Source organism: Nanorana parkeri, unplaced genomic scaffold (genome assembly GCF_000935625.1).
Source record: "Nanorana parkeri isolate BGI_ZX_2015 unplaced genomic scaffold, ASM93562v1 scaffold170, whole genome shotgun sequence".
Classification (NCBI taxonomy): Eukaryota; Metazoa; Chordata; class Amphibia; order Anura; family Dicroglossidae; genus Nanorana; species Nanorana parkeri.
Genome location: NW_017306438.1, coordinates 758,923 through 812,342, shown reverse-complemented (window position 1 = coordinate 812,342; position 53,420 = coordinate 758,923). Strand labels below are relative to the sequence as shown.

Genomic DNA, 53,420 nt, shown 5'->3' with positions numbered 1-53,420 from the left:
AGATAACAACCAGAAGTCTTCCCATTTCCAAGTAGCTTCCCAGAAAAATACCAGGGCCAATCTTAATGAGCTGTGTATAAAAGTGTCTGAAGAAAGAACAGTCCTTGTTGAAAGTAGTTACCAAAAATGTTCTGCATTTTATACACTCATGCTGCACTGAAAACAATTTGGATGTTCTTTAAATATTATTATGCATCAGGCCCAGTCTTTTTTTTTGTTAGCAACGCTGTGACATCATACATACAAAAGAGAGAACTCTATGCAACTGCTAAAATTAGTAAATTTCTAGTGCTATCCAGAAAAGATCGCCTGTCATCCTGAAGTTTAAACGTCCACTCAATGTTTCTTTTAACTAGAATTGATGTAATTAAGTTGCTCAATGTACTTCTAGATGGAACTTTAATCTCTCAATGTGATTCTGCCCTGAGTAGACATTAATCAAGTAAGGCTGTACTCCGATTAATACTTAAAAACCCTAAATCAGCCACACAAAAAAAAGAGTTAAAAATTAAAGTGTGTTTTTTTTTGTGTAAAAAATAAATAAATAAATAATACGCCCCTGCAACACATCTCATTCCAAGCTGATATGACTCAAGCGCAGTAGAAGTGTCTTTTACACAAGTCCTTACAAACATCTGCAACAGTAAAATACTGTCTCCTATGACCAGAGATTGATGCCTATGCCAAATTTAACAGCATCAGCATGAGTCAGTAAACATGAAAAAAATCTATGACTAATTTCCATATCTAAATAAATGTAATTACTGTTAATGGATATATAAGGCTGTTATTTGGAAAACTGTTTTAATAAATCCACGTTGTGTATTTTTGTTATAGGCTGAGAAATGGAAAATATTCCATTGTTTAAAAATAAATTTTTTCTAATACTGTCAAATGTTGACAATTACAGTATAAGGCTTTAGACTACAGAGGCACCTGCAAGTTTAAGGCCTCATTCACACCAGAAAAAGCCAGCACGTACAGCTCTGTGCTGCGTTCACAGGCGTATTGGGCAGCTCCCGGGAAGGACAGGTGCTGCGTGTGATTAGTACGCAGCCATACGCTCACCCGCCCTGCACGTCCGTACGGGTGAGGGTGTCTGTACTCGTACGCTGACAGGATGGATCCTGTCTGCAAACGAGTTGGGACTCCCGCACCCGTACAGACCTGCACTTGGGGTGAGCGTAAGGCGGCGTATGGCGAGTACTCCCATAGAGGACAGAGGCTGTGTACTAATCACACGCAGCACCTGTCCTTCCCGGGAGCTGCCCGATACGTCCGTGCACGCAGCACGGAGCTGTACATGCCGGATTTTTCTTGTGTGAATGAGGCCTAAGACTTAGTTTGTCAAGACATACCTAAACCAAAAATGTAATATATTGCAGCTTACCAGTTTCTAGTTGTGATGGCTGCATTATTTTCTTTTTCTAAGGACCTTTTTTCTTTGCTTTAACTTGATAATCCCACCGTAACAAACATTCTGGTCTAGGGTGACAATTCTCACTCACTGTATCTCTGCTAGAGCAACAATGTTACCCTGAGCTGCTCTGCTGGTTTGGACTATACACATCTTCATTACATGCAGGGTAGGGGTAGTGTAATTCACAAGAAATAGCTTGGAAAGCCAAAAACATTGTCTAAGATATCAGTTCAGTGCACAGGAATTACCAATGGTACTGAATTCAGGATCAGCAGGCATTTTTCTGTAGTTGCAGAAAAAATGTTTAGACTAGTTCAACCACCATATCTAAGGACTGGTAAGTGCAATATAAAACATTTTTGTTTTGGGGTTTAGATATAGTATTATCATCCAGCCTGCATGTGATCACATAGATGACAGAGCGAATACATGATCAGGATTGACTCACATTGGCTCCCGATCATCATTGGAGACTGGAGCTGTCAGTAACAGCTACTACTAAGAGCCACCAGCTGTGCAAAGTGTCAGCTGGTGGCTCTCAATTGGAAGATGTTTATTAATGTATTCCCAAAGCATGGGACATCGAGCTGGGGAACGTTAATATACAGAATGTGGGCAGGAATGTTCTGTTGTCCATAACAACCAATTCCAATCATGTTTCTGTAGTATGCTAGAAAATGAAATGAAAAATAATTTGACTAGTAGCAGTTGACCAATATACCTCCTTTTTCTTTCTACTAGTGTCTAAAATATGTGACAATACTTAACCTACAGGGAAAGCAAAAGAAACATAATTTAGCTAATTTACAAAGTGCATACAATACAGATCAACACACGTAGAGGGGAGGAAAAGGGGATTTTTGGGGAGTTAAAAAAAAGGCATTTTGTATTGCTTAGAGCAGGAAAGAATTAGATCCTCTGTCAAGTGTTTCACTGCTGTCTGCGTTCCCACTGTGGAGATTGACCTGTCTATGTGCCCTGGTTACCATTATCACCAAGAAATAAAGTGATGGGAAATCCAAAAAATGTATGTTGTCATCAGTGCAAGAGTGAGGGAGATCCTCTATTAGGGACATCTGTTCCTGTGACAACCCTGTAAAATGGGTATTCTGTTTCCTTTTGTGTCTTCAGGATATGAAGTTAAGGGAGCCCCTCCTCCCCCCCCCAGCTGGACACAGACAGCAAAAATAATTTCATAGGGATTGTATCTCTTACCTACCCTATGTAAAACCACAAGAAAAGGTTTGGGCTTTACATACATTTTAATAGCCCACTAAAACTTTAACTAATATTCAGCTTCAGTCTAAAACGGTCCCTGTAGTACTTCTTTAGGATTATTCAACCCATTTCTTTTGTGCCCCGGCTGTCGTGGACCCGGCTCAACCTGTGATTGGGTATTGAAAGAAAAAGCTACACAGTGATAAGCACATCTCTCGGTCATTCTGCTTTCTCCTATCAGTGCCTCATCCTCTTACACTTGAGCCATGTACACAGTGACAGATGATGATGCTAAATCAAATGCAGGTACTTACACTGCTTGCGTTTAAAAAATACATTAATAATATATTATGAAATACAGAGCTCCAGTAATTTGTCTTTTATATCTGCATAGAGTTCAGCTTTAAGGTTTGGGGTGTACTGCCAAAATCTACAAAGGACATAGTGGGGAAGGGTCAGAAACTCTCAAGTTTGTATCGCTGTCTGTGTTCCAGATAGCAGATTTACCTCACCAGAGCAATAGCCGAGAGTAAGGGCCCATTCACACCATGTCCAGATCAGATGTGGTATGCTACATTTTTCTTACGCACCAAAAATGCATCCCAATGCATTTGTATGTGATTTGTTGTAATTAAACGGCCGGACAGCTGCTTTTTGGAAGCGGGTGGGCGTTTTTAAACGTCCCCGCCGCTAGGCGGCACGCACAAGCAGGAAATCAGCTTGAAATGTAAACAGTTAGCGATGGCTAATATGCGTCCGGTTGTGCGCCCCCTCCGTCGCAGCACCTGTTGACGATCCCGAGCTCTGCTGTGCCCGGTGTGAGCCTGGGACCAGCACAGGAGCTCTGTGACCGGAGTTCAGTACACTTTCTCCGTTTGATCTCCTTCTCCTCGTCGGAATGCAGGAAGTGATGTGTATTACATCACTTCCGCATTCCTCTGTCACCGGTACAGAAGCCGGAGAGAAGCTGGTGAAGCAGGTCTCTGAGGGTCCCTAGGTGACATTAGGGGTCTTAAAGACCCCTGATGTCTCTATAAAGAGGACCTGTCACTGCAAATTGGCTATCACATAGGGGGCTTGTTAGCCCCCTATGTGATAGCAATAAGATTAAGTAAAAAAAAGGTAACAATAAGATTAAGTAAAAAAATTAAAGTTACAAAAATAAAAACAATTAAGTTGTTACATACAAACATGCTTCGAGTGCGCCTACGTGCGAAATCGACGATTGCATCCATTGCGCCGCACATGTTACATATGGCCACGAATGTCGCAGTGAGAGCAATAATTTTAGGGCCATCAATCACTGATAACACTAAATTTATGAGCAGTAACAGCTTTTTAAAGCGTTCCCTATGGCTAATTTTGGGTATGGTACTTTTTTTGCGATTTTGTGGGCACACACAATTTTAAAGCTTGGCTTGTTTGGTGTCTATTTACCTGAGGTGACCCCGTCTTTTATATTTTACCAAAAATTTGGGTAATAATTAATGTTTTATAACATAAACAGGTTTTTTAATGTTTTATAACAAACAGGGAGAACAGGTTTTTTTTTCAAAATTTCGGTACTTTTTTCATTATATAGTAAAAAAATGAAACCCCCAGTGCTGATTAAATGCCACCAAAAGAAAGCTCTACGTGTCCCCAGAAAATGGTATAAAATTAATTTCAGTACAGCGTTGCATGATGGAATAAACGTCAATCAAAGTACTGCAGTGCTGAACACTGAAAAATGGCCTGGATAGGAAGGGGGGTATAAACACTCCGGTCAGCAAATGGTTAACAATTCAAAAATTCACAAAAACTTTTATAATCAAATAAATTCTACTTTCTCTAAAATACTCCGAGAACAAAATGACAGGGTCTCTTTTAAACCATGGCTCAAGCCTCAAACAATTCCTTAGTTGGGAAAACAACTGCCTACCCATCATAAAACAATTACTAGACACGACAAGAACGCACATTTATGATGATCACTTTAAACTGCCCTTAACTGGAATGTTACAACACAAAATAAAAGGAGAGCATATATTCAAAACAAAATAAATATTTTCTTAAACAATTGATCACTATACAAGTACAAATAAAACCTTTATAACCTGAAACCATGTTTGGAAATTGAGAACACTTGGCAATGATGCACTCATGATTAATTATGGCTAGATCTTCCTTGAATTTTTTTGTTAATTGGACCACACACATAACATGGTGCCAAACCTCACTTCAGTGTGTTTGCTGGCAGTGAGTAGAGCTCAGTCAATGCCAGCGCATATCAGATAAAAGTAACCACAGTTTATTTGTGAATGTCACTCTTTATGAGTCACTGACAGAAATGTGCAGAAGGAACAGAGGAGCTACAGACAAATGCTCAGTTTAGGTCAGGAACTTTGCGTGTCCCATAAATTATGACTTGTAGGGCTACTGCAAAGTGGCCATATAGGGCCTTCTATTTGGTGCTGTACAATATTCAAACATTTCTTGCAACATTCAGGCTGGTTAGGGCTTTCCTAGAGGGCAAAATTAGCATTTAAAACAGGTTTTCCAGCAACTATAAATTTTAAATGTATAATAAATGGAAGCACATTAAAATGACCTAAAAGAAAGAGGGGTGCTTCCAAAATTATAACCAATCATTTTGTAACTCTCAATACCCCGAGACATACCCCTAGTTTTTGTGTAAAAAATAAAATAATACGCCCCTTACAAACATCTGCAACAGTAAAATGCTGTCTCCTATGACCAGAGATTGATACCTATGCCAAATTTAATCAGCATGAGTCAGTTAACGTGAAAAAAATCTATGACTAATTTGCATATCTAAATAAATGGAATTACTGTTAATGGATATATAAGGCTGTTATTTGGAAAACTGTTTTAATAAAACCATGTTGTGTATTTTTGTTATAGGCTGAGAAAGGGAAAAACTATTCTATTGTTTTTAATCCTGTCAAATGTTGACAATTACAGTATAAGGCTTTAGACTACAAAGGCTCCTGCAAGTTTAAGGCCTCATTCACACGAGAAAAAGCCAGCATGTACAGCTCTGTGCTGCGTTCACGGCCGTATCGGGCAGCTCCCGGGCACTCCCATAGAGAAGGACAGAGGCTGCGTACTAATCACACGCAGCACCTGTCCTTCCCGGGAGCTGCCAGAGCAACAATGTTACCCTGAGCTGCTCTCCTGGTTTGGACTATACACATCTTCATTACATGCAGGGTAGGGGTAGTGTAATTCACAAGAAATAGCTTGGAAAGCCAAAAACATTGTCTAAGATATCAGTTCAGTGCACAGGAATTACCAATGGTACTGAATTCAGGATCAGCAGGCATTTTTCTGTAGTTGCAGAAAAAATATTTAGACTGAAAAAAAGACTAATTCATACACCATATCTAAGGACTGGTAAGTGCAATATATACAGATTTTGATCTTGGGTTTAGATATATTATCATCCAGCCTGCATGTGATAACAATGTCATAGATGACATAGAGAACACATGACCAGGATTGACTCACATTCGCTCTCGATCATCATTGGAGACTGGAGTCGTCAGTAACAGCTACTACTAAGAGCCACCATTTGTGCAAAGTGTCAGCTGGTGGCTCTCAATTGGAACATGTTTATTAATGTATTTCCACAGCATGGGACATCGAGCTGGGGAAGGTGAATATACAGATTGGGTGCAGGAATGTTCTGCTGTCCATAACAACCAATTCCAATCATGTTTCAGTAGTACAGGTATTCCTCACTTAACGACCGAGTTCCGTTCCTACGACCAGGTCGTTAAACGAATTGGTCGTTAAGTGAGGAACTCTATACAGTACTGTACTGCATTAGTACAGTACTGTATAGCGTTGCCGATGTACAGTACCGAACAGTGTACTGTACATCGGGCAATGAAAATACTTACCGGGACCCGCAGTGAAGATCGGAGGACACCACTTCCGCTGGCGACACGGCGCACTGACGTTGATGCGCAAGGCCGGAGGTCGATCGGCGGTCCGTCGTAAGTGCGAGTGGTCGCAAAACAGGTAAGTTGGTAAGCGAGGAACATCTGTATGCTAGAAAATTAAATGAAAAATAATTTGACTAGTAGCAGTTGACCAATATACCTCTTTCTTTCTACTAGCGTCTAAAATATGTGGGAATACTTAACCTACAGGGAAAGCAAAAGAAACATAATTTAGCTAATGTAAAAAGTACGTACAATACAGATCCACACATGTAGAGGGGGAAAAGGGGATTTTTGTTCAGATGAGGGGCAGTTAGCTAGTTAAATAATTGTGAACAGCTAGCTACTGTTATCATTTTAGAATTCATGTCAGTTTTCTGACTGCTATCAAAAAAAGATTGTGGCTGTGCTGGGGTTCTGGTCTGCAGTAAAGGCGGTGGTATTGCACCTGTTAAGAACTTCAAAGGGCTCTTCTCATGACTTTTACACAGCATGAAGAATGTGTGAATTTCCTTTGAAGTTTGGACCAGACAGAGAACTCTATTGTCAAAGACAGCCCAGAGACTGTGCAGAATGGAAGGATGTGACAGCAGTTATTCAATTAAGATTTCTAAATTGTTAATTTTAAAAATATAACAACATTTTGTGATAAACAAAACCACGAAGGAATGCATAAGTATGACAAAGTTGGCAAAAAAGTGTCATGTTTGCATAGCAATGATCTTGCCACTTGTCTCTTCTTGAAAGCAAAATTGACAAGTGCCAAGGACACCCACCCATCCCCTTAAGGGTATGGGCTTAGCAGCTTAGATTTAGGTTAGAGTTATAGCTTTTCCACTTTTAACTCTCTGTACTGCCTTTAGGCGATCCCTTAAGACTCATCTCTTCAGGGAAGCCTATCCCACCTCAACCTAACCACTGAACAATCACTTTCTCAAACAATCATCCCCGCGCAGCTACCTCCTCATGTATCACTTGCCCCTCCCTTTTAGATTGTAAGCCCTCATGGGCAGGGCCCTCCTTACCATCTTGTCTTAAATTGTATTGTGACTGTAATGTCTTCCTTATATTGTAAAGCGCTGTGCAAACTATTGGCGCTATATAAATCCTGTATAATAATAATAATAGCTGAAGTTACCTTTAGGGCCTGGTAGGTTTTGACAGGTTATAGTCACAGGTTACAGAGGGTAGGTTGATCAGTGGTTAAAGGTTAGGTAAACATTAAACTCCTCCTACCAAAGTGCCTCCCCCAACCTTGGCCACAAAAATGATCCCCTATCCTGGTCTTATGTGTATTTTTTAAACCAAACTCCACTTTTGTTTACAAAGAAATCCTCTTCAGGACATAAAGCTAAAAATTGCAAGAATGTTGGACAACTATTACAGATTCTTAACTTATGATCTCTAGATCAAACTCTCAACTCGTCCTTAAGATCCCCCTGGCAGGTCACGTTGTGTGAATTTTCCTCTGACAATCCCCAAGCTAGCACTAGCCAGTAAATGACATATGCATGGTGAAGGAAAGTCTTAAAACATGGCTTGTTGGGCATATTGGAGGACTGGAGTTGATAAACACTTTTCTGTATAGCCCGGCCATTACACTAACTTGAATAAAGGATGTGGGAGTGCTGGGTGTGAGGCCTGCTATAAGAACATGATCAGTCATACAGTTGTAGTTTTGAGCCAAACATACAAACGGGGAGGACAATTTTTGTGTTAGACAAACAGATTCTATTAAAAAAATGCCTCCACTGTTGCAAGGGTTCAAAGCAAATTAAAAGGGATAACAATCTTTAATATCATTAAAGAGACTCTATTTCTTCAGGGCAAAGTGATAGTGCGTTTCTAAAGCCCTCTTGCCCCAGTTATACCAGGGGCGTATTTGTTTTGCCTAGGGCAGCAGCATTTGTAAATACACCGCTGAGTTATACTCACAATGTCCCTTTGCCATGAATGGGCAAAATGCCAGTGTCCCTTTACATTTCACAATGCCCCGTGTAGCAATTCTATATGTTGTATCATTTTTTTTTAAAAGGGAAGCCCAGTGCTGCATTGTTGAAAACCAAACAAAAATGCAATGAAATGACAGACTACGCAGAGGAAAATGTTTATTAATAGGTGACTTTATTTGCAATCTTAAAAAAAATATTTAAACAAGGAAAAGAGTGGTTTATATTCTGTTTACAGTACACAGCCTTTGTTTACTTTATACACTGTTACTACAGTACTTTGTGATTCCTCCTTTACAGAAAATATTCATGGACAAGTGAAATATTTATCAGATGTACTAGTAAACATTCTATATTAGTTCACTGATTGCCTGGAAGCCCATCTAAAATATAATGTAGATCTGAACATACTTCATAAATGACTCAACTAAGGTTTTGAATTATGAAAATACTGTGTACAATTCACATCATTTTATATATGACTCAAACATAAATGCATATCACAATTATATATTTTTATATGTAAGTAAAATACATTTTAGGTTGCTACTTTAAAAGAAGAGCCCCACCCAAAACTCTTTTGTCACTGGCCACCATCAAGTCTCTACTGGTGACCTTTGCTGGGAGATGCCAAGTCCATCCCTGGCTCAGATGGATACTAAACCTCCTGGTCCACCCATTGGAGTGTATTTTCCATATTTTCCTAAAGAGACTATTCTAGGGGGCTAGGATTATGATGTGCCAAAATATACCTATGGCTTTCCATACTGCCAGCTGTCTAGTGACTTCTCCATAGGAATATATGAAGAATGCAGGTCAGAGAGGGGAACCAGGATATGCTTCATATAGGGGAACCTTAAGTGTCAGACAGACTAAGGGAAAGATCTCGCTGCCTGGATCCAAGACCGCAGTGCAGACCTGGTGGGGGATGAAACTATGCCTCACACCAACCAAAACTAAAAAGTTTTTGTTGGAGTCAGCTTTAATGCAGGAACATGTAGAGGAAGATTCTAAGACTGTAGAACTATAGCTACTGCTGCTATAAATTATATGAGATTTTGAAAAAAAAAAGAAGTGCCATTTAAAAAGACTGCTTGGGCGGAGGATTTGGAGGACAAGTATGTGGGTAAACTATACTCTTTTATAGATCTAGTGCAGTGATGGCGAACCTTGGCACTCCAGCTGTTTTGGAACTACAAGTCCCATGAGGCATTGCAAGGCTCTGACAGCCACAGACATAACTCCCAGAGGCAGATGCATCTTGGGATTTGTAGTTTTGGCACAGCTGGAGTGCCAAGGTTTGCCACCACTGATCTAGTATGATAGTCAAGTTCCAACATAAAGGTTCCCCTGCATGGACTTTCTCTTGACTTCTTTTTGACTTGGAACGAGCATGCAGACTAGAAAGTCGGAGTAGAGTCTGAAATCTGGATATACCAAGTATAGAAGCCAATGGACCAGCGTGACAACCAAGCAACAAGCAGTTTCAGAAGGAGAGGTCAGCAGCGGTAGTCTCTAAATTGTCTCAGTACAGGCTTAACGTAAAAATTAATCTTCAATAATCTCATTAATTCTATCGGTTGCCATGTATTTAATGATGACCTAACTGGCATGTTAATCCCTAAAGTGCCCCACTATTTCCCTAAAAGTGAAGCCCTCAGGAGAACAAATTCAGCCCTCTATTGATTATTCTGCTTACCTGTTTTACAATTGAAAGCTCACAATAGGAAGATAAAATAATAAAATCTACTGATGGCAGGAATTGTACCACCTTAGATCCAGGCCTTTCCGCTAATCCTGGGGATTGTCAGAGCAACTGTAAAGAGCTGTCTCTTCACAGCAAGGCAGCAATTTACACATGGACACAGGCTAGTCTATCATCCTCCTCTCTGGACAAAATGAATAGTCTTTGGCAAAGGCCTTCTTTATATGTACCACCCAAGAAATATAAGGAAAAAAAATTATATTTGATGAAACCTTTCCCCTTCACTGTACGCACATTCTTTACATGTATCTACATGACAGCTATAAGATTAAAGGGAAGAAAAGGCAATATTCTATCACTGAGAAAAAATATCATCGGGTAACATATACTATCAAATATGTAAGCAGACACTATACTTTGGAAACAAAATAACAAATCTTTAGAGAAAGAAGTATAATATTCACACTAAGTCCAAAAACTACTGACAGTTGAATGAAGTCTAATGTAAGCAGGCATATTAGGGAGAAGCCAGCACAGTGGCACAATAGAAGACTTCAGGTTACACAGCTGCATGCTGTTCAGATAATACAGTGCATGTTGTACAATGACAGGATGACAAGCAGAGGTTGGAGAACGTTAAGGATGTTTAAATGAATGAGTTATAAGTGTCAAAGAATCAGATGCTTAAATGAAAACTTCAACCAATTTTTTTTATGATGGGGGTGGAGCTTGCTACCATCTTATAAGTCCTACACTAAGCACTTCTTACTCCAGGTTCCCTACAGCCAGCTGCCTAAGCCATGGGTGAGTACAATATGACGTAAGTATCCAGAGAATTTGCTCACACACAATTTGCTCACACAAGCACAGACAGCAGGAGAGGAGGAAGAGAATATGCACAGTGCAGTTTATCCAAAAAGGTGCATCATGTGAGCAGGGCCATGGATGTGAGCTAGTTGCATTCACCACCCCCAACTAAATTTTTTTGGGTGGAATCTTCAGCCAGGGAAGCATGTAGTTCAGCCGAGAGAGCTTTCCAGCCTGCATACTCCACCTTCAATAGCTACAGACTGGCCAGCGACTGCGCCTGGAGGAAGCCGAGAAATGTGTGTCTGGAAAGAAAAAAAAACAAGGTAGTATCATGCGTTATTTAAGGTCAAGTTATCACAACATGTTTATAATAAATCCGGAGGGTCCATTATACATACAAACGTGTTGCCATTTTGGAATCAGAACGCACCTAATGGCCCGAAGAAGCACAAAATGCTACAAATTAGAGGTTCTGTGTGCCCAAATAAATGCCTAGCATAAGAAAAATACATTACCTATCTACAAGGAACAGGGCTAAATAGAATTGTCATCGATGTATCAGAAGTCATTATTAATGTGAACCAGTGAATCCGGATATTTGTACTCTGGAAAGCATGCAGGCAAAAAAAGAAATGGTATTTACAAAGAAGCACAGGGCTTAACTAAGGACATTCAGTCTCTTTACAAAAATGATCAGTTCTGTCGGTCATCAGATTCCAGACAATCAACTGCAGAATATACTGTGGGGGAAGGGGAATAAGTGCTTATAGCGCTGCAGTGCCATTGATTTTCAATGGCATTCCATCGCACTAAGGCAATGCACATTCGAATCACATGCGTTACAGTCCACCACAAGGCATTGTAATGTACAATGCTCCATCTGAAAAAAAATGATGCTTGTCCAATTTGGCATTTATTTAAATGGAATGCCTCAATTAAATGGACCACATGGGAGTGAATCGGCCCTTAGAGATTTATACATAGCAAGACTAAGCATGGTTTTAAAGGGCCCTTATGACTGCAGCCTCTCGCCAGTGATCCCACACTACCTGCCCCCTCAGATCTACATTTATGTGCATGAAATTCTGCCAGCAGATTACAATGGGGGAGGGTGCAGTGGTATTATTCAAGTCTTTCTCAATGATTTACCCCAGCTCCAGCCACGGGTTATATTGTATAGCAATGGTTTTATTGCTGTACATGAATTTCTGTCTCGTTGACTACCGCACCCCCCCTTTCTTGCACAGGGGTTACAGGAACATGAAGTGTGGCAGAGGCTCCCTCATTGGGTTATAGACAGAAAAATAAATCTGATAGAAATTTTAGGTTTCCTGCACGCTATCCAAAATTAAAGAAAAATCTTACAGTTGGCTTTTAGGGCCCATTCATACCTATGTGTTTAGACATCTGTTAATGCATGTGCACAGGCTTGCCATGGTTTATAATAGTGCTTGTTAAAATCTGTGCTGTGCAGTGCCTAAATATGCACCTACCCAGGGGTGTTCCTAGTCTTTTTGCCGTCTGGGGGAAGCGAGGGGTGGGGGTTGTGTTGCTGGATGGTGCACAATCAGTGTGTGTGTGTGTGTGTGTGTGTTGGGGGGGGTGCACTGGTGGAGAGAAGAGTGACACTACTAAGAGCCGGGCGGGGACCTGTGTAAGGGCTCTGCATCTCCCTGCACAGCTCTTAGCAAACTGGGACACTCTGGCCAACATCCCGCTAAGCTCTGAGCTGAGCGGTGAGATGTGTATGGTCCTTGTGCACGCTCTGGCCGGAAGGGGGGCAGCAAGCACACTCATGACCCACATAACCCAAAGAGATGCCGCCTGAAGCAACAGCCTTAGACTGCCTCACTATAGGCCCTACACCTCCCTGAAGCATCAAAAAAAATAAATAAATGCAGATGCATTGGAGTAAATTGGCATATCTAAGCTGCACAGAGAGGAACCCCTGGCCTACAGCCTCACATAAGTCATCATGTTATGCGGTTACATAGTGAGGGGTCCGGGGCAGGAAGGCTGTGTCCACTCAATATCTCCATGCTAGGGGTTGACCGGTTATCGGATCTACCGATAATCTGGACGGTTATTCACAGATTTTTTAATTATCGGTATTGGTCAAAGTGACTGATATTACACTCAGTGCAAATTTCAGCTGGCTCTTGAGGAACTGGCCGAAATTTGCACAGTGAGTGCCGCTCTCTGGCCAGCATACCTTGATCAGTTGATGGAAGAAGCCAGACAGAGGCTGGCAGCCATTGAGCTGCCCGCCCTGTTAGAGTATTTTGACAGCGGTGGCCGCCATCAGAGTACAAAAAAAAACCCAACAAAGAGCAGAGGAATAAATAGCTAGGCTGCTATTGTCTATTTCAATAGCAGGCTGGGTATTGCACCCACCCAGCGCTGCTGTCAATCAGCAGAGGTGGACCTGAAGTTCTCCTTTGGCTGCTGTCAGAATACAAAAAACAAAAACAGGGTTGACTGATGTCAGGTGACTAGCAGCTGAATGTAAACAGAATATTGGTACCCGATATCGGTTATCGGCCTGAAAGGTGGCCAATAAATCAGTATCGATATCTAAAATCCATATCAGAAGATCCCTACTCCAGGCTATTGATTTTTTTGCACTATAATTCACCATCAAATGATGTTAAAATAACACAAATTGCTGAGTGTTCTTCTGCAAACTCTTGTTACTTGCGCTCAGCTCTGTTATGATTGTACTCGGCTGTAGGCCACAGATGAAAAATGTGGTTCTTAGGGTTTTCCAAAGAAACCACACACGTCAGAGACATGACTAGACCATGACAGGGAACAAGTCTTCATTGCTACAAGCATGATCTCTAAGTGCTCTGTATATGGGATTACGGACTATAATAGGATGTGGTTTACCTCCTTCTCCATTACGTTTTATGAAAATGGATAAAATAATAATTAAGGTTCTAATTTAACATTTACAAAAAACCCTAATATGTGAGATTACAGTTTTATGATAACAGCTTTGGTATACTGCCAAGCCAAAATATGTATAGGCAGAAATGAAATTGCTTTGCTGAACCACTCTGCCTGGTATGATCGTCTAATTATGTCTGGCTGTAATGTAATGTCACAAGATAAAAGCAATGTAGGGGAAAAAAAAGGAACTCATGGGAAACTTTAAAACCGAAGATCAGACTCTGTACTACATGAATAGCAAAAACATAATTAAAATATTTAAATCTGGAAAAAAATACCTTTTTTTTTCCTGAACAGCGAAGTGCTCCTTTCATGGCCTAATAGACCACTTTCAGCCACCAGCTGACACCATGGAAAATGGTGAGCAAATGAAAGTTCTGTTATAACCCCTTCATTATTCTATATTCGTATCCTGATGTCAGCTCTGCCCACTGGACAATTAATCAGTACTGTGATTATATATTGGTTCATTGTCCAATGAGAAAGCAAATGACAAAGAAAGCTTGAATACACAATAGGGGCAGGCTAAATAGTATGGCAGGGATGCCCAGATTACAAGACTGGCTGAATAGAACTACAATTCTTTTGGCACATAAAACAGTTAACATGTACATTTTCTAGCTATGTATTAAGGCAGGTCTCAAAATTTCCACCTGCCCCCTCGCAATTGGTGAGTGAAAATTGCGTGGGGGCAAGTAGAATGTCATCGAGGGGGTGCGCCGCCGGCAGGACCAGGGATGGGACACTACCGCCGCGGCGATCGCTTCTATTCTCTCTTCTCCTCCTCTATAGCTGCAGCTACAGAGCCCTCGATGACATTCAGTTCGGCTATCTTCTGCAGCTTCCTCCGCCCACCTCAGCTGCCATAGGCTGGGAGGAAGATTGCAGAGACAGTGAGACTCCTGGTCAAAAAGTTAGGGAAAATAAAGTTTTATCTCGGTACATTGAGGATTTCACACTGACCTCTGCACTGTGCGTCACACTGACCTCTGCACTGTGCGTCACACTGACCTCTGCACTGCTGACCTCTGTACTGTGCGTTACATTACTGACCTCTGTACTGTGAATCATACTGCTAACCTCTGCACTGTGTTACATTACTCACCTCTGTACTGTTGATCTCTGTACTGTGCGTCACACAGCTGGCCTCTGTATTCGGCATCGCACCACTGACTTCTGTACTGTGCGTTGTTACTGATCTCTGTACTCTGCATCACACCGCTGACCTGGCAGAGTTAAGGCCGGGGCAGGGTAGGGGTTAGGTGGCGCAACTGGTGGCGAGTAACTTTTAAGGCCTGGCTAGTAGCTCAAGATTTGAAATTTTGAGCCCTGTATTAAGGTGTAGGTATATGAGCTCCCCTGGAATGACCACATAACCTAACCCTATTATAGTAAAAAAAAATTCCACAACTCTTAGTTGGAAATGATTTAAAGGGGCTTTCTCACTTTTAACAAACAAGGGGGGAATTCCTCGCTATAAGTTCAGCAGAGAGCCCCTTGCCTATGATCTGTTTGCAATGCAGAACAGTCTTCTTATGCCTCTGCAGCTCTCTAAGATGCTTGGCTTTCGTCATCACATTGACTCCTTTCAAGTGCAAGGAGTGTAGTGACCTTGAAGCAACTTTTTTGCTTATTATAAAACAGCTGACCGATGCAGGTTCTAAGTGGAAATCTCATTTTATATTTGTGTAATAGTATAAACATACATTTTCATACAGGCGATCGGCATAAAGAAGACGTCTCCGATTCATCATATGGCTTACCAGAGCATTGGGCATTGTCTAATTGGTATTGTCTTTCCTGGCAGATTAATCCTTCCTCCAGCTACCTACATTGCAATGCAAACACTTGTGTGGCCAATAGAGATTATCTACACTGTGGAATATTGTGGACCCACCAATTGAGGGCCTTGTAGACTGAGTGGCCAGATTATTAAGACCAGCCCATCAGTACTTCGTTGGGCCACGAGATGATTCCACGAGATGACTTTGTTGGGCCGCCTCGTGACTCCACGAGATGTTGAAAGGTGATGCGAGGAATCTGACACTGCACTGTTGCCCTTCTGTTGTCTTGTACCAGTCTTGCCACTCTCTGTTCTGCCCTAACATTGACTAGTCGCTGACGGCCACAATTCGCACGTTCAGACCCAGATTTTCGTCTGACAGTCCAGTCTTTAAATACTTTAACAACAGCTGCTCTTGAACTTTTAACGAATTCGGCTGTTTTGCTGATACTCGCTTCATGGCTCTGAGCACCAACAATCATCCCACGTTCAAAGGCTGTTAAATCGCGTTGTTTACCCATATCTTCAGAAAAAAAAAATCACTTCTACTGTCGTGGTAAACAACCTGCTTCCCTATTTATAATGGCCTGGCCCTCTAGCAACTTCAGCGCGAATTAATAGCTAATTATAGCTAATTTGCCTACAAAACGTCAGATGGTCGTAATAATCTGGCCACTCAGTGTATGTATGTCCTGGATAAAGAGGGCAATCCAGGGAATCAAATGCTGCTTAGCACAACATTAAAGACATTCCACATTAACTCTGATAAAACTAAGGACAACAATCAAACTTCCAAACAGTGCCTGCTTTTGTCTTTTATTTTCCTATGCATGGACAGTGGTGATCACAGGTCCTGGTCGGCATAAGTATTGTGATGTTTACATCCAGCTAGTCTGCAGAACAGGACTGAAAATAAAAAAAGTGGCTAGGGATATTGCTAGGTGCGTCTTCTTTCGACAACTTGCTGCTCTATGCCATTTCAGTGATCTGATGATGCTACCAAGTAATCACCTTCTAGCATCTATACACATTAATTGTGCCTAAGCGGTACCCTTAAAAATATACCCTTTGCCTTGAGTGCCTACTGCAAATATTAGCGCACTTTCCGGCATATAACTGTGCCCAGGTATTCCTGCTGAGCAGCCTAATAACTGTGTGTCTGCAGTGTGATGTTACCACTGTGCTTCTCAATGTTCTCCTTGCTGGTGGAGAAACTGTACCTGAGAGCCCGCAGAGCATGCCTCTCCCCGATTCATCCATTTTGTGGATCTGTGCTTCCTTTACCTCCACTGCTACTTGCTGCTACTCATTACCACAGTCAATGGGGGGAGGGGCAGCTCCTCTGCCAAGATGGCCACTTTTACACAGATGGCATGGCAAGTCGGTAATGAAGAGTATATCAGCTGCGGTGCACCACATGCAATACTGATGACTAATGCTTTGCACCCAGCCATCCTTTTTTTTAGATCAGCTTCCACAGTTAAAGTTCTCTTTGATCTGAGTTCTCTGTAATCCAATGCAGCCAGATTTCACATCGGTGAGCACACGTGTTGTGGGAAGTCTGCTTACTAAATCCTCTGCTGCGTAAATTCCTCTCTTTGCTTGGTTTATCATCAATTGGTTTCAAACTTACAAGGTAGTTTTGAATTCGCTTGATGAACATTACAACATTTTTATGTGAAAGACAACAAGGGGCCTGAAACGGGTGTGGGGAACAGCTGTCCTTTACCACAAACAGGAGTTCCTAGGTCAACAATTTACCAATTAAAAGTGGGGAGAACTGGTGCACTACATGACATAATAGAAAGCTCATGAACGGAGCAGGTATGCTGTATACATTAGAAAGCTTAAGTCTTGATTTTGACTGAAGTTTTTTTCTGGGACTAAAATACTTTACCAGTCCATATCATCATAAAGTGATGGACCCCCTCACATATCTCAAGCCATCCCAAACCTGAACCCTAAGGCCTCATTCACACACAACGCAAGCAAAATTGTATATTGCTTATATACGAGCGTCTATGCGCGTATATACAAGTGTATATGCGCGTATATACGTGCACTATTTGCATTCCCAGAATGCATCATTCCTAATGGAAATTTTTATGAACTGTACGCATATGCGCGTTAAAAACCGCAGAAATATGCTGCCCGGACGCATCTCGGTTCCATTCTGTTTTTGCGCATATATACGCTATGCAAATATACGACTCCATACGCGGCTATGTGTATGGAGCCATTAATTTGCATATGTTGCATATGGTACAATACGCACAAATGCGCGTATATGCGCAGCAGTGTGAATGAGGCCTTACAAAGCTTGAATGCAACTACTAAATGCCACAGCACTTGGTATTTAAGTAGACTGCTGCTGGGTTTATAGGAGAATATGGTTTGCATTAAAGGACAATTAAACCCCTGCAGTTTTTTGCATATATTTATTGCTAGCAAGCAGTAGATATATGCAAAAACATAGAAAAAATAAAAGTTACCAAAAAGGTTAAAACGTAACTGTCTCTGCCGCGCGCTCCCGTCCAAAGATCTGAAGATTCTCGGGCGGCTGCAAAGGATCATGGGGCAGGCACATGCACAGTAGGGATCTTTGGTCGGGAAAAGAGGAGAGACACAGTGTAAGTCAATGCAGCAGCGTGCACCCGCACAGACTCCCTGGGACACAGAAGACAGCGCTGGATCAGAGACCGGCACCAGCGCTGGAGGGACTCCTGAAAACTACAGGAAAGAAAATGATGATCCGATCAAGAGGCATAATTTCAGGTAAGTCCTTAAAGCAACATATGGGAGGGAGGGGGGGTTAGACTTTAATGTCACTTTAAAGCCCCTTTGCATTTCTGTGTTGCGGTAATGTGTTAACATGTGTTACCATGTGACCTCAACACAGGTATTCTATGAGGTGACCTGTGGTGCCATCTATTTAGCATGACACTACAAAGCAGAGTACAGTAGATGCTGACAGACCCGTACTACAGCACACCACAACATACATACTATGCTTTATGCAATGGGAAATCTTCCAATATGTACACATGTTCCAGTGACAGTTGTACTGTGGACCTGTTCTGTCTTTGAGACAGGGAGTGAAGGAAAATCTCCCCAATAGGGCACAAACAAAAAAAACTCTCCCAAAACCTTAACCATTTCCTACTGTATCCAAAACTACTAAAAGAAAACACTTAAATATCATACATAGTATATAAAGTTGCATTACTTAATATCAAACAGAATTTAAAAAAAATTAAAAACATAGACATTCTTTGTGGAATAACATCAGAGCCGCAATATATAACCGCTGGAACCAAATGAACTTGAGCGCTACTTTATGCTGAACAAAAAAAACACAACTGTAAATCTACTTAGATTAGATATGAAAGCCAGCTATCTGCAATATTGTAAAGTGTGAAATTCATCGCCTTCAGCATCTGGTCCTAATCCTTATTTTACCATTTAAAAGATATGCAATGTTTTGAATGTGAAGCAGGCATTTCATTTGGCCAAGACCAGCTAAGGGGTTTCTGGAAGTACATGAACTATACTTACTGCAATTACGTTTGCATGATATTCTAATTATTCGAGTTTCACCTGTATATACATACATACACACATATACACACACACTGTATATCATGATAAAACTGAAGGCATTCAGGGCAGGAAATCTATAAAATCAATGACAACTGCAAATACCATCCAGTACAAACTGCAACTATGTCAAAGCCAGGAAGTCCCCTAAATTTTATATTATTTAACCCCTCAAAAAACATACTTAGCAGACTTTTTATAAGGTTTCTACGGTGAGCAGTAGCCGCTTAAATTTCAGCATTGTAGTGTCATCTGCAGTGCAGATGTCAGCTTGTTCAGACCTCAAACACAGTAAATGTACAGAGCCGAGGAAGTCTCCCTAGAGCTCCTTTTCGACTCTGCCTTCTCGGTTCTGAGGGGAGGAGTTCCCCTCACTTTTTCTTGGCACTGTATCGGAGGGCTGGTAAGAGGGCTTCAGGGGAGTTTGTGGTCTCTACTGGGGGGGGGATTTGGGAGAAGAGGTCAGTACTGAGGGGCATTTGGGGGGGAAGGTCTGTACTGGGGTTGATTTGGGGATGGGGAGAGATCTGCAGTAGGAGGGTGCTATTTACTGAAAGGGGGAGGGAATTTTCGGTTTTAGACATCATTCACACGAGAAACAGCCGGCCCGTACAGATCCGTGCTGCGTGCACGGCTGTATTGGGCAGCTCTCGGGAAGGACAGGTGCTGCGTGTAATTATACGCAGCAGCCTTTCCTTCTCTATTGGAGTATGCGGCCTTTCGCCACCCTAGGCTCACCCGACCTGCACATCTGTGCTGGTGTCCGTACTTGTACGCTGACAGGGTGGATCCTATCTGCGTCCGAGCCGGGACACGAGCACCCGTATGTACGTGCAGGTCGGGTGAGTGTAGGGCGGCGTACGGCCGCGTACTCCCATAGAGAAGGACAGACTGCTGCATACAAATCACATGCAGCACCTGTCATTCCCGGAAGCTGCCCGATACGGGCGTGCGCGCAGGACGGATCTGTACGGGCCGGTCGTTTCTCGTGTGAATGAGGGCTTACTGTGTACACTGGCCTGTTCATTGTGTATTCCTGACCACGACACACTGTGATCCCTGCAATCAGTGCATTAAGTACTCCTGACCTCTGCAATCCATGCACTACACACTCCTGACCTCTGCAGTCTGTGTGGAACGCACTCTTGACCCATAGCAGAATAAGCTCATATTTTATTTCTTCCACACTCCGTTAGGCCTCTCTCATCAATTCCAAAATTTGGCCACACCCACAATTTGGTGCTGTATGTGTCATTTCACTACTTAAGAGATTTTGTCTTTATACTTTGAATGTATTCCTCTTTTTCAAAAAGTTTGCAACCAACTGTTTTGGGGTGTGTTAAAAATAGGGGCATGGTTTTGTAAGTGTGGCTACAAATTAGGCTGTGATTTTGTGGATGTATTTCAAAATGAGCATTGTCACCTGGGTGTCCACAGATTTCCTTTTGAAAATCTGGTAACCTTGTGATCTATTGAAAATGAAATAAAAGCACTGTGTAACAAACAGTTGCCATGTCGTTTTTCTTTCATAATATACTTTTATCCTGCTTTTATGCATCTCAGTGTTGCCGATGTCCTGCAGCCTCTTTCAGCCATTTCCTGTCTACATGCACTTCTTTCAGCATCAGCTGCAAATGCTTTGGATTGGCTTCCCCATAGTGACAGGAGTAGACCATGCCTGTGCTTTGTGTGTCGGAACTGCCATTTGTACTCTCCATCAGCAGTGTGCGTGATAGGGTGACAATGTAGAAGAACAACTGGGGGACAGTTTTCACCCCAGAACAGGAAGTTTTTGAACAAAGTCTTTTATGGCAAGATCCCAAGGTATTACTTTAACATAAGCTGCAGCTTTAAAAAGACTGAAAAATATTTTGAAACTACATGATACAGCATTCATGAAATGTAAGTGATTGTGTTTAGAACTACATTAAAGTAGAACTCCGGGCAAAACAACTCTTAACCCTTGAATTGGGGCTAGCCCCGCACTGCAAAGGTTAAGTTCTTATTTTTTCTAGGGAACTAAAACAAAACAAACCGTTATACTCACCTGAACTGCAATCCCAGCTTGCTCTTAGACTGGTCCCTTGAACCTTGCTCCAGTGGTCTCACGTCCTGTGAGTCATCATGTTCTATACAGTGTACAGGACGTGAAGATGCAGAGGGACATACCATCGCAGGATGTAAGCCCCAGCCAGGATTTGCAGTTTGAGTGGGTACAACTATTTTTTCTTTTTAGCTTCCTGGACAAAATGAGCACTTAACCCTTGCAGTGTGTGTGTGTGTGTGTGTGGGGGGGGGGGGGGGGGTTAACCCACTGCAAGGGTTAAGATTTATTTTGCCTTGAGTTCTGCTTTAAGGCTGTGGAGATAGTAGGCTGTGTTCTCTAAATTGTTTCCTATGCAGAATATCTATACCTGAACAAGGTGAAGATATAATACAGGATATCTGTGTATACACAACCTGCTTTATAATACAGCATAGACGGTGATTGGTAGTATAACAAATAAGATCTATTATTAGACCATACAGTCTACAGGGCCCATATTAAAAAAGGAAGCTTTCAAAATGACTTGCATGCATGCACTACTTTTGACCTGAGATAGTTGTGAATAGAAGCATGCATGACTTTAGTTCACCTGTCAGGATTGCACTGCTGTCTGTGTCCCTATTGGGGATATGTTTCCACTAACTCTAATCACTGAAACTGAAAGTGCGAGGAAATCTTCCCAGCAGGAGAACCTGCGGCAATAAATCCAGACAAGGATTGTAACTCTTCCACACCACATAAAAAAATGGTAGTTTGGGATGAACCATATAGATACACATGAAATTATACATACCTTAGCTTTGCCATCCTGAGCAGACATATATCCCACACACATGCTCTCTGTTGTATGACTCCACAGGAACTCCACTACAAAGTACAAGCGAGAATTAGGACATACATGGTTCCAAAAACAAGCAAAAGTAACAGGAAATATGGCTTATAAAGAGTCTCCACAACACAAGTGCATGAAAGCAATGGATTTTACCCAGTAGAGCCTGTTTATCTCCTGTGGAGTCTATCTTTGAGGAACACCTGCATGATCGAAGCACAATTACGCCACCTAGGATGCTGTCTTCATTAGCCAGGAATGGGGAGCCTGAAAGAAATCCATTCAGCTTAAGATATAATAATCAACAAGAAAATGCAAAACATATCAAAGCAGTAATATTTTACATAACCCTCACACAAATATGTCATAACCCTTTTTAAAAGCAATGTACGGGAAATTCCTAATGTATAGCATGCCTACAGATATAATTATATAGCTGCAATTTGTCTGTGATTTTCATGATATATGAGGAGCACATAACAAGCACTTCTCTTTTTTTCCAGAGGCCACTGTCAGCTGTACTCCACATTACGTGTAAGGAAAAAGGTGAGTGAACTCTTCAGCCTCCATTAGTGTGTAAACAGAGGATCTTTTGGGCACAGCACTGCTTGCAACATCTAAGCCATTTTAGGGAAAGTGACCCATTACTACATAAACAGTACAAATGGGACAGTCCCTATGCCAATTACTTGCCACATCTTAAAGTGAGCCAAGCTGGGTAAAAAGGTTTCAAGGGTGGGTTCAATGTTCCGTTAAAAAAAAAAGGACAAATCTCTAACCTCCCATAGCTCTCAATTAAAGTTTGTTGGTATATGAGAGCCTACTGGAAATCACATAACTTCGGTCCTAGCATTTGTACCTCCCTATATGCAACACACTGCCACCTAAACAGAAAGTTGATAACAGCTATGAACAGCATATACACATACAGATTATACAGTCCGTTGAGAGCCCCAGACAAGACAGAATGAGAGTCCAAAAATATTTAAAAGTGGAATAATGGAATGGGTAAATGACAAAGAACAGCCAACTCGTTTCAGGAGTTTAAAGACCTCCCCTTCTTCAGGGATTAAACATGATACGTAGTATTATGGACTCAAAAACTGGCACAAATCACTAAGGAATATTTACTTGCTGTGTAGAATATAGGCAACGTCAGTGAATTAACAAAACTGTGTATTGTGCTTAACCATTCAGGTTAAAGTGTGTGTGTAAAGGGTCTCTCCCGCCATCACAGTCAGCACTAAAATCCCCAGTGTCAGCTGATGTTGGACACGAGGGGGAGAAGTGATGTCAATAAGTCCGTTATGTGATATAACTTGGGCCCAGCAATTGGTTGAGCACGGCCACATTGATAGATGTCCCATGCTCCCCCATAGAATGAGCATTGGTATTGTCACCAGCTGAGGCAAAGGAAAGAGTAAGGGGGGCAGGGGCGAGAGAGAGACTGCTGGCGAAAAGAGCATCATTGGGGACCTTTCCACAGCCCAGAATGGGAAAGGCAGTGTCTTTTTAAGGACTAATTTTCATCATTTCAAAGCATGAGGTGTAAAGGAAATGTGTCATGAGAGAAATCTGTGGCTTCCATCTTTAAAAACATTAGCTATCTGGCTGGTATGCAGATACGATGACTAGATAATATTTTGAGCCAGTGACCTGCAACAATTATGTAGCCCATAAATTCTGATTTCACTTGCAGCATGCTTGTTTTGTATGCGATTAAAATTGTACTGAAGCCAGACACAGCTAATCAATTAGTATTTTGAGCCAGAAATGGCAATACATGTTTTGTTTTTTTTCAATTTTCCTTTGGCCCCTTTTTTTCCTTTACCCCTTTGTTGGCAGTGTGTGTTATTTCAAATATACTGATTTCAACTGAGGCAATAGAGTTAAATGGGTTAAATCTCGTGCTCACATGCGATTGAAATATCCAAGTGTAGTGAGGTCTTAAAAGTGTTCTCTATAGCGGTGAGCTTTCTGGCTTTAGAATTTTGCTCTCAACAGGGTACTGGTCGAGTCAGTTAAAAGTCATTTTCCTAAACTGGGCCAGCTGTGTATCACGTAGAGGGAAAAAGCAGAAAACAATCAAAAAAGCACCTCTGCCAAGAATCAAAGGAATGATTGGGCTAGCTGCAATTTAGTAAATAAAATTCCCAGAAATATGGACTAATGCATAGAACGTTCAGGGGCCATACAGTTCATGTGAAATAGGAGAAGAGGGGAAATGATGAATGGGACTGTTGCATGATGTGGATAGTATTAATCCGGGCACAAAGACATCACTATTCTCCATGCGTTGAATTGTACAGCAGGTGATTATACTGACAAATATATTTGGTGCATTGTTCCTTACAAAGCTCGTCATAGCAGGAATCGAGATCAAAAGGAGCTATGTTGTGAATTTAACCCCGGCTCCCAGAAAGAGAAGTAAATGTGACAGCACTATTCACCTCCTTTAGAGGAGATGATCTACTTGCCAAGATAAAATAACAAGAAGAAAAAAAAGGAACTTCTAGAGCCGAGTAACTAGAGGTCAGAGGAGAATGAAGAAGAATATAAACTTTATCAGGAACAGCATGGAGTAAAGACACAAATAAATGTGATAGGAAAAAGGGACTCAAAGATGTCTCAAGCTGTAAGCTTGATTTCAAGTGGTATAAGCCAGTACAGATATGCTACCACCTTTCTAATGGCAGTTTTAAAAACAGCAGCAAAACCTCTCTTTGTGCCTCAAGATTTTTTATTTATTTTTTAATAATGGCATATAAGTCCTCATTCAAGTACCTTCCCCATGTTTATTTCAGGGCAGCAGAGCCTTCCCCATGTATGTTACAGAGCAGCAGTGCCTTTCCCGTGCATATTACATGGCAGCAGTGTCTTTACAGAACACCGGTGCCTTCCTCATGTATATTACAGGGCAGCAGTGCCTTCCCCATGCATATTACAGAGCAGCGGTGCCTTCCACAAGCATATTACATGGCAGCGGTGCCTTCCACAAGCATATTACATGGCAGTGGTGCCTTCCACAAGCATATTACATGGCAGCGGTGCCTTCCCCATGCATATTACATGGCAGCGGTGCCTTCCCCATGCATATTACAGAACAGTGGTGCCTTTCCCAAGTATATTGCAGAACAGTGGTGCCTTCCTTATGTATATTATAGGGCAGCAGTGCCTTCCCCATGTATATTACAGGGCAGCGGTGCCTTTCCCAAGTATATTGCAGAACAGTGGTGCCTTCCTTATGTATATTATAGGGCAGAAAAGCCTTCCCAATGTACATTGCATGGCAGCAGGGAATACCAGTAACATTTGCCATGCCCTTAGCACAAAGCTATAGTGAAAACCCAGCCCATAACCATTTTAAAATCAGCTATAAATCTTAGACATGTAACTTTTGTTTAGTTCCAAATGAATATTCGTACAAAATTAGTAAAATTCAGACATTCAGATGCATACAAATTTCCGAATTTGAACGTGTCTGATTGCGAACGATTTTGAATGGTCCTTTTCGAATTCGGATCCATCCAAGTTTCGTTCAGAACTAAACTAAATCAGTCATGTGACTGTTTTCTGCCCAATCGGATGAGTTTTTTTGGGCTGTTGGGGGTTGCATTTCAAGCACAGTCATGTGACTTCATTCCGAAACAAAAATTCGGACGGATCCAAAATCCAAATAGCAAAACGAATCAAATTTCGGATCTTATATCCGAAAAAAAAAAAATCCGAACTGATCCGAAATAAAAACAATTCTTTTGCGGGGTTACATGACTAATAAGTCTCAATTTCGAAAGTAAACATATGAACAACTTAAAATACTAAAGTTTTAGTATCTAATTTGACACACCAATATCAAAAGGTTTATTTATTTCTATCAATTGGTCTTGCAGAGATCCTATATATTTATAAGTAACTACGTTTCATTATGATTTGCAGTATTCGTGACAATCATCAATTTTATATTAAATATCAAAGGGAAGTTTTAATCTTCGGTAACATATTGCAGCCAGCCATGCCTGCAGATATGTATGTTAAGACAGATCACTAGTTTGATGATGGCAAGTATGGGCTAGAGGCCTTGTCACGGTATGCAATGAATGTAACAAGGCCTGCAAATGTCATTGTGGATGTACAATTACTTGTAGAAGTGACCTTGTTTGAAAAAAGCAAAACCTTTTCCCATATAACTATGTAACTTGTCCCATAAAACTATGTAATTTGTTATTTTATTGCAACGTATGAAAAAGTTGCATTTACCAAAACTTTTATTTTTGTTTATATAAACTTCCAGACTCAAACATTGTTTGGTGAAGAATCAAACCAAATTGTGTCCTCCCTAGGGGGCAATGATGAGTGCCATAGAAGATAAATAATGCATTTAGCGCAGTGCATTTACTTGTATACACTTATTTACCATTTGGCCTGGCAGCTCACATTGGCTTCATGAGATATACATGTTATATGTAAAAGTTATGTTTATTTAAAGTATTTATTAGCGCGGCACAAATATAATTTTTTGTTAATAAGGAGTGCCAGTCAGAGGTATCATGCATGGAGCTTTTTTCACCTTTGTTGCAAAATCTCTGTTTGAGTGGGGCCAATCTTTCATTCTTTGAAGAAGAATCATTTATATGAAAGAATCACTGCAGGCAACAATTGAAATCAGTCAGCAAACTGTTAGTACCATTCACACTTATGTGCTGTGGCAAAAGGTTAGTGATATTGAAGTTAAAATGGTTTTTAAACTTTTTCAAATGCTGATTAAATCATTTAGAATGGATGCAGCTCTTTGAGGTTTTATAGCAGAATAAGCTGGTCCCTTGAACACTGGCCCTGATATCCTGTTTTACGGTGACGTTTTTTCCTTACAGGATCCTATGGAGCCACCCTTGTTTGCCCTATTGGGCTGTGTGTGTGTCTCCACAGACACAGAGGCACAGCAAGGCAAGCCACTCTCCTCCTCCCTGTTCTCCACTCCTTTCACCAGCAGATGGCCAGCTGCTGGAGACTGCTCTGTCCCTTGCAATTGCTTTTAAATAAATGTAAAGAAATACTTTGCTGTCTAATGTATATTTATTTGATCAGGGTTAATTACTGAAAAAAGCTTGAGAGTTTAAAAGAGAACTATGGCCAAACCTTTTTTTAGGGTCACAGGGGGACAGTTACTAATATCCTCCTGTGACCCAAAACTCAGCATATATGCTGAGCCCCAGAATATGCCTATCACATTTCTAAAACACAAAACGTGTATAGAAAACAGATAATTCTTCATTGTGCCCCTTTACCCCCACTTGGGACCTTAATGAATTATATAAAATATAGATGATAGGAGGGCTGTTGCTGAGTGGACTTTCTTAGTGGCATTGTTTTCAAAATATTAGCATTTCACAAATTAGTTTTACTTTTTCACTGGAGTTAAAATTAACTTTAAAGTTACAATGCATTCCATTCACTTTAGATGCTAGTCACCCGATCTTTCCAAATTCAGCACAATGGGTAGATTGCTGCCATAGACGGGAAAATGTCTCCATGAGAACAGTGAGAGGGGAAACATCTGAGAGGGGTCTTCTGTAATGCCTGGGCCAGTCTCTGCTCCCCATTGACTCTCATGACAGACAGAAGTGGTACACAGGTAACACCTTCCTTACCTCACCTTTATTGAGAACAGAGAAGGAACAACCCCTTCACACACTGATTTTCTAGCAAATTATTAATTTGAACATAAAGTCAACACCTAGGTAGCCCTAAACAACTTGTTTCCTGCCTGAGTATTACAAAGGTACATTATACTGGGAGCAGGATCCAGCAATTTATGGACAGAGCTACAGCCCTCTAAAATTAGACAAATAGGCATTCTTAAAGTGAACAACAGTACTGTCAAATGCCAGAGATTCTACTGCCCACTTACGTTCTGGTATTTGACAGGTAAGTGACACTTCTTAAAGGCCAGAATTAATCTCAGTTTGGGCAGAAGTCAAAGTTTCATACAGAGGCTGGCCTAGGATTTCAAGGGGTTTCACAGGGAATACATTGGGGCTCCAAAAGAATATGCACATCAGCACTGTTATCACATTGCTGGCCATTTGGATTCACTTTAAGTGCAACAGTTATACAAGCATGTTGGGTGAACTTGCAGGTTTGTTCCTACAATACAGAAAGGAGAAGTGCTGCAGGCTATATGTGCAGTATACACCAGTCGTTCTGGATGTGATTCTGGCTGATAGGGCATAAAACAATGATTTGCATGACTCTGCCCTCTTTTCTGAAATCCTATTTTTGGGATATGTAATGGAATGAGAGGCACGTTTTGTTCTAAAAAGGCTATCCAATGATTCGGCTCAAGGGCTTTTTGATTGCTTTAGTCCTTTCTCAACTGTATGGGTATACTGAATTGTCTTTGAGGCGTAATGCTGTTTATAAAACAAATAAAATGAGGGAGCTGATATAGAAAAAAAGTTATATACTTCATTAATGACAGAATGACAATATGTGGTGCTTACATGTTAATGTTAGGTTCTTTATATAACAGGTTCTCTTGCTAGAATGATTTTGCAGAATTGTTTTTAGAACAAGTTGCTGTTCCTTTATGCCCTTGGAAGGTCTTTTTGTGTAGTTTGTAGAGAGACCGTCAGTCTCCTAATATTGTACAGTGAGGTATTTCAGAGTATGGCTCACGATCAAGCTGATAAGGTATTCCAAAATAACACAAATTAATTTCTCTTGTAATTATTATATGTTTTGTTTGTGCAAACTCCTAAAAAACATCTCCAGGTTTTTGTTTTTAAATTAACCCATTTTGGTCAAGGAGCGGCAATGACTGCTCACCTCTCTCCCCCTCGGCTCAGGCAGGACCGAGGATCGGGTGACTATATTGTCTTTATTTTCGTCTCTAGACCAAGATGAACACTTAACCCTTGCAGTGCAGGGGTAGCCCAACTGCAAGAGTCAATTTGAAAAATCCTGGAGTTCTTCTTTAAAAGAGAATTATGGGGAAAAGTGTTTTTTCCCGTAGTTCTCTTTAGGGTCACGGGAGGACATATACTAACCTCCTCCCGTGACCAAAAGCTCAGTATACAGTCTGTGTACCCATCGCACTCAGAACCGCTGCTCCATGAGATAAGAAGTGGGTGCAGCAGGTGTCAACGGGTGGCTTCTGTCAAAGTATAAGTAAAAGATGGACACCGGCACTCCAAAGCAAATCCAGTACGTCTATTTATTCAGGTACTTGCTGCAAATGCCAAACACAAGATACAATCTTGTGTTTGGCATTTGCAGCAAGTACCTGAATAAATAGACGTACTGGATTTGCTTTGGAGTGCCAGTGTCCATCTTTTACCAAAGCTCAGTATATCACAGGCAATACTGAGAGCTCAGCCGGGTCGGATCACGACAATACTGTTGAGATCCACCCAGCTGCGTGAGTGACAGCTGGCTCTGCCTATCAAGAGGCAGAGCCAGCTGTGCCAGCCCCTTCCCCCGTTTGTTCTTCCACTCAGCACTGGAGAATTTGGAGAGGGGGAATCACTGCGGGGAGCGGTGACTGACCGTCGCTGCTCACTGCAGGGAGAGGATCGGGAAGTGAGCAGATTGGTGCATGTTTCTGCTCACTTCCTGATCGATAGAGCCGACCTGTGACAGCTTCTTTGCCACTGGTCGGCTCTAACTATGAGGATGAGTGGAAATCAAGCACCTCATAGTTCTCCTTTAAGTAAATGTTTTAAATTGTAAAATCTTGGCACACTTACTATGTCTAACCTCAACGCATGTCATTCTCTCTACTTTCTAATCTTTACTTTTACTTGTTACTCTACTCTTCTAAATAAACCTAAAAAAACTGTTCACCAGGAGCAGAGGTTATTGTTTTTCTTATTAGCTCTATACACAGCATACATACCTTTGTAATATGTGCATGCATAGGTGCTGACTTTTTTTTTTTTTTTAACAGAATCCAACTTCAGTCGGTATATAAAAGACATTTTAGAATAGAAAGAGTAGAGTATTACAAAAACAAGTTCAACACACATCAAAACATATCCAAAATCGTGTCCCCACAAATAGATGACCTTGTCTCATTAATCAATGCAGTAATATAGCAATCGGACCCCCAGGTAACAAAGGCTTTAGCAACCTTTCACACAACGATGTGACAGTGCAAAATAGAACGGCTATAAAGACACTCGGGCAGTCTACAAAGCCTTCCGGCCCCTCTATGTAGACCGCATAGAGCAATCTCAGGATAATGCGCAAAGGGCAGGCATGATGTTGTAGGAGGGGCTATAAAGGGCAATAGGAGAAGGAGAGAAGCAAAATAAGGGTAGAGAAAAACAAGAACAAAGAAAAGAGCAATAAGTAAGAGGAGAGGAGTGAGGTGTCAACCCAATGTTTAAGAGGAACCCCGGGATTACCAAGTGAGAACGTGTCTAGAAATATCAGGATAAAGAAGAAAGGCTTAGGTCAGAGCTCTGTAATGCTCTAAGTCAAGAAACAAAATTCACGGTAACCAATGGGTGACTTTTTTCTTTTTAACAAGAATAGAATGATCCGAATGCTTACAACAAAATCTGACATTTATCTACTATTTATGGCTAAATTTAGCCTCTCAAATACCATATACTTCACTATTTCTGCCGTCCACATCCTCTGCAAAAATACACATAATGTTGTAATCCTCCACCTTATGTTATTACTCTATATAGTGTGCTGCCTTTAAAATCTAATGCAAAACATTTAAATATCTGAAATATGTGTCCAGACACATGAAATACTAACTGGCATGATTTATCTACATTTCATAAACAATATTTTATCTTGTCAATATCTATCCAAGTTTACAAGAATGCACTAAAACACAAATATTTATGGCAACGCTACAGTCTAGAAACTTGGCTGTGTTTTAAAAGAACTGATCACTAACACATCCCTATTTGTAATACTAAGATTTTTGGGAGTTACCCGTGTGTACACAAGTTCCCTTAATTTGCCATCATTTTACTGTTCGATTAACCACCCGACAGATGGCGGGCCAAGCTATTAATGCTTAACAAATGTGTTTTCACAAATCTTATTATGCCATGTCTTATTTTTAGTTCTGAAAGATGGGTTGGCTGTACAATGATTATATAAAAAATATCCACATCTGCCATTGGTTTGTCTATCACCTGCAGATTAGAAAGCTCCAAGTGTATAAGCCAGACCCATTGCCTTCTTGGAAGAATTCCCAAACTTTTTTACAGAGCTTGAGAGATGCGCTTGAAATAGGATGGAAAGAATGGACTGAAATAGCCAAAATCAGCCACCTCCAAGTACACAGCTAGATGGTATTTTCTGTGAGAACTTGATATTACCCAACCCATTCCATGTTTTGCTGGAGTAAAACCAAGATATTAACCGAGTCTTCTCATGAGCTTCTAAATAAATAACAATTGTGTTCATGTTTTGCTGTAAAGATAGTAGTCTCAACCTCTCTGTTGCCTTTTAGTTTCTAACTGCTTGCACAATTATTTATGTGCAATATGCGTAGGGTTGCCACCTGTCCAGGATTCACCTGGACAGTCCGGGTTTTGAATGCTGTGTCCGGGTTTCATGGGAGCAGAAATCCAGACACAAGATTTCAGGCAGATGAGGGCAACCAAAATTAAGATAGTCTCAACTGCGATATTTACATATGAATGGGCCACGAATCATTCTCCCCAAAAAATGTTCGCGCTTTGCTAGAGTGTTCGGGTTTCGCTTGAAGAAAAGGTGGCAACCCTAAATATGCGATCTAAACCGATTAAATCGTTTTTTATTTTTCATTTAGAAAGCATTCAAATGCAAACAAAGAGAAACTAAATAAAAAGAATGGTGGGTATTACAATAACTAAAAGTGCAAAGCGCCATTTGGAATAAGAGCCATGGTGTAACCAAAGTATGCACTGGAGAGCCATAAAAAGTGAATGTGGCCAGTTGGATAAGGGCAGGATTTAAAGCCCAGCTGAAGTGGTACACCTTTTTATCCTAATATAGTCCTGTATGCCCTCATGTTATGATTTGTGACTGATTTGTGCTTGGAAATGTCTTGAATTACCTTTTTAAATGAACTTGCTGTTTCCTGCTCTCCAACTCTAGTCCTCTGAGTTGCATAGTAACAGCCACACCTCTCAGTATATCAGTGTCCTCACACTAACTTGTATTGCAGAGAAGATGAGGGGGGCATGCCAGACCAGTTTTGTTGCCAAGTGCTAATTGCTGAATGCCATGGACCTAACTCTGGTGCCTTTTGGACTACAGAATCATATTTAGACACCCTGCACAACTGCCATAATGGGAAATTGGAGGTAATACCATAAAAAAGAGATTGTTACAACAATGTCTGTCTGACTGACTGACTAATCTATTTCTGTGACTTCATATGGGCTTTTTTTTTTTAAGTAGTTGTCAGACAGAACTCAATGAACACATTCTAAAAATGACATAATGGCTTGTCAACTAATAGTATGCCATTAGATTTGTTCTGACACTGCCAGGGGCACAGTTACCAAATCTATAAATAAGATGTGGCAAATTCTATTCTAATTCATAATAAACATCTTTATAGCATAAATGTTCTATATCGAAATAAACCCATTAGCTGCTCCATTTTGTGTCAGTGCTTCATAACCATCGTCTTCAATTCTTAAAAAAAAAAAGAAGTATGCAATCCAACACAAAATAACGGGGGTGGGGGTGAGTAGATAAAGAAATCAGTCAATCTGAAAGGGTATTGTAGAAAACCCAGTGTGTAGGGAGGATGTGAATGAGCAATACTTACACTGGTAATGTATGAGCAGCTTGTTTACACATTCTCAGGGTAAATATGAAAAAGAAGCAAACAAACACTTCAAGCATGCGTGCAAGTCTTGCAGCAGCTCATCACCAATAGTGGCAGTGTATCATAGTCACAGTTGGTTTGGCCTCACAGCACAGAGAAAAGCCCCATCATTTGTGCACATGCCACAAACCAAAAAGTCAAGACCCAACATCATTTCACAAGATTAAAATAGGAAAATAAAAAAAAACCCAGTCTATAAAGCAATATGTTTACAGAGCTCAGACTGTAAATATTTAGGCATAGTATCTGTAAGGCTCCATTCACATCTTAACGTTTTGTAGATCGAATGCTTAAAGCACTACAATGCTCAACAGGAGGAATCCAATTGTTTTCAATGGTCCCAATTAACATCTGAGCATTCTGTCACTTGTTGCAAAATCACTAACTCAGAAAAGTACAAGCTTCTTTTGGGGCAGCATCAAGCATTTGGCCCCAACAGACTTTAATTGGAGCACGTAAAAATGCATGTAACATGCGCTTTACATATGGTTTCTTGCCTAGCAACTAGTATTTCACTGGCCTAAAATAATACAAAAAAATCCATCAAGCTTAAAAAAAAAAAAGCATAAAAACTCAAAAAAATTATCAAAGACGTTCAAGTGTAAATGGATCCTCAGGGAGTTAAAGCGGAACTCTGGGGAAAAAAATACCTTTGCATTGGGCTCCATCTGCACTGCAAGGGCTAAATGTTTCTTTCTGTCCAGGGTGCCAGGAAAAAGGGACTTACTTACCTCATCTCTCGCTCCCCCGGAACTTCTTTCCTCAACTCCCTGACGGTTTGGTATGTGGGTGGTCCCTTGGCATTCTCACATACAATTCAAGGCTATCGGCCCTGCATTGTACTTGATGATGCCAGAGTGCCCGCAACTGTCGGAGCACCAAGGGGAAGAGGCTGTGGGGTGGTTGCAAAGCATGGAGGGAGCCTGTGGGAGAAAGGATTAGGTAAGTAAAAGTCCTTTTTTTCGGGTACCCTAGGCATAAACAATAATGTAACCCTTGCAGTGTGGGGGGAGCCCAATGCAACAGTATTTTGTTTTCCCCCGGACTTCACCTTCAAAGGAACTTCAGTAACCTCCACTGAGAAGTAGCTATGATACATTGTTTAGTGTAGTAGGTTTGTATGTTTGGTTTGGTACACACGGAGAATCTTTTTTTTACATTCAGCCTTCAAGATTCCTCCATTTCATGCTAACAGCGTGGATGAATGAATCTCCCACCTGTGTGCATTGTATTCTGATAGCTGCTCCCACAATAATACCTGAACAATGCTTGCAGCTGACTGACAGAAAGCAACATTTACATAACAATTTTCCAGCATGTCCCTTTGACAAAATGTTGATCTAATGACTGGCTGTTGTTGAGGAGATAGGGCCACCCGCAAATCGCATTTCAGCCAATTTCTGCTGAATCTGCTGGAATGTGATCTCTGTATACCAAGCTTTACACTTAACCCTAAACTTTTTACATGTTACAATGTGACTATACAATATCCTTCAGATCTGCCATTAATTACAGTGCAATGGCCTACCTGACTGAACACAAATTAAATGGATTGTTTAGGAAGGTCCTGAGATTACAGTTTGGGTAAATCTACTACATGGGCCTGTATGAAGACTGCTCTTACAGATTGTAACATGTATGGGCAGCTTAAAGAGAACCTGTCTTAAAAAAACAAAAAACTGTTGGAGGTAAAAAGTGCAAGCGCTAATATGTGCCTCCACGTCAGCCTCCCAATCCTCCTGTTACAACTAAACATAGGGCCATTCTGACCAAGTTTCCACATTCCCTGATCGTGACAAAAGCATAAGAGTTCCTCCCTACCTTGTGCACATTCCTATTGGCCATTGAGACTATTATAGTGAAGGGCAAATAGGAATTTATGGGCGATGGGGTTTAGTCTTTGTGTAGTGTCGGAACTATGCCTGTCAGGAGGCATTGGGAGGCTACTACAGCTATATGCCAGCACTTCGGTCCAAAAAAAAAATCATAAAAAGAGATAGACATTATAGAGAAAAAAAAAAAGATTATGTGAAAGAAATATTCCATACCATTTTCATACTAGAAGCTAGTCTAAGAAATATTTTTATTTATTGGCCTGAGTAAACACTAAAACACAGATTGCTATCTTTGGGGGCCCCGAGGGCCACATAATAAGTGCCAACAATCTGGGCTCTACAATCTTTGTTGTGATTTTTGAGGACCTTTGAGAATGAATAACTCTATATTAAAAGCAGCTCGAGATGTCAGTGATGGCTCGTTCTAAAGCTCTTTTAAGGATATATAAATAGTTTAATGTCCATAGTCTGGGCAAAGGTCTCAAGGCATAATTATGCCCAGAATTCTTCTTTGATAATCACTGTACCCTGAAAAGCTCTGTGAAACATATTGGTGATACTAAAGTCAATTGCATAAAAATGTCAGTATTAAAGCTTTCCGTATAGCTCAAAGGTCAATTAAGAAGTGATTGCACTATTTTTGTTTAATTAAGGGCATCATACCACTTTCAAATTACTTAAACAAAAAAAAAAGGGAGAACATTATTTTAATGAGAAAAGAGAAAGACAGTAAACTTTTAGAAACCGATTTAGCAAATTTCTAAATCTGACAGACACGTGGGCAAAATACTGCAGCTCTTACGAAGGTGTTAAATATACACGTTGATTCAAAAATGAAGCTCACAGCAGCAACTGAAGTCAACATCTCACAATTTTCCAGTTGTATAGTTTACTTATCTCTTCCTGCTTTTTAAAGTCTGAATTATGACAACCATGAAATGGGTAACAAAGCGTGCATGTGGAACACTAAAAAAAAAACTCCTAAAACGTGATTCTTAGTGGCCACATATGGTTTAGGCTTTGTAGATTACAGCAATAAAAATTATCTCACAGCAAGCTCAGGAATTGCCGATGAGAAACACACAGCCATTTGATGTGTTGAATAAAAAGTCTGCTTATCAGTAGTACTTGTCAGAATGTTCATGTAGCTTTCCTCGGAGTATGATGAGTGCCACACCTGGCTTAAAACTTTATAGCTGAACTCTAAGCAGATAAAAAGACACAAATTGTGTGTCTTTTTATTGCTGGTCTGCAATCATGTATACATTACATGCATTTTTTTTTATGCAAGCAGTGTAAGCACTTGAATTTGAGCTGGTACTAGTCTGGAAGGCTGGCGTGACCTGAAGCAAAACAAGCAACCAATCAGTTTATTTCCTGACAAACAACAGGAAGAAAGTAGAGTTACAGAGAGATGAGCTCATCACTGTGCTGCTTCTCCTTTCAATTTTCAGTAACAGGCTGGGGCAGGTCCAAGACGATCTGAGTTAAGAGGAAGTGCGTTTAATGGATTTTGGTTTACTGCTTCTTCTCATAGTGCATGTATAAGAGTTGGCTGAGTAGTTTGAAAACAACGCACTACTTGTGTGGCTACAATCTTAACAGCTGTTAGGCAGTTGAGCAGTATCATTGTCATGGCTAAATTACAATCCTGTCTTGAATTGTATTGTGATTGTAATGTCTTCCTTATATTGTAGACATTACAATACAAACTGTTGGCGCTATATAAATCCTGTATAATAATAATATATACACTTTTACATACAATAACATAACATGGTCCAGGGGGCGTGCAACAATAGTAAAGTGACACCAGAAATCATTTTTAGGTTAATGCTGCAATAAAATGAAATACGTGCCTGCTGAAAAAGATGAGGGGAATTTATCAAAACTAAAGCAGACAGAAACCGCAACAGTTGCCCTTGGCAATCCGCTTCCATCTTTTAATTTGTTTCAAGCTTTCCCTCTTTCAATTACAAAGCATAAATGAACAAACTGAAAATAGAAGCTGATTGGTGACAATGGGAAACTACTCCAGATTTGTTAAATCCCCCCCAATGCACTTTAAAATAGGGGACAGGTTTGCTTGAATGTGTTTGTCTTTGACTGCAAGTGTCATTTTTTTCCTTTTTTTTTTCTAAATGAGGCAACCACTTCCTCCAGCTTCTCAGCAAGTACCTTGGCATTTTGATCCAGCAAAAGAAGAAGAAAAAAAGGACAGAACTGAACTTTCCACCTTTCAAGAGTATTATGCTTACAACAGCAGGTACCAAGTATTACATGTCATTTTTCAGAGAGAAAAAAGGATACCATATGCCCAAACTATTATTGTGTCAGCATAATTTGAGCAAAGCTGTAACATACATGATGGAATTCCATACTAGCAATATGAAGACATTCACATTTTCCCTCTTTTATACAACTGCGCAATGTGTGTAACTTGTACAAAAGCCACGCGGCTGGTTTAATTATCTGTTTAAATACACTTATGTAAATCTTAGTTTGGATTGTAAATAGCTGCATCTGCTCACTGTCAGGGAGAACTGTCCAAGTCAATTTTTATTCATTTCACAAACTAAGCACACTTGTTTTATCCTGCTTATTCCTAGGAGGGGGAAACGGGGTAACGGGAAACCACATCACCAATCAGATTTATGCATGATACATCAAATGCTTGTTTTGCTATTTTTGAATAGATAAAATTACCCTTTTACACAGAGGATACTATCCAGAGCTAAGCTATAAACAAATTTCTTAGCAAGCTGGAAGAAAGTCCTTTTTATCTGGCAGGCATATGTGAAGTGAACGGGCTTCTCAGAAAATATTCAAAAATCCTTCACTTCATAAGTCACCTTTATTTATTTGCTTCATAGAGAGAAAAAAAAGGTTGGTAAAGCCTTTGGACTTACAAGTACACCCAGTATGAAGACTGCCATTAAGCAACCTCGCAATATAAATTATGCAATAAAAGCACCATGAAAAAAACATACACGTATTCTTTGTAGTTAAGAGGTTACCTAAAATGAGGTGTCATTCGTGCACTTTATTACTTGTACAAATGTATAGAGTTATTGATCACTGTTATTACAGTAAAGCTGTCAAAAACCTAATTCAAGCAAATAGTATGCTAAATAAATAGCTATATTCAGTGAAATCTAGGTCAAAAAGACAAGTATGTCCACAGATACAGGCAGATTAATTATATGCAAATCTTGACAGTTTCTGCACCTCTACTGGCCCTGCCACCCTGAGCCTCTCCATTGGACAAAGAGGCCACCCATCACTTTACCTATTCGCTGTCAAGGTGTTTTTTGTACAAATGTTATAATCAATATTTTAAAACCCCAATAGTTATATATTTCCTGAAAGCAGACCCTGTAAAATAAAATGGTGGCAGTTGCAAATTTTTATATTGCATTATATTAATACAACTCTATACAAAACCCAACATTACTGTAAAAAATACACAAGTTTATTTTAGTGCAACAAAATATGCTACCCCAAATTGTGCAGATCTCAGTCCAATCGGTTGTCTGCGGGATGTGCTGGAAAACAAGTCCGAACAGGCCTCAGGGAGAATTTCAACTTGTTGGCAGCGTAGCTGTAAACACCCCATCTTCTACCCAACTTTAGCTGGCTCATAGATCTGGCTGGGGGGTCAGTGAATAGGCATGGTCATATCTTAGCAAAACCAGTTACACTGCATGTAATCATACAGTGTAGTCTGGGGAGAAATAACACCATTTATGTCTTAATTGTACCTGTAAAATCCGTTGGAGTACATCAAAGGACACAGGGAGCTAAATTCTTTAATCACTGGGTTAGGAGTCTATTTTAGACATTGGCAATCACAGATTAAATCATAGACTAAAGTGGGAACAAGCTGTGTCCTGTAATATACTCTAAGAAAATGATGTTACAGGTATGACATATGCAACGTTTGGACCTTCTGAGGCAAGAATGTTCTCTTCCCCAATGCGACTAACAAGTCATGTAGGTATACAAGGATTCATCAAAAAAGGTGTCCTCCAGCAAAAGGTATGTGCTCTAGGCGTTTCTTGCAGGGGAGCACCACAGCCAAACCCTTGAGCCTAATCACCTGTTGCCTGTGAACAGAGAGATGGTTCATCTAAGGGATATGCCAGGTCATCCATGTAGTAGCACAGGGCCGCAGAAAAAAGCTCCAGATATTTAAAAACTTTGAGCTAAGTCAAGATAGGCCAGGGAACCCTAGCCATAGCCTTGTACCATACAGATAAGGTCTGACACCTCGCTATACAAACAACCACATGTTGTATAGCTAGGCATGAAAGGGCAAAAAAAGCCTTAAAGAGGGCTTCTAACCTTTTGACCTTATGTGGTCCTTGAAAACAGGTAGCTCCTCTACAGGGACTATAATGGTCTTGTTCAAACAAGAGGTGGCAGAGTGCACAGCAGAGTGACCAGCCAAAGCGCACGGCAGGTGCATGCACAGTAAAGTACCAGGGAAGGAGTCGGAGCAGGGGCAGTCCATGGTCCCTTGGTCTCATGGGGAAAAAAACTCACTGCTGCCAAATTCAATTTCTTAAAGCTGAACAACCACTAAAAGTGCGACAGAAGTCACACCAGAGCCACAGATTTAATGCTTAGGTTACTGGAGCTACCATCTGGGCACTTGGGGCTTAGAGATGCATTAGGGAAACTTGCTAGAAGAATCTTGCAGACAGAGAAAAAATGGTGCAGATGAGAATACTTCTCTCAGAGAAGAGAAGACATCCATTATCTAAAAACACTAGCAAAAAACAGAGGCAGACTGGGCATGGGAGGGGTTGTTTAGGGCTGTCTTGCAGCTTTGAGTGATTTGTCAGGGTTCAATCACCTGAAGGTAACTGCATAACCCAGTGGCTAAACAATTTAAATCCGTGTCACCTGTGATCAAAAAAGCACATTTAATAAACGGAAAAGTTATATGAAAAGGAAGTGTATTCCTAATGAGTTGCAGAATATTCTAAGGCCTCATTCAGTTCTCTTACCTACAATGGCTTAGTCCCTTATGTACAACATAACAATGATTGCAAATGATCATTAATGTCTCCATTCTAGGGTTGATTTATTAGATGCAAGCTAACAAGCCAGTATGTTCTTGGATTGTGAGAGGAAACACAGGATGAGGAGTAACCAATACATAGAGAGAGCATACAAGCTCCATGAAGGCAGCTTCAACGGTTGGCACTAAAGACTTGCAGTACTAAGTCACTGTGCTGAAATAAAGACTTACCAATAAATTTGTTTTGCATAGACTCTAGCAAAGCTTGATGTGCATCTTCAGCCTGCAGTGCAAGGGAACACTCCCTGGCAAGGATGGTCCTAACAAGGTGCTCACCACAGCCTGCAAATACAAGGAGTAAAGACAAATGATAACTCGCTTCTGTGACATCCTTTTTGCTCTCTCTGTCAACTAACATCAATACATCTGTAGTTCATCTATAATTGCATTAAAGTATTACATTTATTAAAGACTCTGATGCTAAAAAATAAAAAGACATTCCATTAACATTTAAAAGCATGAAGCTGCAGCCAGAGTGAATTACCCAAGAGTCATGGAGTTTGGAAGTGTGCATTAAAGTAGAATTTAATTTTTTGAGCAAAACAAAAATAGTCATAGAATAAAAACTAGACAAGAAAACACAAGGAATAAATCAAAACCATAAACCACGTTTGGAGTGTTACAAGGCATATGAATGAAATATCATGTTATCTAAATAGCATTTTCAAACAAGTTCTTGTCTATGTAGAGGAACGTACTGTAAATCTTTAATTTCCCTCCACCTGCCTGTAATACACAAATTAGGTAATCAATGAAGGAGACATAGGTGGCTGATCAGCTACTCTGAGAAGTTCTGTGTTGCAAACTGTAAGAGTAAAGTGAAATTAAATCTACTGTCTTAATCAAACAGTGCAAGCATCAAAGCACTGTAACCCATATTACACACATCAAAATGTAACGAGCCTAAGAAAGATAGATTTTTTATTGGTTGCTATAGGTACTGCAGTTATTCCAGTTTTATTGAGAAAGCTGGTTAGATGACCAGTGAAATGTCTTCAAGAAAAATACAGCAAGTCCAGTTGCCTTGATTTATTTTTTTCAGATATGTTTCAGCCCTGGTGAGACGCCACAGGTACCCCTGGTGAGATGCCACACGTAGCCCTGGTGAGACGCCACACGTAGCCCTGGCGAATGCCCGCAGACACACCGCCTTACTTCTGAATGACCCTCGTAGCCCTTCTGGAGCCTGCCATACACTCCTGAGAGCAGGTAAGTAAACTTTTATACTACGGCTGCTTATTGTTCTTCTTTTATTGGTGTATGTCACAGTGCTAATCAAATGCAATAGAGAATGGCAACCGATTGGGGTGTTTTTAGTGATTTTATTTGATTATAAATAAAATGTTGATGTTTTTATAAATATGGTATTGTTGATCTTGGTTGTCTTCATATGGTACCTTAAAAGACCCTATTTCTTGAGGTCTTGCTGTTAAGTACAGTTACTGTCACTGATCGTGCCATATTATATCAGAAAATACTTATAAAATAATTTTTCCACATAACATTTACTATGATGCATAAAGGCCCCTTTCACACAGTCAGATCAGGAGGGGATCCATGCACAGATCCCTTGCTGATCGGAATGTATGTCATTGTTGTGATTTTTTTCAGAAAGAAATGAAATTACTATGGGGAATCAAATGTAAACAGACTTGTGCCCATTTACATTCAGATTACTCCCCCAATCCAGTATGATCAAGTCCAGTGAAATAGAACTCTTTATCAGTTTGTTTTTCCGGACTTGGCTGGTAACCAGATGTAAATGGGTGCCCTTTCATTCAGATCCGGCTGCCCATAGACTAACATTGGACTTCTGATCAGGTCCACCTGAAAAACTGATGGACCTGATTGGAAAGGGAAAGGCTAAGTGTAACAGATAACACAACACTCAGGGGTCTATAGGATCTATTTATAAACAATTTGAAGAGATATTCATCCTGCCAAACTCTGAAAGTTAATCTTGCGCATAATGCCCACGAGATTGAGCTTAGGATCATAAAAATAAGAATTTATTTTCTATGATTCCACAGAAGAAACACTCAGAGCTGTCGATGGTAAAGTTCCAAAACCTTACCAGAGAAATGTCCAACAGAGTTATGGTCAGCACAATGACTCACAGAAGGATCCTCCACAGATATGCCCGTTCTAGTGAACCAGATGAAAGTCTTGAGTGTGGAGACGCAACATACAAGGAAGGGCCCCCAAGGTGGCCTGAGGGCACAGCTCTGTCCCCAGACAAAGACTGCAAAGCAGAATCCAGGACCTCTTGTCCCAAAGGGATCATCTGGATGTCTCTCCTGGATCCCAGACATCCTGACACTGAACGAGAGACTGATGATGGATGAGAGGGGGGGATCATGACAGAGAAATAAATCCTAGAAACCCCACAAACTCCAAAAGGACACACCTTCAGTGTATTCATGAGCCAATTCACACTACATGCGTTGCGGTACACACACATTACATGCATCGGTGCAATGTGGTGCCATTCATTCTGAACCACAAGGCACATTGCCAATGGACAAACAGTGTGCTACCAGAAATGCTGCATGCACCATTTTTGGTGTTTCGGCAGCCCATTCATTTTAAGTTACTGCAGTCTTTCCTGATATGTTTTACTACAGAGACCTTTCACCATTTTAGTTGCCTGTCTCTCAACTTGTACTTATCATTATCTTTTTATAAGTGAGGTCTCCAAAACTGGACCCTGTATTACAAAGGAGGTCAAAAGCTGGCCATAAACGTAAAGCTTTCTGGATGGACGAATTTTCCCTGCTGGCTATTGTATCCTGAGAGCTGGCAGCTGGTAGAATACCCAAACAGTGACTGCAGCTGACTGGATTTAGCCACTGTTCAGCCGACAAATAAAATAAAAAGTGAGCAGCCTGGTATAACCCCTCGCAGCATGGCCCTGTTTTGTAACAAAGCTGTGCTGAGACAAAACCATAAAACACAGAGGGGTGAGACCTGTATCCCTCATTTAACTCAAAGAAAATGATTTCACTGTGAATACAAAAGTACCATTTTATTCTTCGTTCATTGAGAAACAAGGAGTCAGAGACAACTAAGATGTTCAAAAGCCGACCAACTGGGGGATGGGCCACACAGCAAACAAAATGCTAACATGCCCAACTATAAACAAACTGTGGGCTGTCTGCAGCTCAAAGAGCTGCCTGAAGGACCTTACAACCAAAGCTGACATTAGCAGAGTCCTGAATGTCCACCTTGTGAAAATGAGAGAAAATGATCTTTACCATAAGCGAAAAAAATTATCATTTGTTTGAGCCTGCCAAGGCAAAAACTTTGAAAACAGACCACTGGATTAAGGAGAGGTTCAAATCGTCAGAAGTGACAAGGCCACTCTAGGCGGCAGCAAGAAGTAACCGAGGTGAAACCACAAAGTGAAAGCACATGTGATAAGAAGCAGCGGTGCAAAGCTGCTACCGCATGCTAAATAGCGGGAAAAGAGCACTGAGAATGTGCATGCGCAACATTCCAGCTAGTGATGCACCACTCTCAGCGTTTTAACCCTTTCCGTGGAGACTAATGGAAAAAGGGGAATGTAATAATTGCGCACAATGATTGTAATAATGAAGTAGCTTCCGATGCCTCATCCAAATGGCCTACTTATTAATGAGTTTTTGTTGACTGGGTCACAACAGAGGCTGTGCCATGGATCTGGACCTGGAAAGTGCTCTGCAGCTAACACAGTGCACATAGGTCTGGAAAGTGACACAGGCAGAGTCCAGTGATTATAGATAGCATTCCAAGCAGACCTCACTATCCTGCAGTCCAGTGACGTCTGGATGTGGCCTTTGAAACTATTGCTCAAGATACGCCAATCCAGATGCATAAAGAGACCAGCTCAAGGAGCATGTACACAAAACCTAACTAAAAACCAATTTTGAAAAAAATAATAGCTAGAAAAAAAACAATGCTGGGAGTTGGGTAATACCTGGCTGGTCACTGTTTCTTTGTTTGCCAGTGTCCATATCCTTCTGTGGGCATCAGTGTAACCCAACTGTCCCTGAAATCCTGTGTCCCCTAATGAGCAAGAAAGAAAAACTTGTTTCTGTAAATGCTTATTAAACTAGATTTTAATTTCCCATATGTATTTTAGCTAAATCTACTGGTCCACCTAACTACACTCTCAACGGATTTCGGATCCGAAGTTTGTATTTCGGATAAAAAAAAAAAAAAACTACCATCAACTCCAATATATTAACAAAGGTGTTTTGCTTTTTAACTTCATCATAACGACTGTTGGTAACGGAATTTCGTATTTCCTGCCTGTATTGTAATGCAAACCTCAGCAGCAGAAGAGAAAACCTCTGATTGGTCTACCAAACGAAATACGAATTCCGTTAACGGATTTCGGATCCCAAGTTCGTATTTCGGATTAAAAAAAAAACTACCATCAACTCCAATATATTAACAAAGGTATTTTGCTTTTTAACTTCATCATAACGAATGTTCGTAACGGAACGAAATTCCGTTAACGGAATTTCGTATTTCCTGCCTGTATTGTAATGCAACCCTCAGCAGCAGCGGATCTGTATTTCGTATTAAAAAAAAAAATCTTGTCATGTTGTTCAACCTCATTAACAGGGGTAATATTAGTTCCCGTTTCAAAGAAATTCGGATCCGAAATTCGTTAACGGAATTTCGTATTTTGGATATAATTTGGAAACTGCAATTCGGATTTCTCATTTTAGGAAAATTCGTAAACGAAACGAATCGCACATATCTAGTACTTGGTAAAGGGAAGTGTGGTTTGCTGCTATTGATAAAAACATTTTGGGCAGTCAATGCTCTGTGCAGTTTTACTTCAATAGCTCTGTCAATATTACAATTAGGCATAAACAAGACTAACAGAGCAATGTATGCGAGAGCACATCCCTCCATGAATAAGCGAGTTGGGTTAAACCCTTACCAATAATATATGTATGTGCTTACAACTCTGTTTGTATTGGTATCTTTTAGGATATTCATTTGAAACCAATATTCTATAGCTGTTCACTTTTCCACCATTTAGTAAATCTGGAAACAATTAAGGTACAAGCTGCCAAATACAGGAGCTGTATGCAGAGATATAATCTGTAGCTTTGAAATACACAATCCATGTGATGACATGCATGGGCAAAGTCCATAGCATCTAAATATGGAACCTATCAATTATATTGAGAACACAAAACCAGATGGCTACACATCATTTACTAGTGTCTCTATTGCCATAACGCCCAGCCTTCCATCTACTGTACAAATTAATCAGGCTGTTTTACAGGGAATTTTTATTTTTTTTAAATCTATTATTGATTGCATACAACTGCTATTAAAGCCATGATACTCGATACATTATTCACAGCAGAAGCACTGAAGTCCACATGTCCTCCTCTCCATAGCCTCCAAGCCTTCTGATCTCTTATGTAAACACAGAGCAGGTGCTCTGAGAGGGGGAAGCAAGGAAGCAGAGATGCTGAGAAAATGACTTTAGTCCTTCTGCAGTCAAATTTGATGACTTGCTCCACAGTGCATGCAGCTACAGGGATCAGGACTTTTTTTGCCTCATTTTGGTCACATTTACAAGTAACTTTAAGAATATATAAAAATGGAAACAACCATAGTCTGTCCACTTTTTTTAGTTTCCTTTTTTAATATCACCATAGGGTTACTTTGAATCCAGCCTTAGTGTTGCGCTTTAAATGTAATACTTTTGGACAGAGTATTTCCCTAACTTTGGAGATATCTTTAACTTCCTGTTGTGCCTTGAGGTGGGAATTAAAGGAATATATTCTCAATGGAAGACAGGCAGCACAAAACAAAAAACTAAAACTAAAAGTTTTTTTTTACCATTCCTTACTCTAATCAAAACTAACAAAAAAAATGACTTTAGGTATACCTTTTATTCTCAGTGGTATGATTCCATATATGTAAATGACCTACATGCTTAGGTATGAAAGTTGACTTATACAAAAACGTAGGCACCTATAGTGAAATTACATGTTTTATTAATTTGATATGCAAATAAAAGTTATCACAACTTCTGCAATGAAGGGCCTCAACCGTCTTCTTTTAGGCTTTTTAACAATTACTTATTTCTTAAAGATGGGGTTTTTAGTCCCATAACAAAGCTGAAAGACCAGGGTATTCCTTTTTGTCTGGAAAATCGCTGGACCTTTCTGGCATGGGTGACCCTATTGATAGCTATGCTGCAACCTGCACAGCTTACACCTGACCATGAAAGCCCTACCACTCCACCAACTTAGAAGGATCTTTAGTGGTATATGCAGAGAAAATATTATGCTTTGCTTTTTTTCCAACTCGCTAAATTAAGCATTTGCAAAAAAAAAATATGTCATGTGCAAATGTTGGGCACCATGTCAGTTAGAACCTACTTTACAGAAACCACAGCCTGCATACACTTCTCACTCAGAAACATTCTAGCTCTTTTGGAATGCAAAGCATGTCTGATATCATCCTACAGATTCTTAGTAATTGATAATTTCAGAAAATCAAATAAACATCAGTTAGTCTATCCACACTGGTAGTTTTGTTCTAGGTACATGCCAGTATTTTAAAATTACTGACCAGCTTGCTTTAGCTTTCAGGGACACTGGCACCAAGATCTTTGCCCCTCAGCTTCAGAAAGACTGGCAATTCCAGCAAGGATATACAAGGAGATACTTCAATGCACTGATGTCTACTCAAAACAGAAATAATAGCTGAATTATAATGATTTTCTATCTCACATAGATATATGTTGGTGTGTGATATATATATATATATATACACATACACACACACACACACATATACACTGTACATATTAGAGGCGCACCTAAATAGAATTTTCTGACCAAAACTTAAAAAAAACAGAAAACCAAAACTGAAAAATATTTTTTTTTCTAATCTTGTTGCTTTAAAAAACAAAAAGCCCCCTCCTCTGGGAAATCTCAGGGGTCTAAACAGACCCCCGATATTTCCATTTTAAAATACAAAAAGAGATTGAGGACACAGAGCCCTAAATCTCTTATTCTGCAGCCCCTATTATGAATGGACATTCTGTCCATTCATCCTGTCCATTTATAACCTGTGGAGATAGTATATTTACCATGTACACAATCATGAATGGACAGGAAGTGATGTAGAGCACTTCCTGTTCATTCATAATAAGAGTAATATGGAAATTGCTGCTAACAAGGAAAGACACCAAGAAAAAAAACTGGTGTTCCACAGCAGAGCAGATCGCACTACTAAGGCAAGAGTGCTATTCTAAAATAATAATGTATCTCAACAATAATTGGGGAGGACAACCAAGCAACTTGTGTAAGGAGACACATGAGAGAAAACTTATACCAACAGCTAAAATTGCCAACAAACAAGACTTTTGTAAGGTAAAGACAGTAGCCTAGGATATAGAACGCTTAACCTCAAGGAAAGGAACAGACGAAAAATTTCCTGACCAAAATACGAGTAAATGACTGGGTGTTAAAGTAGTATTAAGGTCTAGGCGTTTTTTTTTACCATAATGCATTTTCTGCATTAGGGTTAAAACGGCCCAGCCCCCCCCTAACCTGTTTTAGCTGCGCTCATCCCCGCCGCCAGTCGGAATCGATCCTTCGTCCCCCGAACTTCTGGGTTGCGGGGGGAGGACACTGATGGCAGAGGAGCCATAGGCTCCTTCTGCCATCAATCAAAGATGCCTCCACTAGAACGATGGTGGCACCCGTGCAGGGGGTGGGGGGAAAAGCGCTTCGGGGAGCCACTAGAAAACGAGGAATTAGAAACTTTTGAAGAAAAAGAGAAACGGCCCCCAGCAAAGGAGGGTCTCTATAAAAGGAGAAATTAAAAAAAAAAAATAGGCTTTAATATCACTTTAACATAGGCTGTTATATTATGACGCATAATATAACAACCCTCTCAGTAGTTATCTAAGGGGAGAGAGGGAGGAAAGCTGTGAAACAAAAAGGGTAGAGTTCCAAGTCTGTCAATCAGACTGTAAACCATAGTTTGTATATCCAAATCAGATTTGCTGATCTGAAGACTGTAAGGACTCTGAATTTAAATCAGAGATAATCACGGATAATTATAGGCCCTTCTAGATCCTTTGGAGATAAGGGATCGGTGGGGTCAGAACTATGTGCTGTAGCAAATTACATTGGAAAGCATGTGGAATGTCTGTGAGCAGATTGTGAATAATTGTGAAAAGACCAACACAAATCAGAAGTCGATAAATGAGGTCTAAGGCTCAGCCAGTGGAGCTACAGAAGCTGTTGATGAGGATGACCTTACAGAAATAAGAATCAGGATTCAAGGCATTGGTTCACTTAAGGGACCCCGGAGAAATGCTTCCAAAAAAATGAAGTGGAGTATGGAACGAGGTCAAGCGTTGTACCTGACTGTTTTACCAGACATATTGCATTCAATAGTGGTACCCAACAAATTTAAAGTGGGACAAAGCCCTGCATAATCATAAACCAAAGCAGTAAAAGCTGGTAAAAATCATAGGCAGCCGAAATTGAACAAATCACTGTAGGTGGGCAGTAGGAAAATACTGGACACCGAATGATCCACAATGCAATTCAAACAGCGTTAACAGGAGACAATGCTTCCTTCTAATCTAAAAGGAAAGGAACAAGGAGTGTGTGCACATACAACTATCGGATGACATGAGCAGGCTAAATCGTTACCTTAAAATTTTCCAAAGAAAAGTGAGGTTTACAACAGTTAATCTTGCGGCGCTGTTCACTTTGTTTCAGCCTGTCCGGATTTAACTGTAATAAGTAGTGATGCACCAATAACGTTTTTTGAGTATCAAGTGCCGATATTTTTTTTTTTTGGTACCCGCCGATACCGAATACTGATACTGAAAGTCCGATTTAGAAAACCTGATTAGCCAGGAAACCGGGTAATGAATCACCCGGCTTCCTATTTTGGCCGGGAAGCCGGCTCCATGCTCCCTCGTCACTCAGTGACGAGGAACCATGAAGCCAGCGTCCAGGCCTATCAGGAAGCCAGGCGAGTCATTACTCGCCCCCCGGCTTCCTGACTGGTCGGAAAGCCAGCTTCATGCTACCTGCTGACGAGGGAGCATGGAGCCAGCTTTCCGGCCAATCAGGAGGCCGGGGGGCGTGTGATGGTTCACCACCCGGCTTCCTGAGACTGGAAGTTCCGGTATCAGGGAAAGTATTGGAAGCATCTCGGTATCGGTGCATCCCTAGTAATAAGAGATGCTGGGTTATACCATATCAATGCAGAGATTTACAGGGAGAGAATCTACAGAGACTGAGCCATAACAAAGGTTATGCCTCGGCTTTGAAACAGGAAAGTAGTCTGTGGCTAACTGACAGTACACAAGTGTCTGGAAATTGCCACAATATAGAGCCCAATGCCCAAAGGTCACATAATAGGCTCTTTTCACAGCATACAGAGGTTGACATTCACTGGAAGACATCAGAGACCATGCTACATCAGAGGCTGTACCACTGCTCTGAAACTGGAGGGTGTTCTGCAGCTGCACACAAGTCTACATAATGCCACAATGCAGAGCTCAGTGCTCAAATGCCACATACTAGGCCTGCTAACAGTGAATGAGTCTTTAGAAATTGGGACACACCCGTATCTGAACACATTTCAGGCAAGCCCCGCAATTGACAGTCCAGCTGGGCCTGGGTACAACATCCAAGGCATTGCTGAGGAAACACCAATCCATATATCCGCTGTGTAGAAACCAGCTCAGTCAGTGCCATAAACTTCTTGATTGAAGAGAAAAAACACCACAAAGTACCGTGAATGTTGATAGCAGAGAGAGAGAAAGAGAGAGAAGAAAAAAAGTAAACATATAGATAAGTAGATGAACAGAGCTGAGGGAAAAGGGACCCAACTTCCTAAGACACTTAAAACATTTTTAAAAAAATGAGGCATGATAGTTGCAAGCAGGGTTTTTTGTGGGGCAGGCTTAATGGTTGTTTTGTTTTCTAGTGTCCAAAACTCGAAGGCAGAAGTTTACTCTATATGTCCACCAATTACTACATTCCTGTGTCCCTCAATGGATGATATTCATTGATACCAAGTTCGGTGAGTGCCTGCATTCAAGTGTGTGTGCATATATTCTAATACCTTAGGCTCAGAACTTTTCAGCTGCCCCTCGTGTATGGAGATATATATATAGATATCTATCTATATATATATAGCAGTAAAACCCACAAATCATCTATGATTGTGTTACAAAAAAGATAAAAGCAGCTAAGCTATTTGATTACTGTTACATTGCAATTTAATAATTAAAGTAGACTGATCTTCAGCTGTGTCTTGAAGTCACTGGCCTATTTACATACAGCCTCTCATAGCATGGCCTCCTTTGCTTATTTCTTTAGAAATGGTAAAGCCACATTACAAGAACTGTGAGGCATAATATTCCAACCGCTGGTATATTAATGGAGTCTAGCCGAACCACAACAGAAGGTTGAAAAGGCAGTGTGCTATGAGGCACAACCCACATATTAATTTGGGAGCCAACAACAGAAAAAAAAATGACTAGCACAATGGAAGATGGGCACGCCTGACGCAGGAAAGAAATCACTGCCGCCCTCAATAGATGTGGATTAGCTCCACTGATGATAGTTCTGCAGTGGCCTAACAGAAGATGATTCTTGTGGAGTAGGGCCTAAAGCAGCATGTCAGAGAGAAATTATCGTAGTTCTCCTCTTCTTTTGAAGGACTCTGCTTTTAACTCAGGAAATTAGAAACAGGAGTGCCAGAGGGCATACATATCCAAGGCTGTACACTGGAACACACACGTTTTCAATTACAGAACATGAAAGAAACTTCTGATGAACGAAAGAAATGAAATCCAGTCTCTTTCTTATTTCTGGGAGCCATATGCCGAAGACTTCGGAAATCTGACATCAGCTCCAAGCTGTTTCTTACTTACTCCTGAGTCAGGTTATGCTAGCAGAACTTGGCCCTGGATTCCTCTGTATAGATTTAGGCTTCGATGAAGATCTTAGATACTAAAAGGAGGATTACTGCTTAGTCAGCAGCTTTGCAGTGAAGTTGTTGAGCTAAAGCGTCGTGGCAAAGAAGGCTTACTGGTAGCAGCAATCATAGAATAAGGACAGGTTTACCCAGCTCATCCAAGTTACTCGGGAATGGAAAGGAATTAAATATACCTACTTCCAAACAATGTGCAATAAACCACCCCATTTAGCCCTCAACAGTATGTATTGCACACCACTGATGTGCTCTTCCTGAAACTGGACTGCTGCAGCCTTCCCTGAGGTGTGGTTTTATATCTCTTGCAATGCTTCGTGAACCTTGCTGGAGACTGGTGCACAGTAATATTCCATAAAGATAAATGTGGCCATCTTCTGTGACTGTAGGGCACACTGTATATCTCTGTAGAATATTATTGGGCACCCATGCTCAGCAGGAAACACAGAAGTTGTACTGTAAAATAAACCTGTCAGAGTAAGGGGTTGAATTGACAAACACATTGAAGGGAATTTATCAAAACTGGAGCAGACAAAATCTAGAGCAGCTGTGCATGGGAACCAATCAGCATCCACCTTTCATTTTCAAATCTTAACTGAACAAACTGAAGAGGAGGAGCTGATTGTTTGCCATGGGCAACTGCTCCAGATTTTGTCTGCTCCAGTTTTGATAAATTCCCCCTCCTTGTGCTTTTAGGTGCACTCTGCTTGCATTTGAGATTAGTTTTGGATAATCAAAGATCATTCAGAGCCCATTCACATGTGCATTTTACCTCCTAAGTTGTATCAACTTGCCCCAAGCTGCTTTTACATTGCCATTTACATTTATTTGAAGAGAATCGGTTCTGATTCCAACAAAAGCCTGTTATTACAGAAATTGCAATAACTGACCTCCTTCTGAATACATGAGTTATGTTATGCTAGCACTACCCTAGCTTTCACTATCTGGGTAACTGACCTAGAACAAGTGTAAAGATCAGGAAGGTATAAAGAAAAGTCAGAATTTCTTATTAGCATACTTGTTTAGGGTCAGTAATTTGAAATAAAGAAAAAAGAGCCCAAATGGCATTCGGGCAACTAGATTTTCATATCTTTGGCTCAATAATAGCAAACTTCATATCTCTCTCGTGACAGGTTTCTATTAAAGCAGAATTTTTACAATATACATTTGTTATTGTATAGCAGGTCACCTGAATCAATTATGGATATCAAATATGGGCAGCACTGTGGTTTAGGTTGTAAAAATTACCTTGTCCCACCTTTTTTTTCTGTTCAGTTTTCATCTGTTCTGTTCAGAACACATCTGCAAGGAGTTTAAATACTCACCCTGTGTTTCCTTCCACAGACCAAAAACTTACTGGTTTACAGATCTTAAAGCCACACAAAACCCTCAGCTTTTTTCTCCCTATACACATCTACACAATGAACATTCTCCAAAGCCACATTTATTTATGTTTTAAAATAAAGTCTTTTTAATTTAATCCTTTTAGAAAGTCTGCTGTGCTCACTCCTGTTGCTCTTCTCTCCCCTCACACTTCCTGTCCCTTAATAAGAGCCATGCACAATGTTTCAGGTCACGTGCACATCTTTCTTTGCCTACAACTCCCATGAGGCAGAGAGGAATCGTCTCTCACTGCTCACAGCTGCCTCCTCCCTCCTCCCCACTGACTTATCTGCTGCCTGTACTGTACACTACTACTCTGAATTTTTATTTCAGTGGTGGTAAAAGTAGGAGCTTTATCCATCAGACTCAGAGAAAAAAGTCTGAGCCTGCTGACATGCTGTCGTCAGAAAAATCATGACAAGACATTCAGCTCACCCCAGTGATCACAGCTCAGTGCAGAGTCTGGAGGGGAGGAGGATTTGTGAGCGGATATTTGGAGGGTTCTGAAGAGGAGACGTGAGAGAGCTTCAAAGTTCTCATGTCTGACTGTAGTCTTTCACATTAACCAGCACAGAGGGTGGCTACTTCTTAGCATACATAGGGACCATGGCGAAGAAAAGTAGCCACCCTCTGGCAGGAAGTTGTGGCTGCAGAAATATAAAACAGATTTTGGAGCATTTAGAGTTGAGCAATAACAAAATAAGGTAGCCATTGATTATTTATATAATAAAAGTTATTTTATTATTAAATGTTTGAGTTTAGTGTCCTTTAACTGTAGTAGGAGTATCAAGCATACAGCTCCATCATAAGCAAGGAGTTAAATGAAAGGTAAAGCAATGTAGAATATGTCCTAAAACATGCAGTATACCATAACAAGGATAATAAATAAACATAAAAAAAAAAAAGACATTGTGATCATCCTCACTCTGTCACGTTAGGAGGAGGAAGATGTTCACGCTAAGTTCTGGCACCATCCTACACAGGGTTTGGACTCCTGGCTCAGGGAGAGGGAGGGGGG

The 53,420-nt window shown here is 40.6% G+C and overlaps 1 protein-coding gene across 1 annotated transcript; it reads right to left on the bottom strand.

Annotated features, from left to right (window-relative positions):
* Positions 1-11,101: 11,101 nt before the first annotated feature.
* LOC108785610 (threonine aspartase 1-like) lies at positions 11,102-48,698 on the bottom strand. The gene is made up of 7 exons (XM_018554722.1): positions 48,683-48,698; positions 48,423-48,519; positions 42,102-42,172; positions 40,199-40,378; positions 22,414-22,524; positions 22,222-22,295; positions 11,102-11,351 (listed from the first exon to the last, which is right to left on the bottom strand). Exons 1-7 carry the CDS (start codon positions 48,696-48,698, stop codon positions 11,259-11,261), a joined length of 642 nt encoding a protein of 213 aa, XP_018410224.1. The 3' UTR covers positions 11,102-11,258.
* Positions 48,699-53,420: the final 4,722 nt, after the last annotated feature.

Bases quoted from the DNA above. Each gene is read 5' to 3' on its own strand.
- LOC108785610 (XM_018554722.1), bottom strand. The intron at 40,379-42,101 runs GTAAGGTTTTGG...TATTGATGTTAG, and splicing joins CTCTGTTGGACATTTCTCTG to TTGACAGAGAGAGCAAAAAG. The intron at 22,296-22,413 runs GTAAAATCCATT...TGTACTTTGTAG, and splicing joins AGATAAACAGGCTCTACTGG to TGGAGTTCCTGTGGAGTCAT.